We start from the raw sequence: 71,421 nt of genomic DNA on the forward strand, positions 1-71,421 counted from the left end.
CAAGGCTATTTCCCAAGAATATCTTCTTTCATTAAAAAAAAAAAAAAAACCTTTGCACTCCCCAGATTGTAAGTCACTAGGAAAGCCAATACCCCAATGAATACAATTCTATTTTTAATTCTTCTTTACCTATTTATTTGAAAGGCAGAGCAAGAGAGAGGGAGAAGGGTAAGAAAAAAGGTAGAAAAAGAGAACTTCCACCCACTGGTTCACTCCCCAGATGGCCCCAAAAGCTGGAGCTGGGCTAGACTGAAATCAGGAGGCAGGAACTCATCTCCCACATGGACAGCAAGGGTCTGAGTGCCAGGGTCACATTCCACTGGTTTCCCTTCCCAGGCACATTAGCAGGAAACTGGACTGGAAACAGAGCAGCCAGGACTTAAGCTAGTGCTCTAGCATAGGGTGTTGACGTCACATGCTGGAGCTTAACCCACACAGGCACACCAATGCCTAGCACATAACATTGATAGCTTTTCCTGTCTGAGCCTGGGGCCAGCTTCCCACAGCTCACAGCTTAGTGCTGTCAGGAGCCTTGGGGCCATCAACCTGCAGGGGTGGGACAGGCAAACATCTCAGGAGACAACTACAGACACTACAGACAGGGAACCACCAATGTCACAAAATGGTAAAGGGGAGGGAAGAGGCACACCAGCAAGCAGAGTACAGTTGATGTCCTGGACCAGGGGTCAGACCAGCACACAGCAAAGCCACTGCAAAACAAGAGACAAGGGTGAGCTCACAGCCTCCCAAGGAACAGGGCTGCCCCACTGGGACCACAGACTCCTCCTCCCTCCCCTGTTCCCCTGAAAGTGTCTCACTTAACTGCACAAAGCTCTTAGCCAAGTCACCAACCTGTAAGCCAGGGTGCTACAAAAATGTGACTCAAAAAAAGTTCTGGACCCAAAAGGGTCCCCAACTTTTGGTACAGGTGTATATCCACATCCACATGGATATACTCATACATATGTTCATATATTCATATATATATTATATATATCCTATATATATATATATATAATACAAATGGGTACTTTAGAACATTTGTGGAAATAAAAGTGAAAGTTCATTTCGGTGTCAAAAAAGGGTGAAATCTATGCACACTAAGGATCTTTGAAAGGTTTGTGGAAAATACGTTTTATAAAAAAAAAAAATTAGTTTCCAAAATTTCCTACAGCAAATATATGTGGCTCATAATTTCACTTTCCCATGAACATTGTGAAATAGCCCTTGTGTATGTCTTTACATATACAGTAACGTATGCACTCTAAGCATTCACATGCATTCCCATTTGGGTGCACGCACATACTCCATTCTCAGCCGCCCATGACTGGTGTCACGCTCCTGGAGAGAGGCCTTCTCTAGACCACAGGACAGGACTTACACCTTTGAAGTATGCCTGTAGCTTTATCTTTATAACAATAATACTAAACTGAAGAGTCTGCATAACAATTGCAATCCCCCCTGCAAGGCCTGCCACAGAACATGCATGATATGCACTGGAAATAAGACAGCTCAGGGCATAAACACCACACAACATCGATGTCATTTGAAATCCTCACAGTACCACCAGCAAGTGTTTCATCAGGCCTCGGGCCACTACCTCAGGCAGAGAGAGTTGCACAGTGCCACTCTGGTCCTTGTCCAGGAGCCTGAACAGCTCTGAAATGGCAGAACAGGAAGACAATTAGCTAGGGTTGTCACCGGACAGCAAAACTGCTCTCACCTCATCCCACTCCCCGCCAGCATCCCCCTATCCCCTGCAGCTCCCTCCTTGCCCCATGGGGTGTTGAAACCAGATCTAGATCCAGTGCCCAGGGTGAACCTTTGGCCAGCAAATGCTCCTCTGCCCAGATGGACAAACCCAGCTGTCAGCAGAGATGGACCCTTTGTCATCTCTGCTCTCAATGGCTTCATGTCAGCAACATGCCATGATCTTTGGTGCAGGGGTGGGAGGGTCATGACCATGGAGAATACAGTCTCCCAACTTTGGCTCCAGTTGCCTGATCCTTCCTCTTAGAATTTACCACCTCCAATCCTCCCTTCATAAGCTGTCTGAGTGATGATAACACAACAGGCTGCCAAGGCTGAAGGGCGCAGGAAAAGTCCCCTTCTCCTCAGTGGCAGCTGGCACTTACTCTCAGCATGATCTTCACCAAGACACAAATGTCACCAGTCACTAGGCCATCTAAGGACTCATTCATCTTGATCAAAGGTCTGAATAGAGCAGGTGCACAATACTCTGAGTGACAACCTCTTAAGTCCCCAAGGAAATGCACCCTGTGCCTTTGGGTGTGGCCAGTTCCACTCTGCCCAGGGTACCTAGCCCCATCCACAGGTTCATAGAAACCCTGGCCCCCAAAGACAGCAACTGCTCTGGCCCTGCCCCCTTGCTACTCCTTACATATAACGGGAAGTGGGATAAGGTCAAGAAAAGAGGTGGCTCACTGAAGAGGGTCTCCAGACGGATCATACAGGCCACAAAGCTATCAAAGTCAATGCCAAGCTTGCTGCAGGCATACCGCAAGGCAATGGTTTGCTGCACTTGGTTGTTGAGGGTGAAACCTGGAGGAGAGAGTCACAGTAAAGTGAATAACTCAACCATGACTTGGGTAAAAACTCAAAGGGGCTGACACTGCTGGCCCCCTTTGCACTTTTGTGCACATGACCCTGCTTCCTAGAGGGAATCCCACAAGCATGCTGACATCAGACCACCTCCTCCAGGAGACCCCTTATCAGGAACAGCCCCTTCCCTGGCCCAACATGGTGGTCATAGTAGCCATGGCCAATGACAGTAGAGAAGATCAGGACCTGTCTATCTTGCCCCTGACTAGCTCCTTCAAAGCCCCACCATCTATGACCGCTCTCATCTCCCCAGGAACAAACAGCTCCTGTAAAAATTCTCCTTGCTATGCTACATAGAATCCAGCCGCATTCCCCCTTTGGAGGATAAGGAAGATACTCAAAGAGTTTAGTTGAAACACTGGCATTCAATATAAGCTAACTAATTGCCAGCGATGATCATATGTAACCATGACAATGAGAATAACTATTTGCCATGAGCACACCAGCACAAGTCCTCACCTGCCTTCTTGAGAGCTGTCCTCATCTCATGGGCATTGATGGTCCCCAAGTGGTTACAACCCACTTCCAGGTAGATCTCCTATAGCAGAAACTCCAGATAGCATTAAAAGCCATGCATGACCCCTCCCAGTCATCTCCCTCCACTCCACTGTTTCCTTGGAAAGTCAGTGACACTTCCAAGAAACAAAACCATTGATTCATCCCAGGAAAGTTTCAGAACAAAGATGAGAGCTTGGGCTGAGGGCCAATGCTGGCCCCTTTGCCCTCTGAATGGTGGGGGTTGGCATGAGGCTCTCTGGATGCCTTCTTGGTGCTTCCTGAACAATGAACAAAACCTGAACAAATTCAAGTCTTGGTGGTTTTGACCATGACTAAGGATTTGATCAGCTGAAAGTCCAATCTAGATATGGAATGAATTGTCAAGGAAGTTAGAACCAATGAGAGGGGCCAGAACCCAAGAGATGCCCATGAAAGAGAATTTACCAGATACTTCTGAATCTTCAGCCAAACCATCTTCAATTCCTCTGGTCCCAAGGTACCTGTTCCATTGCTCTAGGCATGTTAAAGGAAAACATGATAGACTCTCAATTCTACATGTTGCATGAATCTTTCTCTTGTGATCTTGCATGAGTGTCCTAAGGCTTTAGTCAACCCTCCAGGTCTGCAACAGGCAGAGCAGTAGGGGCAACCATGGGAATAAAAAATAGACATGAAAAAGTCCAGCTCTAGCCAAGTCTCTCCCTTGAAGCCAGGCCCAGAGCTAGGGATAAAGGGCAAGTTGTGAGCCTGAAGACCTCCTCACAATACCACTGCTTAGCATTTAACACCTGACTTATCAAGAGAAAAGAATTATGTGACTTGTATGAGAAGTAAGCACCCGATCTTGCAAGATGGTTAATAAACTGTCACTTTCACTGCATCCTGAATCCATCCTTTACGTGGGCACGTGAGGTTGCTTCTCACATGCACACATTCACTTCCAGATTTAATTTCTGTGGTTGATCATGCAGATAATTAGTTTGTCAGACTGTCAACATGTTCTCAGAAAAGTCATCAAGCATCGTCATGGATGGGATTGGGATTCTCAGCTGTGCTGTCTGCACACAAACCACCACACAGCATGGTAGGTGATACGGAAAGTCCTGTGCCCAACTTGCATGCACTCCATGAATACCTGATGAGCAACTGCTAGGCCACAGGGATGTGGTTTGTAACCATCCCTACCATCATGAAGTGGAGTTTCTTTGAAACCCTTTTCTGCCCAGTCACAACTCATCGGTTCACACCAATGTGCTGCAACAGTGACAGGAACAGTCTCTCTCCCTCGTCCTTCAAACTGCAAAAAAAAAAAAAAAAAAAAAAAATGCTGTGTCCTCCCTATAATCTCATCCTTCTGGAATGCTTGTGCTCCTGCATCTTGGACCCACACTGAGCACTGAATAGACTATAGCACTCATACTCTGCCTAGTCACTCATCCAACCAATCTCAGAAGAGCAACATGCATGGAGAGCTCAGACTCCGGATCCAGGCACCTTTCATCCTCACTAGACATGGCCACCATTTTCCAAGAGAAGGAGCAAGGGGTTCAGAGCATGCCATGACTTCCCCATGCTTAGACACATAGTAAGTGGCGGAGCCAGATGTTGGTCCCCCATTCTTGATTCTAGATCCCACTGCCTGCAGAGACAAGACCCATTGAACAAAGGCCTCTCCAGCACACTCTTGGACAACAGTATTTAAAACTTGCCTAATACAGTACCTGCTGGCATATATGTGGGTCAGGTCTGGGGGTGGGGACCAGGCTGGACAAGTTCATTACACCCACTCACAGATCTGAGAACAAGGATGGGGTGCAGGACAGGCTTGGTCAAGCTGCAATACCAGCCAGTTCACATTAGGCCCAGGACTGGGAGCTGGGCTTTGCTGGGCTGCAGCACCCATCAGTATTAGCTGGAACTGGGCTGGGCCAGGCTGGGCCAGGATACAGCACCCGATGGCAAATGCCATGGTAAGGCGGGCCATGCAAGACTGGACTGCAGCACCCACCAGCACATATGAAACCCAGAGGGGGGAATGCAACCCCAGTAGGAGGGCTGCGGGGGGCTCCCCTGCTGGGCCACTGGTCCTACTAGCAAGCATGAGAACTAGGATCAGGGACAGACAAGGCCAGGCAAGGCTACAACACCTGTTGGTCTACTTGTGAACTGGGTTAAGGGGAGAGCCAGCCTGGGTTAACCGACTGTACCCACTGTGCATACATAGGCCAGAGTAAGAGCATATTGGTCAGGCCTTGCCACAGCATCAGCTGGCAAATGCTGGGACTGGAGGAAAATCCTGTCAAGCTAGACTGCAGAATCACCTGGAGAGTGCAAGATCTGAGATTGAGATTCGCCCCAGTAGAGAAACTGTAGGCACCTCTCTAATGAGTTACAACTCCCATTGGTGAATTCGAGAACCAGGGCTGGAGGCAGGCCTAGCTAGACAGGCGGTGGCACCTGCCAGCATGAGTATGGGCTGGATAGTGGGATGAATTCAGTTGAGCTAGACTTCAATGCCCATTAATGCATATAAGAGCTGAATGGGATGTGAGACAGATTGGACCAGTAAGCTGCACATGCAGGCAAGCACAGGAACCAGGGATGGGGTAGACCTGGTGGGGGTACTAGGAGTCACTCCAACTAGGTTGCAGCTCCCACTAGTGAATGTGAGGACTGAGTGTGTGGGGGGCAGGGTTGGGCTGGGCCACAGCATCTATTGGCTTATGTAAGAGATGGAGCTGGATACAGAAATGATCCAGCAATTGCAGTTACCAACGTGAGCATAGGTTGATGTGTGTGATAAACAGAGCCGGACCCATAGTGGCCAATACACACAAGAATCAGGTCTGGAATCACTTCAAAGGGGGTTTGTTTGGGGATCCTCCACTCCAACTGAACCACTGGACTCAGAACTCCAACTATGGGGAGAATTTCAGGATCTGTGGTCTGACCATGGAGTGCATGTGTCAGAATCGAGATGCATCAGTGGCTTAGACAGAACAGTTAATGGCATACTCAGATGCACATGAAGGATTTGGCAGTCCATTGGAGCCAGTAGACGACACCTGGTACCACAGCAGAGGATGGAGGGCAGAACAACTACCCCAGCCAAGTATTGACAGCAAATATCAGGGTGAATGGAGACTCTAAGGTGGACTATGTCAGCCAATGGACATTGGAAGGATTTCCTCAACCTCGGAGCAATGAAATCAACAGCATTCCAGAACGATCAAAAGCATCTCCTCTCTATCCTCCTCTTTGTATATCTGACTTTCCAATAAAAATTAATTAATCTTTAAAAGGGGGGGGGGCATGGGCTGGAACAGTAGCCTTGTGGCTAAAGTGCTTGCCTTGCACATGCTGGAATCCCATATGGATGCTGGTTCTAATCCTGGCAGCCCCACTTCCCTTCCAGCTCCCTGCTTGTGGTCTGGCAAGCAGTAAAGGACAGTCCAAAGCCTTAGAACCCTGCATCATGTGGGAGACTCAGAAAAAGCTCCTGGCTCTTGGCTTCAGATCAGTGCAGCTGCGACCATTGTGGCCACTTGGGGAGTGAATTATCAGACAGAAAATCTTCCTGTCTGTCTCTCCTCCTCTCTGTGTATCTGACTTTCCAATAGAAATAAATAAAGATTTTTTTTAAAAAAAGCACCTGAGCAGAATCCTTGGAGCATGCCCTGGGATGACATTGGGCATCCATTCCCTATCCCAGGTGCTGATGTGGTTGGGAGTCTGGGTGTAGCTTCTTCCCTTATCTGTCCCTTCCCCCAGATATAGGAAGAAGAGAAAGAAATTTCGAAAACAATGGTCTCACTCACTGTCCTCTAATCTTCAACCTTTACCACCCTAATCAACTCTGTAAATATCATTAAAAATGAAATTATAAAAAACAACAACAATAAACACACACACACACCCTCTCTGAGTCAAGGAGAACCAACAAATGCTATCATACTTGAAGTGTCATGATGAGTAAAAGGAGCTGGTCACCAAGAACTGCATGGTACAGGATTCCATTTGTATGATGTGTCCATAACAGTCCACAAATGCATAGCAGCATAAAATTGATGGGTGATTGATAAGGACTGGGAAATTGATGCGAAATGGAGTAAGTGCTAATGTTAGTATGAACAGTCTTATGGGAGTGATAAAAATGTTCTAAATTATTTGGCTTTGGTTTCCCACCTCTGTGAACCTACGGAAAACCACTGGACTGGACACTCAGTGGGCCTGCTAGAAAGGACATGAATTATATCTCAATAAAGCTGAGGTTTTTCAGTCTTCATGGGCAGGGAAGATGGGCAGTCACAGTCTTCTCAGAGGGAACCACTGGGAACCACATGGGAGACTGCAAGGAAACTCCTGAGTCTGAATGGAATCAACCATCCAGGTGTGATGAGAACTAATCACAAACCAAAGAAATCTGAACAGCAAAGTGAATCAACACTGAGGAGCTTTCTGTGACCGACATGTTCAGTTGTTAACCACAAAAGCATAGGAAAACACAGGTGCTCAAGGTTGCTGCATTGTGAGAAAACAGCCAGCTGAAGCTCTGGGACCACAGGATGGCACCATTTTTCTAGACAGATAACCCAAGCTCAGGCCAATTCATACCCTGTGACACCCACTCTATGTGACCACTGCACAAAGGAGCCCCATCCCGCTGCCCCGCCCCCGGCGGGGGGGGGGGCAGAATCCTGCAAAGCTCGAGGATGAGGCCCTAATTGCTGAGGAGAACCATCCAGGCTCCCGTTCTTCAACAGCTCACTCCCACCATCAGCACTGAGATGGGTAGTAGCCTACAGGTGTCCTGGGCATCACTTGCTGGAGTTTTCCTCTGCACCTTGACACCTGGCGCATTGCCTGAGTCTAGGAGGTCCTGACTTCTCCACTCCTCTTGAGTGTTGGTGTCTCCTGAAAATTCACATGATGAAACCTAATCCAATGTGAGGGTGTTAGGATGTAGAGACCTCCAGAGGCCACATGGAGGAACCCCATAAATGAAATCAATGCAGCTATTAAGAGGGGCCCCAGGGAGCTCCCTTAACCCTTCCGCCAGGTGAGGTCCTGGTGAAACGACACCTGTCTATGCAGCAGCAGGGAGCAGGCTCTCACAGACCACATGTAAAGGGACTTTGACCTTTTATAGTGAGCAGCAAATTTCTATCACATAGAAACTACCCAATGTATGATATTCTGTTATAGTCACCCAAGACATCATTCTTCAGCATGTCTAGAAGGTTAAATTAGATCAGAGACAACAAGCAGGTTCTGGGTGTGGTGTTAAATATGAACTATCAGCAGAGGCTGTCCAAAGGCCACGTGCAGATCCTGAAAGCCAAGGCCAGGCAATGAGCACAGCATGAGGGGCATTGTGACTAATAGGGCAGGGAAGGTGGGAGGGAACAAATGCCATCCCTCTGCTGTCTCCAAACCTCGGCTCACACTCTGCATGCCTCAGTTTCTCCACCTGTAAAACTAAGGTCACCTCACACCTGTTGAGGATCATGGACAATGTGACACATTTTCTTTCAAGTTGCCAGCGTAGTTCCTGACCTTGGCTCCATAAGTGTTGCTTCATTCTCCATGGTTTCCCTTGTCTATCCTTCCCTTATTTCTTCCTGGAAAAGGTTGAGGGGTCTTGCAAAACAGGACAAAAAAACAAAATACTCTGACATTTGAAGGATACATCCAGCAAGCTGATCATTTCCCAGCAAGTGTTGATGTTGAATCCAGAGAATTTTATGTCTGTTCCTACACAAATAAATAGATGGAAAATGGGAGTCAGGATCATTTGAAGACGGGGAAAATAACCTCTCATGATAGGAAACCCCAAAGACACCAACTGGAGTGTGCAACCCAAAGTGGTCTCCACAAAAAAGAAAGGACTTTAAGGTGGACTGACCAGGACAGACCTGGACAGACCTCCTGGGCTTCTTGGGGCCTGGGAGGGGGGGTGTAGCTGTCCAAACCTCGGCTTTGTTATTCACAAGCACAACCTGGAACAAGTGAATGTCTCTCAGCCTGGGTTTCTTCCCCCATCAAATGGGATAACAATGATGATGACAGGCAGTCCATGCCTCAAGAATTGACTGGACTTTGAGATAGCTTAAAGTACTTGGTATATGGTGAGTTCTTAACAAAGCAGCTAATTGTTCTAAGTACTGTATACCCCACTCCTCAGAAAGACCCCATGGGGTAGACTCTCATTATCCCTATTTCATAGACTAGGACACTGAGGCCTAGGGAGCTAATACCATTTGCTCCAAGTCACACAGCGAGCAGGGACACAGCTGGGATTTCAACACAGGCTGCCTGGCTCTGCAGCTTGTGCTACTAACCACAATACATACTGTTTCACAACAGCTGTTATCCTTCCTTGCTAAACTGCAGGCATCTTCCAGGAGTTCCAGCTATCCTTGGCTTCCATGCTCACCTCCCTTATACCTGGAAGCCAAGGTCAGGGGCCACAAGCCCCTGCAGCCCTCTCCTGTAGCCAAGCACAAGAGGGGCAGTCTGCCCAATCCAAGGCCTGGATTCCAAGCCCCAGGTTGCTGCTCAGCCCAGGGCTATCTCCAGGAGGCATCCAACTGGCCTTGTAGCTAAGCCTCTGCTTGCTGCTTTTGCTCACTGATCCTGCTGTGGTGGGTGAACAAGAGCCCATCACTCAAACAGCTGGAGGCTAAGCTTGTCCATTCCATGCCTGAAGGGAAGCCAGCACTGTGTAGCTCACTCTCTCTCTCTCTCTCTCTCTTTCTCTCTCTCTCTTCTCTCTCTCTCTCACTTTTCAAAATTCAAAACAGCCTAGTGTACCCCTACCTGGTACCAAAGGTCAAAGCCCAGTGTACTTGCCTATGACACTGGCCCAACACCTGCTTGCCCCCGCCACATCCCGGCACCTCTCATAGGTTCCTAAAACATCCTGAAGGGCCTTCAAGGAGGAACTCACGTTTGGAAAATGCCCGGTTCAGCAGTGCCTTGAGCACATTGGCAGTGACCTCAGAATTCTGGAAAGAAAAGCCCAAATGGGAGTCACAGTGAGCTCTGACCAAGGTGCTGGAAGAAATCCAATTAGCTCATAGCTCCCAGCACTCATCATCTGTGCTGACCAGGGCCCTGCAGGCCCACCACCACCAAAAGAGACCGACCTCACCGACACAGCAGGACACAAGAGTAGGAGAAGGTTCTCACCAGGCACAAGCTCTCACATTTCTGATGCTCCTGACATTCTGAATAAACCAGGACCCCTTGGCAACTTAGCAAGCAAGGTTCAGGTAGCAAAAACACCAGCCTACACTTCCCTGTACTTGATGTCCATGTGTGGGGCAGTATCAAGAGGCTGTCCCACAGGAAGTCACCCTCAGCCTTCCTCCCATGGGAGTGAGGAGGAGGAGGGGCAGAGGCATGCACATTCCCCTTCAGCAGCTTCCTGCCATCTCTCCCGCAAAGGACAGCAGGACCACTGCCTTCTGGGGCTGCTTGGGACACCTCTAGGGGCAGTGACCTGAGTTGCCTCCCAACCCATGTCCAGGCTACCTGAGCTGTCTTGCACCCAGGTTGGGGACTATATCTCTAAGAGATGTGAATGCAAGGAGGTTTAGCCACCTTGTGCTCCAGGCATGGCCCCACACAGACAATGCCAATTTACAAACATGGGAGCTGATCCAGAAGCGTCAGCAAGGACAGCAGTCTTAAGCCCATGTTCATTGTCCCTCTGCAGTGTCCTGGATCTTAGCACAGGATGAAGGAGGAGCAAACACAGAGGTTGGGGGTAGGGGTGGGGGAGAGTCCTGAGACCCTCATTGCTCTAAGGTCCCAGGGAATGAAACATAAAATGACCAGTGCATTCCCAAGTGGGCACCTGCCCTCACCTTCCCAGCAAGCTCCTCCAACAGGCTCTGGAATCCATCGTCTTTCCCATCCAGCTCGCTGGAATGTGGCTACAAGGAAGTTGCAAGGTTAAGATTGAAGAGAGAGAAAGACAAAGATTTGCAGTTAGTTCATTCATTCATTCATTCATTCATCCATCCACTTATGTCTCCTGCACACCTGCCCTATGCAAAATTTGGACCCAGCAGAGACATATGGCAGCGAGTAAGAGAGTCATCCAGGCTCTGGGGCTTGGGGTCCAACAGGGGCTCCATGTTGGGTCCCTGAGGTTCTCCACAAGAGATGGGGAGTATTGAGCCCCAGCACTCCTGGATTTCTCATTTCAACCCTGAATTGCTTTCAGAAAACAATACAAAGCACTGACATTAGACAGACCTTTCCCTGCTAATGATCTGGGGAAGCAGCAGAAAACAGCCACCCACACGGAAGACTCGGATGGGGCTCCAGGCCCCTCCTGGCTTCAGCCTGACCCAGCCCTGGAGATCGCAGCCAATCAGGGGAATGAACCAGAAGACTAGATAGATAGATAGATAGATAGATAGATAGATAGATAGATAGATAGATAGATAGAGTCAGATTTTTCATTCTTTCTCTCTGACTCTTCCTTTCTCATTAACTGACTTTTGAATAAATAAATCTTTAAAAAAAGAATTCACCATACCAAAAGATTACATACCTCATGTGGGTTTCCAGCCACAACATCTCCAATTTCTCTAAAATACAGAGTAAGAAGCCAGACAAGAAATAAAGTACAAATAATGACTGCAGTCCTCTAGGGAAATTTTCTCACTCCCCACCCAGCACCTTCAGCTTCTACCAAACACTGTGGAACCTGACTCTTTCAAGAGGATCCTTCTCTTTCACCTCCCCAACCCCTACCCAAGCTTCAAAGTGGGCTCATCATGGATTCTAGGAAATTCTACCCTAGTGGACCACTCCTCTAGGCTACTCTTTAGCCCAGTTACTGCTTTTCTCCTCTGCAAACCTGTTTCAACATTGCTATTGAAATGGCCTCAAAGCAGGCCGCAGTACACACATACATGAGTACATAGTGTGTGCTGTGTGGTATACATGTGTGTTACTGTGTGATGTATGTATGTGGTGGTGTGTGCATGTGTGTTGTATGTGGGGTACATGGGAATGGGGGTATGGGGTATAGGAATGTATGTTTGCTGCATAGTGTGTATGCATGCTATATGCAAGCTGTGTTCAGTGTGTCTAGTGTATGTGTGTGATTTGTGGTATATAAATGGTATGTAGTATTGTGCGCAGTATATGAGTTTTATGCAGAGTGTGTAGTGTGTGTGGTGTGTGATATGTGAGTGGTGTGTAGTGCGTGGGGGATGGAAGTAGGTTTTTCCTTGCTTTCTTCAGGGGGTTGGTTGCAGGACGCCTTCCTGCATGTACCAAGGGGCACGGACACTCAAATCCCTTGTATAAAACACCGTAGTATTTACAGAGAACCTACACAAGCCTCTTGTGTACTTTAAATCATCTCCAGATTACTTCTAATTCCTAATTATACAACATAAATGCTATGTAAATAGCAGCTACATTATATTGTTTGGGGAATAATGACAAGAAAAAGTCAGTTGAGCCTCTGTACGATTTTTTTTCTTTTCTGAATATTTTCAATCTTTGGCTGCTTGAATCCATGGATAGGGAGCCCATGAACATGGGGACCCCACGATGCATGGTGGGGTATATTGTACATATGCTAGGAAGGAGAATATGCCTTATAGTGTGTGCAGCTTGTGCATGGCTGTTGTATGGTGTATGAGTATGTTACAAATATGTGTGGTGTGTATATCATATGTAGATAGTGTGGGGGATGCAATGAGAAATACTGTGTGTAAGGAATGTCACTGTGCCTGGTATGAGTATAGGAATGATATGTCTTGTGTGTATGTGGCATGTGAATACTGTGTATGATACGCAGTTGTGATGTGAGTTGCATGTGATATGTGTGGCATCATGTGTGGTTTGAATACGCAGGACATGTGGTGTTTAGTGCATGTATGTGTGTGGTATGCTATATATATATATTATATATATACCGGATGTCCAGATATGTACTGTATATGTGAGGGGGTAGTTTGTGCTATGGTGTGTACATACAGGCTGTGCATGTGTGTGGTGTGTGCATGTGTGTCTAATGTGTGCTGTATATGTAGGAGTTTGTGCATGTGTAAGAAGGAGGCGGTGGTGCCGCCCTCCTGACCCAGCTCTCTGGGCCTCACGTGGCCCCTGGATGGCCCCAAACCCTCTAGCCAGGCTGCCACCTTTCTCTCCACCTTCCCCTAGTGTCGTGTCAGTTAAATGACAGACAGGAGGAGACACCAGTAAGGGATACTGGGAGCCTGCAGTGTTATTAAAAGCTTCTGAAAACACCAGCCAGCAGCCAGGGTGCCCACCTCCCTAACCCAGGAATGGGACCCCTTTCCCTGGGCCCGCCCCATGCCTCCCCAACCCCCCTGCAGAGGCCAAGTCCACGCACAGGGCCTTGGTCTTCTTCTCTGAGAATACCCTCAAGCAGAACTCGCCGTCCTTGAAGGGCTCAAAAGTGGATGGCACCACCAGGTATTCGCCAGGAGGCAGTCGGGTCCGGCAGCACACTTCTCGCAGGTTAATGTAGGTGCCAGAGTGGGCGGAGGGCTGGTGGCCCAGGAAGAAATCTCGGCCCAGATGCACATCTGTGTGACTCTGCAGCTACACAAAGCAATGGGCTGATCACTCTCTCCCTAAACCTGGAAGATTCCATCCAGAGAGCTGGGGTTTATTGCACTGATGTAACGTCTGTTGGCTATAACAATGCACTGAAATGAAGGAGGCCTTGGAGTCTGCCCTGCAGCCGCTGTGTCAATCAGTAAATACATTTTGAGTAACTTCTGGTGCCAGTCCCTCTTTGAGACCCTGATCTTGACTGTATGAGCTTGGCCAGACCCTCACCTCCACCTCCATGGGGGTGGAGGTCCTCTCTGGAGAAATGAAAGGTTAGGGGGTCCATGTTGCTTTACCAGGGGCTAAACCATTACCTGGAATGTCCCCAGCCCATTACAGACTGTCTGATTCAGATCCCAGCTACTCCACTTATGATCCAGCTTCCTGCTAATGAGAATCCTGGCAGGCAGCAGGCGATGGCTCAAATACTCAAGTCCCTGTCACCCATATGGGAGACACAGAGGGACTTCTAGACTCCTGGCATTGGCCTGACTGTTGCACGTATTTTGGGAGTAAACCAGCAGATGGAAGATTTCTCTCTCTCTCTCTTTCAAGTAAATTCAATGTATTAAAAGAAAATGAAGATTTTGAATAGCAATGTCTCTGATCTGTATTAAGCTTCCCCGCAGAGGGGTGAGGGAAATCCCAGAGCCTATGGAATTGTATCATCAAATTAAAGATAAAAATAAAGAAAAAATAGAGAGTTTCCCCCACAGACTTACTCTGTGGCACCCCTGGGGGAGTAGCATTGACCTTCCAGCTCAGGGCTGAGGTTGCAGACAGGAAATTAAATCCTGGTCCTTAAGCCCAAGCAGCCAGGAGGCAGCTGCAGCCAGGCCCAGTGTGGGGCCCCTCCCAGCCCTCCTGGGAGAAGGGAAGGGACAATGTTCCCCTGACCCACCTGCAGGCTGAGGGGGAGGAGGAAGCCGGTGGTGCACAACCAAGGCTAATTAGTGACTGAGGAGGGCTTCGGAAACAGGTGCCAACATAGCTGCCCTGCACTGAGGCTTCCCACAGTCTGCCTCTCAGGGCCCAGGCCTCATCACAACAGGGCCAGGGCCAGTACTGACAAGCAGCAGGGACTGTGACTTCCGAGTGACTGAAACTGCAATGCCCACTCGGGGGTGGACAGAGTCCACTCATGGTCACCTTATCCTCCTAGGATCAACTGGTCTGTTAAACAGTGGAGAAAAAACAGGGCCAGGTGCCCCTACTATCCTGGCCAGGGCTCCTACAGAACTGATGTTCCTTCTGTACCTCCAGGGACACTAAACTGACAGGTGGCTTAAGGTCCCTGGCCCAGCCGGTCCAGGATCAGCAAGAGCACAGAGGACTGCAGGTGAGGGGGGGTGGGGAAAAGATGTGTCAGCAATGCATATTCTCAGGCCTACAGACTCCGAAACTGCCGGCAGAGGGGCCCAGCCATCTTCCCTGCAGCAGATTCTGAGGCACCTTCAAGTCAGACAACCTTTGACCCTCAGACCCTCTGGCATCAGCACAGCACAGTATCCATGGTAACACAGAGAGTGCTCTCGCAGGAGGGGCCGTTGTGTGCGTGTTCAGCATTGCTCTAAGTGGGGCCTTTCTGATGGAACCACTGCCAACTGCATTGAACTCGGGTACCTTTAGCCACGTGAAAACGCTCATGGAAAATGTAATTAACATTTATTTTGGTGTAAAACATTTTAAATACCATGCATAGTTTTTCCACAACAGGCATTCTCCAGGATTTGTTTGAAAAGGAATTTGCTCTAAGTTATCCAAATTCCCCTTCTCCATACTCAGTAACATGTATTTGTGAGGCAAGCACATGGTAGACCAGTAGTCTGCAGCTGTTAGCATTAGGATTATAACTTTGACTATTATTAGTATGTGTTACATAGCTAGCCAAAGTCAAAATCTGCAGTACCAGTGAGGCTGCAGAGGTAAGGCACCTCTGCCTAATAAATGTAATTGGCTTCCACTTGAGGGAATCTCAAGTCATCCCGGTGTTCTGGCAACCTGTGATGCCTGGGTCCCCCTCTGCCATAAATTCTCAAGGAACTGTTCTGGATATTGAGATTTTTTTAATGCTCCCCTGATTGCTGCTGAGATGACAGAGCTGACTTTGTACCTACCGGCAGCCATAAGGTGCACTGTCACAATGGACCATACCTGTCACCTCCCAGGAGTATTACCTAGGGCTCCCACCTTTAATCACCTAAGGTAGATGACAGAGGTGGGCCAAGGCAGTCCTGGTAGCAGGAAGACCCAGATGGGAACATGAGAAAGATAACATGATTTCCCAAACCAAATGTTAGTTACTCAGGAAGAACAGGAAAAGCCAAAAGCCAAAAAGAAAAAAGTTGATGCTTCCTTTTCTTATCAGAGATCAGGACATGTATTTCCGGTGGCCAGCTCAAAAAGAACTTAAAGTGTGCTGTAATCATCTTGTTCAAAGGAGGTAAACAGGGTGCATGGGATCAAGGTCACCACTGTTCTCTCCCATGGGGACTGGACCTGTGGGACTTGGGCTTTCTTTACCAACTCACAGAAGCTGTCAGCTCACTGGACCACATGGACCATCACAGGAAGTGGGTCCCGGTGGATGTCTGAATGCAACCAAGCTCTTTCTCACCATAGGAAGGATGCCTGCCAGGGCTCACATACCTCCTTGGGAACCTGCAGGGCAGAAGGAAAGGGCAGGTCACTCAGAGCCTCCAGGCCCTCCCTTGGGCCTTTGTACTCTGCCACCACCACCACCCCACTACATCATGCAGAGCAACTGTGCCATCCTAGGCCCCTGGAGTGGAAGTTTACAGTAAAGAGAAATGAGTCAGCACTTTTGAAAGTGCTAAGTCATTGATGAATGGCAAGACCATCTGTAGATGACAGGAATCTGTGCTGCCATTCTCATTTTCTAGTGGTATTGTCTACCAGAATCCCAGGCTCTTCAGGAGTAGTAGTCTTGTGGGTTCCTAACTCTGTCTTCTTTCCATTAACAGCTCAGCCACAGCTACCACCACCTCCACCTCCATTGTCACATACTCTCCATCCGACCCAGCGAGAGCCACAGGGCAGGAGTGGAGTCAAGCAGGACAGAGAGGCAGAAGAGCAGGCCTCAGCCACTGCTCCCTAAGGGACGCACAGGGGACCCAATGGAGACAGCAGGGCTGCATGGCCGGAGCCTGCTGTCGAGGGCAGGAACTGCTGCAAAAGCAGGACCCTTCAGATTTAGGGGTGCCCTGTCTGTTTCTCAGTGGGTGGCAGGTTTCTAAAGTCAAGCCAGACTATGATGTCAGATCATTAGATCCAGAGAAGGGAGCTTGCAGGGATAGGAATACATTACCCCTTTACCCCTGCACACTCCTGCCTACCACCCCAGTCACTCCCTGCAAACTCAGGGACCCCTACAATCACATACACCTTCTCCCTACTATCCCAGCTACCCCTACAGCATCACACACTCCTCTCCCCAACTTTAGAACTGCTTCTGCTCACAGAAGTATTGCCCCACATTATTTGCCCCCAGCCTTAAAATGACAAGCCATGGATCACTCCACAGCAGTATTTTATAAACAGCTATAATTTGAGGCTCAAGAAACTGACATGCTTTAATTTATTATTTGTGAAAACCAACACCACGCCACACAAAGCTCTTTCAACGTCTTTGAACAAACACGTGGCTTATTTGGTTGCCTAAGAGGAGCCTGGTAACCATGGTGTATGAGGAGTCCACCCAGTCTCCACTCTGAAAAACCATCCCTTCGAAGCACATGACGACAATTAAAAAAATAAATAAATATATATTAAAAAAAAGAATCACATGACGTGTGCTCACTTTGGCAGCACATATACTAAAACTGGAACAATAGAGAGATTAGCATGGCCCCTGCGCAAGGATGATGCACAAATTCATGTAGAGTTCCATGTTTTAAAAAGAAGAAGCACATGGTGTCCCCTCTGCCCAGAATGTTCTCCAGCCACACCTTTGAAATCCAGTTAACCTTGCCAAGCCCTGAATGAAAGCCTCCTCATCCCTGAAGCTGTCCCTCTCGGGGGACACCCATGCACACCCACGGTGGTCCTTGTCATCAGAGTAGACCTGCCTTCCCGCACTCGGTCATGAGCACCCCCAGGCAGTGTCCCCAGTTTCCAATGCCACATCTGGCACATAGCAGGTGCTCACGGAAGCTCACTACATTGAAGCACATTTACAAAGAAGTCTTCTCAGGCACTCCACAGTCCCAGGAAGCAAAAGGTCTGCTGTTTTTCTATTTACAATCTAGGTGGAAATGAGAGAGCTAAACTGGCGCAGAATTAGACTTCTTCACTTGCATTAAATATCCTGCCATCAAGTAGCTATTCTTTCCTAACTCCCATCCTTCCAACATAAAACACGCACACACGCACACAAACACACACACACAAACACACGCACACATAAACACACATGCGCACACACACACAAGTCCTACCTTTCAGAATAAAATAAAGGAAGAGACTGTGGAGGGAGGGATGAGCTTGACACTTACACATTTCCTCACTGGTTTCTTTGCAATACTTATTGTACCAGCATTAATTTGCCTTAAGCTACCAGTCCTCTAGCCAGCTCTTGGTCTTCTTGATTAGAATTGCATTTACCCCAATGGAATTCATTTTTAACAAAACTATAAGAAATTGTTTTTTAAAATCCACCACAATTCCCTCTGAAATTTGTTATACAGAATCTTTGCCAGTAAGAAAAAAGTTCAACCTTAGGGGAGCGGGGGGTAAAGCCAGTAGAGGGAATGTGGACAGCCATTCCCACTGGGAAGCGTGAGCTGGGATAGGGCAGACCAGACCAGGCAGAGCTACAACACCTATGGGCCTCATGTGAGCTAGATAAAGGAAAAGCCAGGCTGGGCTGATTGTTCTGACTGGTGCAAGCATAAATCAGTGTGGGTGAGGGTTGTTTGGGCTTTGCTGCAGCATCAGCTAGCAGAGGCTGGCACTAGGGGCTAATTCTGTCAAGTTAAACTCCAGAACCACCTGGAGAGTGCATAATCTAGAAGTGGGAGTGGCCTAGGAGGGAAATAGTGGGGTGGGCGCCTCCCTCTTGGGTTACCACTCCCACTGGAGAGCATGAAAACCAAGATTGGGGCAGGGGTGGCTGGACAGAACAGCACCCGCCAGTATGTGTGTGGGCTGGATAATAGGGCAGGTTGGGTTGAACTAGGCTTCAATGCCCACTGACATGTACAAGAGTTAAATGGGATCTGGGACAGACTGAACAAGTCTGTTGTACATACTGGCAAGCATGGGAGCCAGGGTTGGGGGGCAGGCCTGGTAGGGGTTATAGGGAGTAACCCCAACTAGGCTGCAGCTCCCACTGGTTTGCAAGAGGACCCAGTATGAAGTGGCAGGATCAGGCTGGACTGTAATACCCATTGGAAGACAGGGCTTGAAACAGAACTGATCCAGCAATTGCAACAACCAGCATGTGCATAAGCTGATTTGGGTGACAGACTGTGCCGAACCCTGTACTGACAAGCACACACAAGAATCAGATCTGAGATCACCTCAGATGAAGTTTCTCTGGGGAGCCCTCCAACTGAACTGCTGATCTCAGAACCCCAATCATGAAGAGACTGTCAACCAGTGGATTCTGAAAAGATTTCATCATGCTTGTAATGGTAAGATTGGCAGCGATTCAGAACTGTTGAACTATCAAAATTGCATGAGCAGGACCTTCAGAGCATGCCCCATGTCAGAGACCTGGGATGGGTGGGAGGCTGGGTGGGGCTTTTCCCTTTATCTCTTCCCTTACCCCGGATACAGAAAAAAAATAATACTACTAATGTGGAAACTTTCCTGTAGCCCTTGACCCTTTATGCCCTAATAAACTATGTAAAGATTATCAAAATAAAAGAATTTTAAAAAAAAAAAAAAAAGGAGGTTCCAATTTGTTTCTGGCCAGACTTTGCAAAGTGTGAAGGTCTTTCTTGGACACATCTATGATGCTGTTGGATCCATAGAGAGCTGGTTATTGGAGCAAACTGACTCCTGAGCCAGGCTTGCAGTTATAGATCAGAGCCAGCGGGGCTCCCCCATCCAGAGATGCCAGAACCCAAAGTGACCATGTGGCTCCTGCAGCCCAGACTACACCCTGTGTTTTCCCATGCATGTCAGAAGCCAGGGTTGTCTTTGGCTCCCAAACCCAGCCTCCTTTCTTCCATTCAGTGACACTCCTGGCCTTCCTGTGACCCCTGAAGTATTTTACCTCCCCAAGTTCTTGGTTACTGTCTCTGGGGAAGCCTACAGGTGGAAGAGAGTCTAGTAAGTATGCACATTTACACTACCCTTGATGACAGGCCAGGGTTAATGAATCAGACATATCAGTGTTAACCACAGACTTCAGACATAGGAATGAATCTCTACTTGTTTGGGAGGTTTTGGGGGGATCAAGTGCAACACTTGGCTAGAAATACTCAAGCCAACAGGGACAATTTACTCAATGAACTACATCACATATTCACACCAAAGACTTTAAGCGTACAACAGAGGATGGGCTCAGCTTGCCGTACCTGGTAGATGGCGTAGCCAATGCTGAGCATGTCCTGCCCCATCCTCCTCTTTCTCCGGCGGTTCTTCTGCATCAGGCCCAACAGCACCGTGCAACAGGGCTCGCCGATGCCCTCCTGCTCCTCATCTGCCTCGTCCAAATGGATCTTGAACTGGGGATTGGTCCAATAAGTGGCTGGAAGTCACCAGAAGAGGTGCCACTCCCCATGGTGGTTGGAGATGGGGGAGAAGAAAAGGGGAGAACTTCTGTCATCTCAATGGAAGTTCAACTCAGGTTAAGCGGGCTGAGGACGTGCCCTCCACCAGAGGGAGATGTGGCCTCCTCCAACCAACTCCCACTTCTGGGCACCAGACACATCCTATGCGTTCACAAGGGATTGCATTTTCAGCATGTAACCTACCAAGAGCCAGGATATGTTCCACTGGGAATGCCCAAGAGCCCACCATCCCATGACTGCCCAGGGCTACACTGAGAAGTAACCTCCAACTCCCACTGGGGATCGTTTATGTCTCCTTGTGCTCAGCTCAGGTCTGTAAATACAAACCCACCTCTTAAAGAAAGGGGGACATTTTGGATAAAACGTGTATCCCTGAGACAGACCAGAACAGGGTTCCAATGCAGATGTGCAATGGTGGAACTGCCAGGCTGTGGCCACCTGATTGGCCTGGGTGCTTCTTCTGTGAGAGTCTTAACTCCAGGTCACAACCTAAAGCAGTGCTAGCATCCAATCCTCCACCCATGAGCCTGGGTGGGAGGTCTCATAAATGGTGCTGGTGCCACAGCCCACCCACAAGACATGCCCTCCACACCCAGGAAGCCAGGTAATGATGCACAAGGAATCACACCTGGCCATCAGGACTTGCTGTTGGCACCCCACCCACAGGTAGTTTAAAAGACTCCATTTCAACATAATGATCATGCCAGGATGCAGAGATCCCAAATGCTTGTATCTGGGCACACCGCAGTTCTGCAACAGGGTTGAGCATCAAAGGAGAGGGTCTCTGAACAGAGAGGATGTGAGGAAACAGGAGCAGGCAGGCCTGTTCTAACATCCTCTCAGTACAGATCCCCTGTGAGCACCACCAAGGCAGTCTCCACTTCCCAGGGCTTCTTTTTTTTAAAGGTACAAATGCATAGATTTTAAAACCAAATATCTACAGATTCCAGAGGAGAGAGAGAAGACTGTATAACTTTCCATCTTCACATCATTTCCAAAGATTGGGCCAATCCATTTCTTGCTGACAGAGTAGCCATACGAATGGCCCTGAGCCTGGGTGCCCATGGTGTTCTGAGCTCCCAGAACAATCCAGGAGATTTGTTAAGCTTTTTTCTAAGAGCTTACTCATGGTGAGCAGATTTTAACTTCTCCCCAAAGCAACATTACAGCAATCCCTGTACTTTTTTGTTCACTCCTTAATAGTACTGGAGATAGAGAATGGGCCATTTAAAAAAAAAAAAAGAAAAGAAAAGAAAAACCACTCCATTTGTATCATGCTGCATAGTAGACCAGATGCTTGCCAGCTCATCCCGGCTTACCACAACTGTTTGGAAGGCAGAAGTTATTACACCATTTTGAGGATCAAGAGAAAGCAGTCCCAGGAAAGGCACACCCCAGAGATGCTGGTGCTATCAGGGAATAGAACATCAAGACAAAGATACTGGCCCTGGGCCCACAGCTGTTACACTGATTCCCAGGTACAGGATGCCAGTCAGCCACTGGCCAGAAAGGGGAGCTGTGGAGGGATTGAGAACACAGCAGGAGAGACTGTCAAGAGCACAACTGTACCAGCATGGGACTTCATTGTTTTTAATTTGTGTTTATTTTCATTTTCATTTAAAAGAGAGAGAGAGATCTTATACCCACTAGTTCACTCCCTCAAATACCCACAACAGCCGGGGCAGGGCCAAGCCAAAGCCATAATCTAGAAACTCCATCCATGTCTTCCATAGGTAGTAGGGACCCAAAGACTTGGGTCATTATCTGCTGCCTTCTAGGATGCACCTTAACAGAAAGCTGGAATTCAGAACAGAACCCAGGTCTCAAACCTGAGCACTCCCATCTGGGATGCAGGCACCCCAAATAGTGCATTAACTGCTGTGTCAAACACCACTCCCATGTGGAACATTGGGTTAAGGCAGCTTCCATAGCAGTGAGCACAACCCGGCCACGAGCTGCACTGATCACATGGCTGGCCTCGCCCCTGTGCTGAGGGACTATGTCAATCAACATCAATCAACAAGGATCAGCAGCAAACCGGCCAGCTGGAGCACAGGACTAGGTGCGGAGAGAGGGGGTTGCCTTCCTTCACTGCGCCTTAGCCAGGTGAGCTGGTTTTGTCAGTTTCTTCATCAGGTGTAAGTTCAGCCTAGGAGGAGTCTACACACATATCTATTAGTGCATTTTTGCGAATCTTGGATTCTTCCCTCATTAGTAAGATGAGGAGCCCCAATTAGTGCACAAGCAACAGGTGCACCAGACTATCCCCAGCAGTGATTGACCCCAATGGCACCCTTGAGAGAAGGCAGGGGCCACATGCAGTGAGCCACACAGTCTCACCCTGCACCCCCAGTTCACGTGCAGATGTGGAGTGGAGCCACCACGGTGCTGGGTGCAATCCACACTCCCTCAGCATGCCATCAGCCACACTGTCCCAGAGCCCAGTGGACAGGTGGGAATGGGGAAGCAAGAGCGGAACAAAGAACCTTGTAGGAGGAGCTGAGAGCAGGTAGGCAGGAAGACATCAGGAGTGAAACAGGGTGGGTTTGAATAGTGGCTGACATCAGGTCGTGGACCAGCAGCCCTACGACCCACCCTTGTTTTCCCAGCCCCCACCCCACACCCACCCTATGGAGCAGTGGGGCCTCCAGAGGACGCACAGAAGCTAGGAACAAGCTGCAAAGGCATGTCCCACTCTCAGGCATGCAGCTCAGGCAGGGAGGAGGAATGCAGGCAGGTTCAGGCCAGCCCCGAGGCCTCACCTGGGTAGTTCTGGCAGCCCCCAGCAGTGGAGCCCCGCGTCCAGCGGCCATTGAACAGGACCAGGTTCCATTTGTGCACTTCCTCGCTGCTCAGGGAGTCTGGGGACAGGTTGCAGATCTCCAAGCGAGAGAACTGTCTCAGGAAGTCCGAAAATGACATCCTGGTGGGGTAGTGGAGTGATCTGAACATAGCCCTGCCCCTCAGTTGGGTCAAGATCAAACCCACAAGAGACTCTTTTCCATTTGCATCTCAGCGAGGTCCAGCAGAGATGTGGCTTCCGTGCCTAAGTGTAGTCAAGAGACAGCCTTGGGGTCTTCCCTAGCTCACAGTGAGGGTGGTTATCCTGCTGTGACATAGACCAACCCTTCCCTTAGAGACCCAGAGAGGGCTCTGGGAGTATTAGGAGGACCACAGAGGCTACCGCCCACAGGCTGACAGCTAAGCCAGGAGGAGAGCCCAGACATCAAGAGTTGCACACTTCACATAGGCCACCTCAGGGGTGGAATCAGACCACGTGCAAGAAGGGTAACAGGAGTGAAAGGCCTCTTGGCCCGGAACTGCACTGCCTTTCTTGACAGCTCAAGTCTTGCCCCGCTGGAGACGGGCTGCTGCGCCTACATCAGAGCTGGGGCAGACCCACTGCTGAGGCGCAGCTGGAGGACAACCCCTCACCAGAACTCCCCATCCTCTGCTTTCTTGTCGAGCTCTTCCTTCCGCCTAGGGTCGATGTCATTCCACTCAGGTGCACTGGGAAGAAAGAAAGGAAGCAGAGGTGACAGTGCCTGTGGGTTCCCACCTTTCCACTCCAGCTGAACTTCCCAGGGCGGACCAGAAGTGGAACACCCACAAAACACAGGCAGGGGAGAGGCCGACCGGACAGTGCCCAGCCTGGACAGTGACATAGGCCAGAGCTCCAGCAGGGGGGCTGGAGTACGTGGCTTGGGAACACTACAGCCCAGCTCACTTGCTCTCTCTCTCTCTCTCTCTCTCTCTCTCTCTCTCTCTCTCTCGTGCACACACGCATGCATGGTAAGTTTCATGTTCCTACTGAAGGTTCCCAGCTGAGGATGGCCAGGGAGAGGGTGGCAGGGAAGATCCAGGAGAAGAGCAGGAAGATTTCCCAATACAGGAAAAGCACACACCACCAACAATGAGGAAGTTGGCGTTTTGGTTACCCAGCTAGAGACCTGGCCAGCTCTTGGGAGGAGGACCTGGCCTTTGTCCCTAGGGCTGCAAGAACTGCCCCTCAGGCCCAGGGTTTCTGGCTGCTTGCCTGAAGTGGGGACTCCCTGTGAGGCCTCCCACAGGTGGCCTTTCCCTAGCAATATCCACATACTTTGTTCAAATGCCATCTCCAACTCCCTGACCTTTAAAAAGGGAGGTTTTTCTGAAATATGTATGCAAGGTCTAACTGATTGCACAGTATCAAGACCTTCCATGAATATTTTCAGCAAAACTCCAAAGCCCTTCGGTGCCCAGGTAAAAGCTGGGGCACCCCCCACCCAGGTCCAGTCTGTGTCTTGCAAATGAACCTCTAACAGCTCAGGGGCCCCACGAAAGAACTCCCAGGGCCTCTTTCATTCCCTGAAACATGAATTTGACCAGAAATCAGTTCTCAGAGTGTGCGCATTGGAAACAAAGTCTGGGAGTACCAGGAGTAATCCATTAGCTCCAACCTAATCTCCCCCTTGATTCGCTAGCTGGATTCTGGGATGGGCTTAGGGATGTGCCCTTCTACTCCAACAGTCCGCATAGAATGGCCCAAACTTCGTCTGTAGCCTCAGCAACCCCCAGAATACATGGCAGCCACCTTCTACCACCAAGCCTTCGCAGTCTGTCAGAGACTGGGTGGAGTCAGGGCAGGCAAACATATGACAGCTTGGAAAACAGCTACTGGTGACAACGGGCAACACTTGGACTCACTCACTCTGGTCACCTTCTTAGGGCAGTGAGCATAACTGAGTTTTTTGGGTTTTGCTCAACCTTGGGCAGTGGGATGAGAAGTTTTCTCATATGGGACCCAATTCCTGGCCCACAGGATGCATGTTCTCCATGACCTAAAGCCTATTTAGTCACAGCTGTTCCACTTCCAATCCAGCTTCCTGCTAATGGCCTGGGAGAGCAGCAGAAGATGGCCCAAGTGCTTGGGCCCCTGCACCCACATGGGAGACTTGGAAGAAGTTCCTAACTCCTGGCTTCAGTCCCCAACCATATGGCCATTTGGGAAGTGAACCAGAGATGAAAAATCTGTCCCTTACATCCCCCACCTCCCCACCATAACTCTGACTTTCAAATAAATGAATCTTTACAAAAACAAAAAGTGACCAGTGTTTTTGAGTAGAGACAGACTGTGAGTCAGGCTTTGAGTCACCACAATGCAATGAGAAGAAAACAGGTAAGCCCTTTGACCATGAGGGGAATTCTCTGAAATGCCAGAGAAGCACTGCTCGGTGGTTTTCCTGCTGTTTTCCCAGCCTGGAATTCACTGACCCTTGTTTCTGGGCAGACCATGTGATTTCTGAACCGGGAGTGCCCCTCAGCTGACTACAACCCATCCCATGGTGCATGTCTCCCGCACACCTTTCCCCAGGGGGAGACGAGGGAGGAATGGGGAGGGAGGAACCTACTCATCGCTCCAGGCTCCCGACCACTCCACTTCGCCCCACGGGTTCCTGAGTCTGATCAACTTCTCTAGGCGGCCACGGAAATGCACCTGTGAGTTTCACAAAGAGAAAAGCAGCTGAGTGTCGGCCCCCGCGCTTCCGGGCCTTCGCCTCAGCATCAGAAAGCACATGTGTTTGCTTTCTTCAGGGTCCTGATGCTTTTACTTGCTTTTAAGGTCTATTTTCAGGCCTTGACCAAGTGCTCTTACTTTCCCCCATGTTTAAAAATAACAAAGAATGAGCCTATCACACAAACCAGCTCACGTCTGCTTTAGCTTAGATGAAAGTTTAGAGTTATCCTAGATGGATCCTGTTCTTTACATCTGAGACCTTGTGAAAATAAATACCACCAAGTAAATACCGACAGCATAGCAGAGACTACCGATGAGGCACTGTGTTAAGCACCCCAAATGGGTCAATACCTCCTGTAACCTCACCACAACCCTGGAGCTGCAGACTATCATTATCTTCAAAATGAACTGGACCCTCTTGCTTATTTCTTTTCCAAACTTGCCTTTCTGACTTCCACCATGTTCCAGAGCCACACAAGTCCTACAACTGATACAACCACCCAGCCTCTGGAGCCAAGAGCTATACAAAGCTCCTTCCTATATATAGGTATATAGATAAAAAAAAAAAAAAACAGTAACTAAGACATTTCCTTCTCCTCATCCTTAGTTAACACTCCAATATGACCCCCATGCCCTGGGCCATGGCGCGCGCGCACACACACACACACACACACACACACACACACGTACATAGTTGGATTTTCCTTGTCTTCATTTTCTTCATATTCTCCATCATGTCCTAGCCCAACATTAACACATATATGTCCCATTTGTATCTATAGGGTTGACTTGACTAAAGAGCATATTCATGAAACATAAAGACATGTGTAATGAGCATGCATGCTCTTTGAATAAATAGTAAAGAACTAGGTCACTTACTGCATTTCCATTTTTGCATTAGCCATTGGGAAGCCTAAAGCAAGTTAATTTTTCAACTCTAGTTCTGTCTTCAGCCTAGATCGATATGATTTACCTTACATTCATGATATTATTATGTTTCTGATTTCAATTGTAAGCTACTTCAAATTCTTTTTGAAAATAGGAAATAAAAAATAATGAAAGTTATAGCCCATGCTTTCTCCTTAGGGTAGAGATGAATGATTACCTGCATTCCTTCACATTCTTATCTCCCAGTTTTACCTACACATACTCCTGGAATGTATGTACCATCTAACTGACGTCCTTTCCTAGCCACACATCAGCATGAAGGCTAAATCAAGACAGAATCCACTGAGCTTGAGGTCAGAAGGTTGTCAGTCATCTCTGCATGGGTAAGAGTGAAAAATGCCCTTGTAGTGAATGAGAGCTAACCACATGCCTGTGGTGTCAGGGACTCCCTACAGCAAGGCAAGGGAGCTCAAAACCTAACTGTGAGCCTCTTAAGAAAGTCAATCTTTCTCTCTCTCTCTTTCTCTCTCTCTCTCCCTCTCTATCTCCTCCCTCTCGCTCTCTATCTCTTTCTCTGAGATGCTTGGGTGGATGGTAATGCTGTGTGTGGCACACACCATATCCCCCCATTCCCATTCAATTTTACCTCTTCAACGCCAGTGACAGAGTATGCGTGACTCTTGACTAGCTTCTGGCTGGTGATGGCTTCAGTCTCAGCTGCACTGGAGATCTGGGTGGAGAAAAGTTCACTCAGGGTGGCTGGCCACGACCATGTGTCGGAAGCCATCCCTACAATACTTTCTAAGACTGTCCCAGCACCGGGCTAAGATTGTAGACATGGCAATGAACTACAGGTTCTTGGTGTTATCTCCATCCATCCCTCTTTAACCAAGCCTTCAGTTCCAGCAGGTGCTGCATGGCTACCATGCCTGAAGCATAACTCCCCAGCCATTCAAACACCACCAGAAAACTGAGACCTGTATATTCACTGAAAGCAATCTCTCCCCAGCTCCACCCTCCCTACCTACACATACACACAACACACACACACACACTACCTGAAGGCTAGTCATCCTTGATTACAGAAAGACAGAAAGGAAGGGCAGCTGGAGAGGTCTGAGATAACAGACCCTGAGGGCTGGTGGTCTCCACTGCTCTCTGGTCCCTACAGCTGTTTGAGAACTCCATGTAGCCACCCCTCTGGTTGGCGGTAACCACTGGCCTCAGAATGCCTTTTCTTTTCCTTCAGGCATCTCCAAGTCTGCCATGTATTGCCCATCATTTCTGCTTACAGATGTAGCACCTAGGGTCCAGGGACCCAAGTGTTCATTCTTGGTGCATTACAGCAGCACTAAAGGGAATCTGGAGCTCTACAAGGCCACTAACACTCCAGCTCCCACCCAGTGAGCAGGTCTTCACCAGCTCCTGTATGCAATGACCAGCATGCCACCAGACTGGCCCATCAAGTCCCAGATCTATACTAGCCCAAAGCCTTCCCAGGCCTCTCTACCTCCATGTCTGTTTCCATTCCCTTCCATGCAAGAGAGAGGAATAAAGAGAAGCCCCTTGGCTCACGTCAATGGAGCAGCCCAGCAGAGACCCCTTGCGCAGGGCCTTCCGGACAATCTGATACAGGTTGGCTGGTGGATCCTTCAGGTCATAAAACTCAGAGATGCCACCCGTGAAGTCCTCAAACCCTTCCACTGTGGACCCTCCAGTGAGAGCCTCATAGGACCCATTGAGCCTATTAGGAAGGAAAGAAAACACACACCGTGTAAACCATTCCCTAGCCACAGGACCAAGGGAGCTGGAAATAGGGATAATGCTGGGACACCCTGGAGTCTGGAGCAAGGCCCTTGGCCAGTCTCGTTCACCATCCAGGAACATGCTTAGCCCACAGCTTCCTGAGATCAGCCCAACACTTGGCAAGGAACCCTCCTGGACAACCTGTATTTCAGCCACCCACTCCTTCACAAAGGTTAGAGCAATCCTCCCAGGACTGGCCTCCATTTCTTAGATTTGGAAGGGACAAGGGAACAGGCAGGAACGAGGGAGAGCCTCCCTCGAGGCTGAGTGGCATCTGCTGAGGTTTGCTTTAGAAACAGGCCCAGTGAGGAACTAAGCTTGCCAAAAAGGGTAGCAGTAAACAAAACCCCAAAGCAGATCTTGGGCATCAAATGCCAGTGAGAAAGAAAACAGCTCCAAAGGGAGGGGGGGCAGACTTAGCCGAGTTCCATGTCTGAACACACTTGATTTTGTCTTTATCCTTCAATTTTACCTTGTGTTAACAGCCTACCTCTGCAGTTCAGAGAGAAAAAAGCTAAGTCCCCCACATCCATAAGAGCTGAGGAGTTAAATTCCCAACCCTAATCACTGTTTCTCTCTGTGACCCAGGGGTGCTTTCCCTGCAGCCCCTGGCAGCCAGGCTAACAGAGTAAGTGGCCCTGGTGACTGAGCGTGGCCTGGGGTGTGGGGTGGGAGAGGGGTGGGTTCAAGCCCCAGGGGCTTCACAGTCTTACTTGGCATAGGCTTTCTCTAATAAGGCGCTCCAGAACTCACTGCCTTCTGCAGAGTGCAGGAAGAGCAGCTGCCCATCCCTGGTTGGCAGCCGGTCATCGATGACCACCTCCACCCACTCTCCATATTGCCAGAACTGGGGGAGAAAGCAAGATAACACAGGGCCTCATGTGAATACACGAAAGGGTGAAGGCTCTCCCTGCAGGCCTCACATGGGGCTTCAAGCTGTCTGGGTGACATCTTGCGTTTTCCATGAACTCCCCCGCTCCTTAGCAACAGGATCCAGTTCTCCCTTCTTCTACACCACTTGGAGACAACGAATGAACCAGAAAACAGCTAGTGCAGCCTCTGGCTTTGTGGGTGGGAAAACATGCCCAGTTCTGTCCAGCAACAACAGTGGGTGACTCAGACCCATTCCCCTGCTCCTAAGTGTGGTGGAAAGGGGGCAGACCCGTGGATGCTTGGACGCATGCACTAAAGCAATGGTTCTCCCATTTCACGTGTATCAGAACCCCTGAGGGAATCGTTCAAACACAGAGCAACTGACCCTGACCCCAGACATTCTCAGTTAGTAACTCTAAGATAGACAGGACCTAGGAGTGCAGAATGTGGTGACAAAGACCACAAGCAAGGCATAGTACCTGGAAGTGGAAGATGCCTGCGTAGTTCTTCTGGAAGCTCTGATCCTTGGGAACAACGCGGTAAAGCAGCTTTTCATTCAGGGTCAGGGAGGCAATGGCCGCCAGAAGCCAGCAGTCACCTGCACAGTGTTGTGGGAAGGGGAAGACACAGAGTACTTGGGTCAGGCCTGTAGAGTCCCCACTGTTGCAGGTCTTCACTGTCCCATTCAACCCCAAGTCCACATTTGTCTTAGTGCATTCTTGCTGCCGGGGAAGATCGCTGAGACTGGATTATGTAAAAAGGGTGTACATGGTCCTAGAAGTACAATACCAAGGTGCTAGGAGACTTGGGGTCTGGAGAAGGCCACTGTCTGCACCCCAGATGACCCCATATCACTGTGTCCCTGCATGTCAGGGAGTGGCAGGCAAGGGACCTGGTTGATCCTCTCCAGTGCTTTCCCAAGAAAGCTGCTGTGGGGACAGACCTACCCAGAGGTTAATCAGGTTTAATCCCCACAAGGAACTGCTAAGGTGTGGCACCAAGAAAGGCCTGTGGGAGGGGAGGGGAGCTCTGTCCTCAGTCACGGCAGCATCCACTCCTGTGATCAGCAGGTTGGGGGCCATCTCAAGAGTGGTCTGCTAGGTCTCTCGTGCACTCCCTGGCTTCTGTGCCTAGGGACTCTGTCAGCAGCAAGGCCATCACCAGATGTGACACTCCAGCCCAGGAGTCTTTCTGCTTCATAACTTGCCCAGCCCATGGTGTTGTGCTATTAGCAGCAGGAAACAGACATAGACAAGGATTCATCCCATTCGTGAAGAGACTTGACTCTTAGGTTCTGCCTAGCAACCTAGGGGGATACCTCCACTCAAATACTGGCATCGTCACACCACCTCCTTATCCACCAGCCCATCCCATTCCCTGCCTCTGGTGTTAGTAACCAGCCCCCTAGGGGTTGTTCCCTGAGGAGTGGAAATTCTCTGCCCCACACAGGAGTGTGACATCACTTCCAAGAAGCCCCGAGCAGGGCAGTAGCTCCTTACAAGCCAGCAGCCCTGGGTGGAAGGAGTAAAATAACCAACTTTCCTCTCGCACTCAGTTCCTTGTCTTCCTGCAAAACACCTCTGATCCTGTCATTTGTCTACTCAAAAACCACCAGCTCCTTTCCATTGTTCACAAAAGAAACAAAACTCCTTGCAACACGACGTCAGCCAATGCTCCAGGCTTTCCTATGACACTGCCACCGTGACTCTGACGTCCCTGTCAAACCTGGGCATGCACAAAGCATGCCGCAGCCTTGTCCGTGGCCGGGCTGTTTCTCATAGGTACCCTCTGCTGGCAAGATCTATGTTGCAACTTCACCTGCTGACTCTAACTCCTACTCCAAGAAACTTTCCTGATGCCTCCCACCCTCCAGCCAGAAGTCACTGTTCTCTTGAGGCTTCCTATGAGTCAAGACAAATCAGCGAACCCCGTTCTGTTCTCCTAAAAATCTGGGACAGCACCTGCTCTGTGTTTACACCTGACTCTCCCCATCTGTGGGAATGTAGGTGTCCACACCTGACAGATTCTACCTCCACCAATGTCAAGGTCCTTGGCTGCCTGAAGCTCTCAGGCAGAGGGAGACCTACAAGGTAAAATGAGCACAAGAGGACAGGGTGGGAACAGCTCCACAACGCCTCCCCGAGCAGGTGGCCTCCCTGAGAGATGAAAGTGGGTGTGGCCTCCATGAGCTGGAGCAGCCCCTGCTCCCCTTTTGGATGAGAGCATTCTCACTTCTAGCCTGAACCACTGTTCCACCCAGAGCACGCACCAACCAGCTGGCCCTCCATGGCTGACATCCTACAAGGCTTGCCAGCCGTTAGAGATCATCATTTTCTCCTCACCTCCCTGGGACCCACCAGGCTGCAGGAACAAGCTCAGTCACCAAGGACCTGCCAGTCACCCCTGCAGGTGCACACGAATAGTGGCAACAATGGTGTGTTTCCCAAGGAACGTATCACATGACTGCATTCTCCCACCAAGCATCCGTTGGGAGGAAGGGCATTTATCTGTTGCTCAAAATATTTCAGAAACTCCCTTTGGGAGCCTGCCTCAAAACTTGTGGCACCATCTTCAGGCTCTTCTCCAAGGGAACACAACTTTGGTCTGAGAGCAGTTTTAATTTCCAAAAGCAGCCCAGAGCTTTAGGGTTAGGGTTAGAGTTGGGGTTAGGGTTGGGGTTACAATTAGGCTTAGGGTTGGGGTTAAGTTACATGCGGTAGTGAATAAAGCAGACAAAAGAGCTGTGAATGTTCTCAATGGACAAGTCCTCCTCCCCTGGCTGCCTTCCAGCTGAGGCTGCTCATGTGGTATGGCTCTTATCCATTACCTTTCTGTTTTATCAATATTTATTTATTTATTTGAAAGAGGGAGATCTTTCATCTCTTCTAAGATAGTCTCAATGATCAGAGTTGATCCAAGTCAATGCCCATTGCTTTCTTCCGGTCTCTGCACGTGTCCAAAGGCCCAAACCCGTGGGCTATCCTCTTCTGCTTTCCCAGGACATCAGCAGGACACTGCACCAGAAGTGGAGCAGCTGGCACGTTTATCAGCACCCTTGTGGGATGTCAGTGTCATAAGTGGCTGCTTTACTCACTATGCCACACCAGCTCCGTGGGGTTTTTTTTTTCTTTAAAAAAAAATGCTTTTTCTGGAGCTTTCACTGTGGTATAATAGCCAGAAGCCCATATGGGTGCCGGTTTCTACTCCCAGCTACTCCACTTCTGATCCAGCTCCCTGCTTATAGCCTGGGAGAGCAGCAGAAGATAGCTTCAATCCTTGAGTTTCTGCACCCCTGTGGAAGGCCTGGAAGAAGTCTCTACCTCTTTGTTTCTGATTGGATCAGCTCTGGCCACTGCAGCCATTTGTGAAGTAAATCAGTGGACTGGCGATCTCTCTCTCTCCTTCTCTTTGTAAATCTGTCTTTCAGAAAAAACAAAAAAACACCCAAATGAATCCTTTTAAAAAATGTTTTTAGACTGGCATGGCTGGCAATTTTTCTTTCTTTTTTGCCCATCACTGTTCCTTTTTCCTTCCTCCTAGAAAGTCCACATCATGCCTGGAGGTACAGGCTGGCCTCGCAATCCCAAGTCTGCATGTGCCAGGTGGAAGTAAAGAGTCAGGAAAGCAGAGCAGGAGCCCAGTGTTAATGAAAGCTGCGCCAGCGCTGAGCCAACTACCTCCAGTCACTACTTGTCATCCAACAGAAATCATCCCCCTGTTTATGTAAGCCCCTACAGTCGGCTTTTATGCTCCTTGCAACCAGTGTTTTCCTAACGGGTAAAATAAGAATCCCAGCTCTGCTTCTGCTCTTTCGTCTTGCTAACATGCACCCTGGGAGGTAGAAGGTGATGGCTCAGGTAGGAGTGTCCCTGTGCCATTCTGGGTAGTGAGCCAACAGATAAAAGATTCTCTCTCTCAGTTCCCCTGTAATTCTTTCAAATAAGTAAATAAATCTTTAAAAAATAAGTAATTCCCTTAGCTCAAATTTTGCTTTTTTTATTTTATTAGAAAAGCAGAGCAGATTTTATGGAGAGAAGGAAACCAAGAGAAAGATCTTCCAACCACTGGTTCACTCCCCAAATGGCTGCAACAACCAGAACTGGGTAGTGGGATTGGGTGGGGATCCCCACAAAATAGAAACCAGAAAAAAAAAAGCATCCTGGGATTAGCCCTTGCTCCTCCAAGAATTCCCATGAGGCCCGACAAGCCACAGTCTCACCAGTGTGCTGCAGGGGAGGGAGAACACCTGTCATTCAAAGGCTCTCAACTGGAAGGCTGTTAGGCTAGGGTGACCCCAGGGCTCTTAGTTCTCCTGTAAGTGAACCACACACCAAGGTAAACAGTGAGACAGAGCCAGAGACTGCTGATCAGAGCCCTCCAAAGAACCTCTGGTAGGGTAGAAAACATCTGGTGCACAGACCATATAAGGCTCGTGAAACCCCTGGGTCTGGGCCTGCTAAGGCAGCTGCAGGAGGGACTCAAAAAATCAATAAATCTATAGCAGGCTCATTTCTAAGTTGATGATTTTGTACGGCCCATAAATGAGGATATCAATATCCAAATAGGCCTTGTCATGAAAAGGTCTCCCAGCCCTGCTCACTAGAATCTCCTCATTCTGAAGAATAAGATATGGGTCCTCAGCTGTCGCCTTCAGCCAGGTGGCGCTCCTGCAGCTGCACTGGGACTCTGAATGACTGCTGTCTCATGAATCCTTCTTCACTCATTCAAACCCCATTACATTTATTTTACCTCAAGTTGTTCCTTGAACACGTTCTGGAGTTGAGTCTGCCAGGAGTTTGCACCAGCTCAAGCGGGTCCCTAAGGTCCATGGCCTGATGAATTACACTGAGCTGCTAAGCTGTCCATGGACCAGAGAGATCAGTGTCCAGGCAGGACTGAGCTGGCAGGGCAGCAGGGCTTTGCCGTATGCCCCACACCCTGATGTCCCTCGGAAGCTGAGGCACGTAAGTGTGACTGTTATCACAGGGAAGCACATGACAGGTTCCCCCGTAAAAGGAAAGCAAGGACTTCCAGGCATGGCTCCTGCTTCCCTCAGCCCACACCTAGCATCTCTGCCTCTCTTGGCACCTCCCCTCGCTGGCCTGTGCCTCAGCCACCCCCTCTCCTCATTCTGCTAACACTCTCTCCAGCCTCTGACCTACTCCACATAACAGCACCGACTTACATGCAACGGCTGCTTCCAAAAGCTGTGAGGAAGACAAAAACGAGATGAGGCAAATAACGTGCTTCGCTCTGTGCCTGCCCCATGGCCTGTCTTCAGTAAACTTCCTTATTATCAGCTCCTGTCACCCCACACCACCCCAAACACAGGGGAACCCAGATGAGAGAATCAGTAGCAAGTGTTGATGGAGTGCTCACCATCTATAAGAAAACGAGACAGTACCTACACTTGCAGGTAGCTGGCTTCCTTGTCTGTGCTGAGCTCCACAACCACTTCCCTGCCTCCCGGACACCAGCACCAGCACCTGCAGTGCTCCAACCCAAGAGCCAGTCAATTCCTTCGTTCTTCGCCCTCTATGCAGTTGCTCCCTGAATCCTTCTGATCTGACTCTTAAGTAGCTGTCCAATTCCACCCCTTCTCTCCTTCACCCCTGTGCTGGTCTCCTTTCCCACTGGGACTGGAAGGGGCCCTCTTTCTCCAAATATTCACTAGCCTGGAGCTGCAATCCAGAAGTAGCAGAAAGCAGCAAAACCATCACATCATGAAAACATTTGTGAATTTGCTTACACAATGCATCCCTCCCCCGTTCCCACCAGCCAGGACGGTGACTTCCAACCATGCCAGCCTCACAGGCAACCAGTGCCAAGGGTTTGCAAAGTGGCTGCTATGGCTTGAGTGCTCTGTGCCCTATAAAATTCATGCCAAGACTTTATCCCCAATTCAGCAACAGTTACAAACGTGCATTTAAGTGGGCACTGAGTCATGAGAGTTCTCCCCTAACACCTTTGGGACCATGCAAAATAAATTTTTGTCCTTTATAAATTGCCCCGCCTGTGGTTGCTGCTGACAGCACAAATGGAACTGGAGAGTGACCCTGAATATTTGGTCAAATTTGCAGGATATCATGAAGTCAATGAGAGGGACACAGGACACCTGCTTCCAAGGCAGTGACCAATCACAGCTTGACAGCATTAATTAACATAGTGACAGCTAAGAACTGCCCAGGGTAAGGCAAGCTTCGCATGGAAAGGATCAGAGCACTTCAGAGGACATGGAGTGCTTGCATTATGCTGCTTCCAAAGTCCAGCGGGAGGGGGCAGCATCGCACCCTGCCGTCTTGTCCTATTTTTGTTTATTTTTCAGAAAAAGCTCAACCCTTCCCAAAGTGGCCAGGGAATTCATTCAGTGTTCTAAGAGAGCATACAAAGCTGCTATGACTCAATCCTGTAGGATAGAAAAAATTACTTTCGTGGCGTCTTATGTTTTTTTTCAAAGTAATACAATCACCAAATCTTTATTTAAAAAAAAAAAAACTGTTACCTAAGAAACGTTCCCTTCCTTGTTCTCCATATGAGAATTCCTTGTGCTGTTTTCCTGCCCCACACTGTGGTGATCCTGGCCACCCCACTGCCCTGAGTAATAAAGTCCACGTTTCTCCTGGGGATCCTGCCTCCCTGGTGGTTCTCCAGCTTGCAACCCCCCTCCTGCCCACTCCAGGCCCATGGTTTCTGGAGCCCACGTCACACTCTCTCTGCCTGAAGGACTTTCGTACCTGTCATCTGAGCCACCTGCAACCCTCTGCCCTACTCCCCATCCTGGGAGAAGAGAGGCTGTCCCTGTTTGTTTATTCTTTATTTCCCCAACGTCTACCGCACTTGGCAAGATGGAGGCACTTAATAAGCATCGGACAGGGTGGCGGGGGATGAATGAGCTGTGAAAGTTCTTCCTGATTCTGACAAATGAGTCTGTCAGCGAAGCCGAAGCCATGTGTCCCGCCACCAGACACCAGGACTCCCTCTGACAGTGACCCCGCCTCCTGCTGTGTCTGTGAATTAAGACTCTAGCACCCCTTACAGGGCCATGAGCCTCAGCTCCTGGTGGCATTACAGCAAGGTGCCGTTGTCTCTGAAACATAAACACTGACATGCACCAGTCCTGGGTGCTACAGGTGTCCAGAACCCCTGCAGGCCCAGGGAGGAGGGTCGGCCATACAGTGATAGAGATTAGCCTCAAATTGCACTGGCATTTTTCTGAGAGATGGCAGGGTGACTCAATTATGACAACCATAATTTTTATACCCTCAAAATAACTCTCTTGAGCCGAACCGCATGGGATAAGGCGCACTAAATAATCCACTCCTGCAGAGGCCACCTGGCCCCACCACTCCTGGTTCCCATGGTGACTCACAAGGACTTAGTAATGCATCACAACATTTACCTGAGGACACCTTGGGGTCCATGGGCCTGTGGTTTCCAGAAGTTACAGTGCACCCCAGAGAGCTAATGCACTTGAAAAACAAGAAAAGGTGGGAGACAAACTGGGCATGCTTGGCTGGTCTTGCTTTGCCTTCCAAGTTAGCAGTGGGGAGGAAAGGAACAAGCAAGCAAAGTCTTCACAGCTGAGAGAATTCATCCAGATGAACTCAGCAGAACCAACCTGCCAATTGCTAACTTCTGCTGGTGTTGAAGGGATGAGAGTCAATGACATGAACCTGCTTCTCATGTGCTGGCCTTTTCCAATCCCAAGCTTTCAGTTGGAACAGTGCTGTTTGGAGGGGGGAGTTATGAGTCTGAATTGGTTGTACTGGAATCAGGGCAGGGAATCATTAAGCAACTACGTTTGGAGTTTACGTAACTACATCTTGGAGCCAATTTCTGGGCCAAGTGGCTTTGCTGACCAAGTTTAATTACAAGGTCCTTCGACTACAAAAATCAGATGAAATGCTGGAAGCCAGATGTCACAGAAAACTAAGAGACTGTTCAAATACCATTGTTTGCCCAGCTGTGGCCAAAATATGTGTAATAAGGCCCTGTATTTGCCAGGGACAGCCCAACAGGCTGCTCAACATACTCCCCCCAAAACAGTTGCAGATCCTAAGACATCCCCAAATTTTAGCACTCCAAAAGCTTCCAAATGTTGGCCCAAGATCCTTAGAGTCATCAGATCTTAGCCCTGAGTAACAGAGGGTCTCCATGGTCAGATGAGCACAGCGCTGAAACCTCAAGGATTGTCAGAGACCCAACCAGACCAATGCAGACGTAAAAATGCAAGACACAAATAAGGCATTTGGGAGCTGGGAAAACATCCTGGACACTGTGAGAACAAAATTATGTGAAACGATCTGGGGAAGAAATCAAAGTTACAGGCAGAGTGGCAGAGGGGCCGCTGGCTGTGGGTAGGCAGGGCATCTGCAGAGAAAGCAGCTGCAGCCAGAAGCCAGTGAAAGTGTGCCTGGAGCCTGCCTAGAGAACAGTGTTACACCACAGCCCAAAGGGGTGGCCAGCGGTAGCCTCATGCAATTCCCGAGGATGGAAGCTAGTGGAAGGCAGCAGATCCCAAGGGCCAACGCTGTAATTTAAACCCAGCCAGGGCTTGGTGCAGCAACAAAACAGTCCTAACTGGCTTGCAAATCTCTTCTGCTCAGCATGTCCAGAACAGATCTGCATGGTGATTTACGCATTTGAATCAAGAAGTTCTGTGTGAAAATGTAAATATCCGACCCCCCTTAAAAACTGCTAAACCTAACCCGAATCCCTCAACTTTTTCATTCTACAAACACTTGGCTGAGCTTCTCCTTTGCCATGCAAGTAGGACTTTCTGCTGTGAGGACACAGCAGCAGAGGAAAAACAATGTCGCAGGAAAGACAAGCAGACCATAAATACTATTGCTGGGCAAGGGCCGAGCCAAGGAAGAAATGAAGCAGGGAAGGCAGAGGCACAGAGGAGGCTGCTAAGCTCTGGGTGGCCGGCAAAGGCCTCCAGCCCCTTCCTCATAATGTCTAGCTTCAGCTAAATAACGGCTTCCTGCTGACCTAGAACACTTCTTTCACTCGCCAAAGTCGCCAGTCTTCCCTCTTGCTACCACCTTCTGCCCTACTTTATTCCTAAAGGCATTTGAGTTGTGGCTCCTGGGGCCAGTCCTTCCCAGAATCCCCCCAGCTCAGGATACCCAGGACCAAGCAGGGGAAGGAGACGCAGCAGGTGAGGAGAGCAAATGAGCAGAAAGTGGATAGAGAGGCACCTGTGGGAAGGATGACCCCCAAGCCCCATCTGTGGAGCAGCGGCTCTGGAAGTACAGGCTTGGAAAGTGAGGGAGGAACAGAATTCCTGGGGCCCAAGGTGTGACTGGGAGGGAGTCACAAGATACAACAGTGCAGAAGGCTAGGGGGCGGGGCTGCAGAGGCTCGGGCACCAAGACTGAAACAAGGATGCAGCTCTTGATGAACAGTGTGGCCAGGGCTTGATGCCCAAACCAACCCCAGGCCATCCTTTGAATGCAGGGGAGGGGGGGTGCAGTGGGCAGCATTAGGCATGGTGAGGGGGATAGACCAATGTGCAGGATGGAAAGAGACCCATGTGAAAGAGAGGATGTGGCGGGAGAGTCTGAGGCTTGACTTGATGACTGCAAGGGTAGAGGGAGTGCCACAGGCCACAAATTGTGCCCCTGGATGGGGGAGACTCAAGCAGCTTCTGTCGCCTACAGGTCAGGCAGAGGCACAGAGGTGGCATGAAAGAGGTGACAATGGAAGCTGACAAGGCCAGAGAAAGAGCCCGTGCTTTCTGCTCTGCATGAGTGGAGGTAGCCTGCAGGTAGATCCAGCTCCTGCAAGAAGTCCTGCTCCTGCGCCTTGAATGGCAGTAGTAAATCTACTGAAGGAACCCATTTGTCTCCACAATGCATCTGGGACTCTCAAAGAATATCTAAGGCTGCCTGCCCTGAATGTAACAGAGGCCTAGTACTTTCTGCTCCTGTTCCAGCCTGACTACCCTCCTCCTTTCCACACACACACAGCCTGGGACATTCCATCACTTTCATACCCTCCACTCAGTGTCTACAAGTGGCCTACTTGAGCCATGCCCTCTAGCCAGCCCCCTGTGCTAGGCCCAATAGCCAGGCAGAGGGCAGCTGCAGGGGTGCAAGCTACATGGTTACCTGACAATGCATCTGCGGTCCATAGGCCCTGGGGGATGGTGGTAAGACATAAGGTGCAGACAGTGAGTTCAGCCATTCAGCAAGGAGCTGAACCCTGCTGGTGGGCCATGCAGCATGCCAAAGCTATGCTCTGCCAAAGGTGTGGGGCTAGAGCTGTCTACAGTTGCCCCTGCCCTGCCACCAGCAAGAACCAGCAATGTTCACTGCTTTAGTTTCCAGATCCATAGGTCAGGGTTCCCTGGGTGAAGCCAGAGCTCAGAGAGCTTCCCTGCATCTCTACCTACTCACAAGGTCAGGTCCACATGCCAGGCTCCCGGAGATGGCCAGGCACATACACACGTGTTACACATCTACTGCAAAGTGAGAGCCTGGCACCCACGCTGACTTCAGCCAGGAGACTTGGACGCCTAAGAAGTCTCCCCTTGGCACTGCAACCCGGCATTCCCACCAAGTGAGATTCTTTCTCCTGCTCACACATGCCACCTTCTAGCAGCCCCAAGAAGGCAGGATCTGAACGCAGGATTTTTCTGCAATGTGTAAAGCTAAAAATGGGCTAGGAAAAAAAAGTGTGTTAAAAGTTATCCAACACAGCTTTTAAACCACACTACAGCCATGCCTGTGCTTCCTCATTAGTGCCCAGAGTATAATAAGTGCTATAATTATAGGTGAGGATAAGCATAAGAGATATTTGTAACAACTATTCATGTGGGTTTTATTTATCTATTTGCTTTCCATATTTTCCCTTTACTTGAAAAGCAAAAAGATAGACTAAGAGACTTCTTGCATTCATTGGCTTACTCCCCAAATGCCCACAACAGCAGGGGCTGGCCCAGGCCAAAGTCAGGGACCCAAAACCCCATCTGAGTCTCTCACTTGAGTGGCAGGGACCCAAACTCCAGCGTCCTCACTTTCTGACCCCCAGGATGCACTCTGCAAAAAGCTGGATCAGAAGTGGATGACCCAGGACTAGCCATCCAGATCGTGGGACACGGGTGCCCCAAGGGGTGTCCCAGCTGCTGGGCCCCAAGCTCACACCTGTCCATGTGATTTCTCTGACTGTATTCATACAGGCAGCCCTGCCCTGTAACCCCCGTGCCCCTCCACTGACTCCCTCTCCCATCCCCTACCCCCCACCCCACCTCCTCTTAGACCCATCAGCAAAATCAAAGGCACACTTCAGTCCATTGGACACCCAGAACTGTCATTCACCATGTTCTTGCCTCCCGGAGGCCTGAGCCAGCACTCTCATGAACCTCGTGAGTGGATTTGAACCTTCAACCTCTCTGAGGCTCCTCCCCGCTGCCTCATCCCCACCCCGATTGCTCATTAAGAAGAACCACTGGATCCCAGGGAATTGATTTGCTTTATCCCAATCCTCAAAGGATGCCACACATTAAATGTGTCTGGAAAAGTGCTCTTAAAGATACCGACATTCCCCAATTACTGACTAGCAGGATGCCCCAGCCTCTGGGACATGCTGACTCATGGAGCAAAATCAGTGTAGGGGAGGTGCAGGGGAAGGTGATGAATTTAGGTCACTGCTGTTGGTTCCTTGTCTGCCTTTAGGGACATGTGAAATGATCTAGTCACTCTCTCTTCAAAACAGGAAAACAGAATATAAGACTCTATTCAGTAAACCCAGCAAGCATGAAAACGGCATCCACCCCACAGAGGTAGAGAGAACAAACAGGTCAAAAGAGACAAGCTCCCACAGCACAGTTCATGCCCCCGCCTCCCAGATACAGGGAAAGCCCCCAGCAGGTGTCAGAGCCAGCCCCCAGAATCCTGGGCTAAACGAACTCTGTCATTTAGAAATTACCCAATGTGTTTTAGCAGCCAAAAAAGTAGACTATGACAAACTGCTTTTAAATGTTTTACTAACGAAAGAAAGCAGAAAATTTAGGTCAACAGATAAAAGTACAGCAAGCAACCGGGGAGCCCCAGGCGCAGTGGACAGAGAGTGTGTGAGACCGTACCAGGGAGCACACAGCCTAGACTCACGGGCTTGTTACCAGCCGTGCCCATCCACAGTGGTGCTCGCTTTCCAGGGCTAAGGGAACCAGGGTTAACTGACTACTAACCACAACTACCTGTCAAGCAGGGTTTATGTCCCCACAGTACAGCTGGGAATACTGAGGCATAAAAGCCACAGTTGCTGCTCCACTTCGATCCAGCTCCCTGCTAATGCAACAACTGGGGAAGCAACAGAGGATGCCCCAAGTACCTGGGCCCAGCACCCACGTGGGCGACCCAAATGAAGCTCCTGACTCCTGTCTTCAGCCTGGCCCTGTCCCAGCCATTTGGGTAGTAAACCAGCAACAGATGGAAGATCTCTTTCTCCCTCTCTCTCTCTCTGTGTATAACTCAACCTTTCAAATAAATAAAAATACTAAAAAACAAAAACAATGGGCTCATGACCTAGTTGATACCTTACCCTCTGACTATAGTAACTGGTCCAAGTTTTGAGCAAAGACACACTACTGCAATACATCAAAGTCCTTTCCTGAGATGTGTAAAGACACAACTGGTGTAGATGCTCCTGGGACAAAGCCCAGGACCTCTCGTGGGCATGCCATGCGCAGCCTGTCTGCAAAGGATGAGAACAAAGCCAGCCCACAGAGACCAGCAGAAGCTGAGAGCAGGGCAGGCACAGAAACCTCAAGAGGTGCTGGGCCACCCAAGGAGCAGAATGCAAGGGAGGGGCAGGCTGTCCTGGGCTGAGCAATGGAAAGACAGGCTGAGTGTGTACAGCTCTCTGAGCGAAGGGCAGCACAAGTGTCCCTGGAAGAGGCACTTGTAGATGTATTCTGCCTGGTCCCGCACAAGGTAACCCACCCTCACATAAGGTGGTCTGCACTCTAGTGGGGCTCTGTACGTGGGCAGCTCCTGCTGGACCTGGTCCTGCTGGACCTCGTGGCCGTGCATTCAGCTAAGAAAGTAGAGCAAAGAAAAGCTGGAGTTGCAGAAGACAGCATCTTTAAAGAACTCGCCTTCTCAGGTGGCAAGAGGTCTGAAGTCCAGGGAGAGCTGTGATCTCAGAGCTCTTTTATCCATGGGTGCTCAAAGAATTACTTGTGCAGAGTCAAAACTATTGTGTTCTCCTGCAAACACCAGGCGGCCCCAGGAGAAATCTGACAGTACAGTAAGAATTACATGCAGCAACAGGTCCCTTAACCCCGCAGCCTCCTCAGCCTTCATTTTCTTATAATTATGCCTCCAACGACAGCCAGTTTCTGGGCTGCTGGCAAGTGGAAGCCTGAAAGCTCAGTGTGTGCATGGACACAAGGGATCATCAGGCACACGTCAAGGATGAACCAGGACCATTAGGAGGTCAGGACTGTGGACAGTCCACCCTACCTGTACATCAGACCTGCCAATGAACAGCTTCACCCTGGCCATGATGTGGGAACGGAGAGATTAGGTGCGATGCTCTTCCTCAAAGCAGAGAGAATAAATCCGGCGTCCAGTGACAGGAGACAGGACAGATTAGCTGAGCTGCCTCTGTACAATACACAGAGTGGATAAAAAAGAAAAGGCTTTCTATAGACTGACGGAAAGATCTCCAAGATAGTTTATTCAGTGAATTAACAGCAGAAAAAAAAAAAAAGGCAAAGGTGTCAACACAGTGCTGTCTCAGTACAAGAGGAAGACAAATTAGAATATGTATTTCTATTTGCTTGGATTTGCATAAGAAAGCACTGAACTGATTTTTCTAGGTGGTTGCAAGGCAGTGAGCAATGCTTTCAAGGCCTTTCAAGGCCCACCTCTCAGTGGTATGAAAATAATTATGAAAGAGACATTTTCATGACATAAACCAAACATTAGAAAAACAGAGAGTAGACCCACTGCCCAGGGCTGGACTCTGTTAAATCTCCCCACAATTGAGCTCTGCCTCAGGGCCAGACCCGTGCTCACCTCTCCCAGGCCACACAGGTTTGCTGTGGGGTGCCACTGGCTCCCCATCCTCACCATCAGTTGCAGCCTCGGGCCTGTGAGACCACTTTTCTGCTTAGTGAGACTCAATCTGCTTCCAGAACCACAGAACTGGTCCCAAGGGGCAGGTGCGACGGCTCAATTTGCTAATCCCCCACCTGCAAGTGCCAACATGCCATATGGATGCTGATTTGTGTCCCCAGTACTCCACATCCCATCCAGCTCTCTGTGGCCTAGGAAAGTAGCAGACAACAGCTCAAAGCCTTGGGACCCTGCACCTGTGTGGAAAACACAGAAGAGGCCTCTGGCTCCTGGTTTCAGATAGGCCATTGGGGGAACAAACCAGCAGATGGAAGATATTTCTCTGTTTCTCCTTGCCTCTGTAAATCTGCCTTTCCAATAAAAATAAATAGATCTTTAAAACAAAACACAAAAAACTGATCCCAAGCACCTGGCCCCTTTCAGGAGGTTGAACTCAATGGCCCTTTCCATCTGCTCAGTATAAGCCACCTCCCCCACTGGATGAGTGTTGGGCCTTGTGGTTAAGTCACCTGCAGCCCACACTAGAGTGCCTGGCTTCAGCTCCCGATTTCAGCTTCCTGCTAATGCACACCCAGGGAGGTGGCAGTGATGGTTTGCATAACTGATTCCCTGCCATGCCCACAGAAGACCTTGACCGAGTTCCTGGCCCCAGTCCCAGCTCCAGTAATTGCAGGCATTTGAAGAGGGAAGCTGTGGATGAAGCAGACTTTCTTTCTCTGTCTCCCTTTTTCTTTTTCTTTCTCCCTCCTTCCCTTTTTTCCTCCCTCCCTCCCTCATAAATCATAAAATAAAACAAACTTTTAAAGAGCCCACCACCACAGCAGCCGGGCTCACCCAGGGCAGACACCATCACAGCACTTGCTCCCTTGTCTTGATGAGAGCTGGATTCTGAGAGGGCACTGGGTGTGCTTCCTGCACTTCAAGCCTCCATCAGCTGTATATTCTCTTCATGGTAACCCAGGGACCCCCTTTCTTCAGAAACCTTCTCTACTCTTTGCTTAAAACTATTCAAAGGAAAATCTATCCAAGCCAATCAATATGGAGGCACTTATTAAATGTTTTCCCCCAAAGTTAAACATCTTTCACCAGGAACTGTTAAAAACCTACCTCCAAAGGTGCATTTTCCTGAGAGCCAGGCTCAATTAGGCTAAACATTTAGCTTGCAGTGAAAAAACAGCACGTGCTTATCCAGAACAACAAAAGGTCAGAACACAGCACTGTGTATGCCTTCTCAAAAAGCCTGGGACCCAGGCTGCGAGTTTTCAGGGAACAGGGCACATGCTGGTGGCACCCCGATTGTTCCTGCTGCTTTCCGACTCTCTGCCATCAAGCTGGCCAAGGCCTATTTGCTGAGCTCATTAAAGGAAAGAACATTGAAAGCATTTATAAGAAAAGGCTCGGCAATTTTCAACATTGTCAGTTTCCAGCAGGCTGGAGAGAAAATGTTTTCCTAGCTGGAACAAGGAGGACAAGGAAGGAAGGGGGGAAAAAAATCTCCCTAAAAAAAAGCAGCAACGGAGGTTGCAGAATCGCTGTGGGTGCAGAGGTTTGTGTGTGTTTCGCTCATTTTCACCGGGCAGATTTATCTCTCCTCGCCTTCATTTGCAATTCTCCATTTTGCAGCTGTTGTTGGACAGTGATTGGGATACCCAGCAAATCCCACCCGCGATCGTGCTGTCCCATCAACTCTGAATTATGGTCTAACTCCACTCAGGGATGCCCAACTGTGAGGCTTACAGTTACCTACACGTTCACCTGCTAGCCAGGAGAGTCTTGCTTTACAGCCATCAGGGCTGAAACTTGCCAAGCAAAATGAGATTATTTCCTTAAGTTTAATCACACCTGAACTGGAAGAGCTAGGATGGGTTAGAAAATGGTGATTCTTGATTCTGGGATCCCAAGCCTACAAAAAATGTTTGGCTAGAAAAATAAGATTCTTCTGCCCTTACTCATTATGAAAGCCTCTATGATGATGGCCCACAATTACAGAGACTTGGTCATTCCAGGAGGTAAATTATGTCTGCTTAAAGATAACCATTACAAAAACATGCTACATTATAGCACTCTGCTAAATGCATGTAAATCTATCTTGTTAGTCCTAGCATGAAGGGGGTTGAATGAGCTGATGGAAAAAAATCTCCTATTAGAGGAAACCAAAAGACAGTGCCAGCTTTCAGACCCAGAGTAACACATGCAGTCCAGAGAATACAAAGTCGTATGGACAAATCATGTACATAATGTGACTGGTAATGTCCAACTTAATCTGATCTTGCTCATGACAAACACACACCCAACCCTCCCCCAGAACAAACAGGGCTGTCCCCAGCTACTCACCCAGACCACCCTGGCAGATATCTGTACGTGTGGCTCCGCCCACGATGAACTGGGGGCTGGGACACAACTCCTGGAAGCGATTTGGAAAGAACACAGTCACCAGGCGCCTGTCATGGTGGCCACATCAGTCACAGAACTAGAAGCAGGTGAACCTGGAGGATCATCTACTACACAGATACCATGAGTGCCACAGGCTCCTCAGCCCAGAGGAAAGAGGACACCTTCCCAGAGCCCCCATGGCTCAGGGGGACCAGGTTGGGAGCTGGAGCCCAGAGTCGCTGCTGGGAACAGCATTTTGATTGCACTGTGTGTTGTATGTGTTGTCTGGGTGTGAGGGAGGAGAAAGGCACCAGCTGAGATAACAAGATGAATGACATGGGCCCTCACCCATCCTGACACCACCCCTATTTACACAGAGAGAATTGGAGCGACATTTAGCAAAGTGCCTTGCACCCTGCGGATACTTGTTAAGTACCTGACTAAGTGATAATGATCCCTTGTGCAGGTGGAAACACTGAGGTGTCAGGAAGTGCCACTGGCAGAAATACCATCCCCAAGCTGACCTACACTTCCACCACTTCCCCACCTCAGCCCTCACCTGCCTGCAGGCCAGCTCTGCCCGGGCACAAGGAAGTACACTTTAGATCTTTCCATTTTCATTTCCTGGTTAGGGTTTATTCTGTTGCCCACTCTACCCACAGCACTCTGTAGCACTGCAAACAGGGGGAAGAAGGGAGCAGAGTGACACGAACACAAGATGGAAGTATGTGGGAAGCCAGGACTGACATTTGTAACACAGTCAGAGGCAAAGGGCTACTGCATAGCAACGGAATGTAGACACCCTCAAAGAGAAATGAGAAGTGTCCAAGCTGACGTAATGATGCAAGGCTGCCAGGTAGGATTCAGGGCAGGATGCTTGGCACATCCCACAATGTAGGGCCTGGACAAAGTCCCAGTGCTGCTTCTGAATCCAGCTTCCTGTTAATGTGCACCCCAAGTGGCAGCAGAGTCTAAGGCATGGAGTGATGTGTGACCGTACTTCTAAGGGCTGTTGGCTACGTGGAAACCTGCCCTCCCCACCAGGACATTACCATAGTCCTGGTCTGGCCAAAAGTCCTGGTCTGACCTTCCAAGGGTGTTCTCAAGGAGACCCACGGGGGTCTTCCATCTTCGTCAACATCACATCCATTTCAACTATATTACGCAACCCAGCACAACCTGGCCCACTAGATGGCTCTAGCTTGGCCACATTGCCCACACTGTTCTCTCACCTCTAGTGACAATAGACTCCTGCCACCTGAGTGTGCTTCCACAGCCTCTGCTCACGCCTGGGTCCTCTCCGTGGTCCCTGCCAAAGACCCTCCCCTATCCCAACTCCAGCTTGCCCGTAACTAGTTTCCTTACACATGTTCAACTGCTTCTCCACCTGAGCTCCCGCACATGCTATCCAGTTGACATGTGTGAATTTCACCCTCTGGACATTCTGTCTGGTAACAAACGCTGGAGATACCTCATTGTAGGAAGCATTTATCCATTATCTCATTCAAATCTCCCCAAAACTCAACACTATTGTGTCCATTACATCAATGAGAAAACTGAGTCTCAGGGAGATTTATAACTTCCCCAGAGTTATCCTGCTAGCAGAGGCAGGAAGAGAACCACAACCTCTTGCACCTGACACCCAAGTCCTTGCTCCTAACTGCTCTGCTGCCGGCCAGCTGTCCACTTGTCCATTCGCCTCCCTCAGAAAGCTGAGGGCACAGCATCCCCCTGAGCACCAGCAGGTAATAAATCATGGCTGGATTGAAAACTCCAGGTTCACAACTACACGAGGGAGCACCAGGACAAAGAATCGAAGTCCCAGACACACGCTTCTTCTCCCTCCTCCTGATGCTGGCCACCCACTGTTTCTCTTCATTGAGCTCCTTGTTATGCAACTGACATGGTCTTACTCTTACCTCTCTGTATCTCTCCATAAGATCAATAAACTACTTAATTGCCAAAAGTAGATACTTCAGAAAAGAACATCATTGACTGGTCCATGCCAGGTTCTGTTCACACCGGCTATTTCTCAAAACTCAAGGGCACTGACCCAGTGCACGGGAAAGCCAGGAGAAAAGGATGAGAGAAGCTCCTGCCAGGAGCACTCCCTGATCCTGCACAGCGAGTCATTGTGCTTATGAGATTAGCGTCCTTGCACAAAAGCAGTGGGAACAAGTGCCTTAAGAGTGTGAGTAACCAAGAGCTCATCCTGAGAACTCCAGCTTGACCTTGAGATCTGTATCTGGGCAAACTTGTCATCCAACCCTTAGGACAGGAGCCCAAGCAAACCCTTTGCTTAGCAGCTTCAGACCACACAGATCCACCCAGCAGAAATATTAGGTCCAAGTTTACAAGTTCAGAAAACATCTACATGCCCATCTTTACTTATAAGGAGAGGGCAAAAGCATAATACATGGCACAGAATATGTAATTACCTACAACATATAATACGTAACATATAATGTAGATCCCAGCTCCTTCTCCCCAAAGGCAGGCAAAAACCAACATTTCAGGGGAAGTTTCTGGACAGCTTACATCGAGTTCTCCCCCAAGAAATCAGAAATAATACTTAAAAGCTGAATAAAAGCAAGTGAAAGGAGGAAAAAAAGCCTCCTGATACAAAAACTGACAACGGATTTGAATAGACATTTCTCCAAAGAAGATCTAGAAATGGATCAATGCTCAGTAAGCACATGAAAAGATGGTCAACATCAAGAATCATTAGGAAAATGCAAATCAAAGGCACAATGAGATATATCTCACAACCACGAGGACATCCACTATCAAGAAGACGTAAGGAACAAATGGCAGCAAGCAAGCGGGAAAACTGGAATACTGTATACTGTTGGTGGGAATGTAAGGTTATGTAGCCACGATGTAAAACAGTGTGGCCATTTCTCAAAAACCTGAAAATAGCATTGCCCATGATCCAGCAATTCCACTTCTGGGTATCTAACAAAAGAATAGATCTCAGAGATATTTGCACACCTGCATTCTTAGTTGCATAATGCAGAGCAGCCAAAAGATGGAAGCAACCCACATCTCCATCAAAGGATGAGAGAAGACTCTCTCTCTCTCTATTTTTCAAAGAAGTAAATAAATTTACTTGAGGGTGAAGGTAGGGTGGCAAGAAGGTTCCAGCATGTGCTGCAATATGAATGAAACTTGGGGATATTAGGATAAATGAATGAAGCTGGTCACAACAGGACAAACATATGATCTACTTACGTGAGATACCCAGCTTGGCCAAGCTCACAGTCAGAAATGGAAGCAGAATGGTGGCTTCAGGAGACTGGGGTGAGAAAGAACAGAGCACTGCCATCTGATGGATCTCAAGTGTCAATTTTGCAAGGTGACAAGCATTCTGGAGATGCAGGGATGGCAATGATTGCACAACAGTAGAAATGGCATTGATGCCACTAAACAGGACCCCTAAAAGTGGGACCCCTAAAGTGGCAACCCCTATGCTGCGTGGACTTTACCACAAGTTAAAAATAAGGAAGTAAATTCAGCAAGAGAGCTTGAAACACACTATACACCTGGACACTCCAATCAGCTCACAGGACCTCCCCTGCCCCCAAACTCCGAAAAGACTTCTTGGAGAGAAAAATGAAGCATTTAGGAGCAGGCTGCTTTCCCCAGGGTCCAGCACATCCTGGTAGAGGCAGACTGAGGATGTTCATGGACCCAGGAACCTGCCCAACAGCCTGTGTGATCTTGGGAGACACAGTCTCACTTGGGTCTTCAGGACCTGAGCAGGATCCTGGCCTGAAGAAGCCACATGATTATTCCTCACAGGTGGCTGGGAAAGGAGAGGTCAATATTGGACATACATTTGTTCATTCCACACACACACACACACCTAAAAATGCCCACAGGAGTCCTTCAGGTCCACTTCTCAAGGTTCACCAACTCAGGTCCTGGATTTTGAAGCTTCTGCTGACGCAGTCTGAGAGTTTTATGTGCATAAGGATAGCGAGACCAGAGAGACACAAGTCACTGTGGTGAGGAGGGGAAGGCTCTGAGGATTTCAGGGGAGGTATGGGAGAGCTGGGCTTAGGGAACAGCCACCAAAGGACAGCTGGAGACCCTGACGCTGCAGATGCCCCTTGGGATACCCGAGTTCCCTAGCAGAGTGCTTACACATGGAATTAAATGGCTTCCACAGAGAAAGTGGAAGTCATTTCCCAACAGCAATTATGGCTGAAAGACCTTGCAGGAGAGTTGACGCACATCTATCAGAAAAGCAGGATTCAGCCCAGAGCAGTTGCCGAGTGACACCTGCAGCCCACAGCAGAGTGCCTGAGTGTGAGTCCCGGCTCTGCTTCCAATTCCAGCTTCCCGCAAACAGGAACCCTGGGAGGCACCAGTTGATGGCTTAAGTACTTGGGCTCGTGCCGCATACTTGGGACACCCAGAATGAATCCCAGGCTCCTGGCTTCAGCCTTTCTCAGCCCTAGCTGTTGCAAGCATTTGGGAAGTGAGATCTCTATCTCTCTAAAAAAAAAAAAAAAAGACTTAAAATCCAAATCCAAAATATAATTAGAATGAATTAGCTAGTATTCTATGGCACAGCAAGATAATTAAGATAATTTCAACCTAGAATTATGTTCTAGGTATTTTAAAATAACCAAGAAAAGAGTATCCAGGGGCTCCCTTTACAAAGAAATGATAATCATTTGAAAATGGAATACCAATTACCCTGATTTGAGCATTACATGGTGTGTATCTATATTGAATAATCAGACCCTACCCCCATAAATCTATAGTAAAAAAAAAATATATTGTGTGTTCATTAAATTTTGTAATGTGAAAAAAAAATTTTTTTAAGAAAAAAAATTAGACAAAGGTTAACTGATGCAGAGCTTTGCCTACAAAATACAGTCCCCTCCTCGTTTCTTTCTCATCCCTTCCCCAAACTTCTCGAGCACTTGGATTCCAATTCCACTTTGAGACTCCCCTTCTCTCCTAAGCTTTGTCAGCAATTGGTGGTACAGGCCTTACCCAACATGTTCAGGGCCAGAAGAGTCTTGGATATTTATATACACAGAGCAAGATATCCTAGGAATACAACTCAAATATCTGTGTACGTATCTCATATACATAGCCTAAAGAATAGCTGGTATGATATTTTTAGTGCATGCAACCCATCACATGAAATCCAATGGGTAATTTGCCACTTGTGGCCTCATGTGTACACCCCAAAATTTTTAGATTTAGAGTTTCAAATTTTTGCATTAGGGATATTCAACCAAACATCCCACGTCCCTACAATAGACCATCTTATGCTCTCACAAGCACTTCCTTTGTTCTGCCATTGGTGCCAGTCCTCCCACAATTCCCATCACAGCTGAGACCACGGCTCACTCCTCGCTTCCCCGCTGGCCACCTGAACTCCTTCCCAAACAGGGCATCGCTTGTGTCTGGCCCAAAGCAAGGGTTCAAATGGAATATGGCCACCAGCTCTCCCGAAGCTCTAGTCTAAGGCTGTGCTTGCCCTCTTGGCTGTTGTCATCATCTCAGGGTAACTGGCAGGGTTCAGGGGACACTGGGGAGTTGGGCCAGGGTGAGCAGGTGGGCAGCGTGATGAAGGACTAACTTATTCCCAGGGCAGACATCGTGTGCTAAACAAACAGAATGAGGACATAAGAAGCAGAGAGCGCTGGAGCAGAACAACGGTTTTGGCCATTTTTAAAGGACTGTTCTTTCCTTATCTTCCCTTTCAACCACTGCCAAGCAGAGAGGAAGCATGGTCTGGTTTCCCAACTGTGCTGACCAAGATCATTGACCATGTTCACTGGGCAACCCTTCCTCAAGAGATTCAGTTCAGTGTCAGCTGACACTGAGCAGAGACCTCACACTGGTGGCTCCAATTCCCATGACCACTCTCAATGAAGGGGATTCTGGTCTCTGACAAGGGCCACATGGGGCAAGCTGCAGACCTGGATTTGGGCAGCACAACTCTCCCTTTCCTGATTTTGAGCTTTGGGTACTCAGTAAATGCCCCTGACTTGCACCTGCATCCACAGAGCCATGGCTTGCACCCACCTTCACTCCCCAGCCCCGGCCGAGCAGTGACAAGGCATGACCTGAAGCAACCCTGCACCACATTTAGTCCTGGTTTGGTTTGCCCCCTGTGCTCTAGCTCCAGGGGCATCGGCAACACCTACCACCTAATTCTGTGTTTGCCAGGCACCATAATCAGATTTCTCTCTGACTTATCTCCCAGAAAAGCCATATGCTAATGGCACACCATCACAGATGAGAAAACAGGTTATCTGTCCCTTCAAATCTAGCCTGTTTCTGGTTCCAGAGCCCAAGTCAGTCCCTTGCTCCAGTCCTCTTTGCCTCTAAAAAGAACTTCAAAAGCTTCAGAAACGGAGAGATTTGAGATGTGGGGTTCAGGAACCTGAGATGCATAGTCATGACACCTTCCTCATATCCCTTGGACCAGACCCCAGAGGCCCTCCGTGCTGCCTAACACTCAGCACGGGCCACCCCCTTACCGTGGGCCGTTTCCAGATGATTCCTTGGGTTTGGGGGGAGTGCGGGCCCAGTTCCTTGTATCCCAAAGCTGACGGACAGGCTGGGAACTCTGGGTCCTTAAATAGGACCCCTGAGGCCAGACACTGTTGCCTCAGGGTCTCAAAGTCCTGATCCAGGTACTTCACGGCATTCTGGCTGGAGCCAAGACCTTGGGCAACAGCCCGCCGCTTGGATACACCAGCTGCCAGGGCTGCCATGGCTGAGGGCTCCGCAAGCTGGATACACCAGGCAGACTGCTGCACTCTCAGACACCTGTCCCACTGGGAGGGGAGATATAAGGCAACGTGGATGGAGGTGGAGCTGGTAAACATTCTCACCCCAGGGCCTGCTCCAGAGGGACGTGAGTCACAGTCAAAAACAAATATGTACCCAAGGTGCACAGGCCCCTGCCCCACCTCCTCCATCTGGCTTTCATAGATAACTTGGGTCATCAGCCCAAGGAGTCCATTAGGAACCCAACCACCTCCTCTCAGTAAGTCCTACTTGGCTGGCATCAGCCCCAGAGACATGAAGGCTGGTGGCCTGATTTGAAGCAACTCTTCCAAGCAGGGAAGCTTGGCCCCCTTATTTCCAGGGGTGGGGAAGACACAGTCTCAGAGAAGGGTGACACACTGGGTGGATTCACAGTAAATCACGTTGCAGGGAAGAGTTGCTCAGCAACGAATCCAAGTCTGTGCTTTGGCCTACCAGGCCTCCCATCCTAGCTGTTCCTTAATCCTTTTCCCCTTTTTGTTCAAATGCAAAGTGGCAGATGATAGGAAAGCCTCCTTCTCCGGGTTCTGTGAAAGAGTGATGAGATTGGGCATGTAATTGTACACACCCAGGAACCACCAGCTTGCCATGGCACCTGGGAGCCAGCAACTGGAAGAAAAGCCTGGGGCAATGCGGGGGGCTTTGGTTCTCATCCCAGAAGTGACTTACAGACTGTGTGACCTTGGATGAGTTGCAGCTCCCTGAGTTCCAGCCCTCAGGGCTTTGTCAACCCCCCAAGGATGCAGATGGTCACATCAATGGTTTTTTTTCTCTTTGGTGTGCATGCAAAGCTGGAAGATGGTCTCTCAAAGATACCAGGATCTAATCCTTAGAAACCATGGATGGTAATTCATCTGGGAAAAGATTTTTGTAGGTACAACTGACAATCTTGAGATTATCCTGGCCAAAGTGTTCTTGTAGGAGGAAGGCTCGGGAGCCGACAGCAGGAAGTAGTGTGACTCAGGGAAACAGAGCAGGGCCTTCTGACCTGCAAAAGAACATCTCTCTTGTTGTTTTTAACCATCACTTTGTGGAATTTATGACAACACCCACAGGAAACTGATGTCATATTACAAGAATTCCCTGGAACACTTAGCCTAAAATGCTGAATCCAGAGCGTGCTCTCAGCCTTGTGGCTTAGATGCCTGCATCCCACATCAGAGGTCCTGGGTTTGCTTCCTGCCAGTGAACATCCTGGGAGGTCGCAGTGGTGGCCTGAGTAACTGGGCTGCTGCCACTCAGGTAAGAGTCCCAGAGGAAAGTCTTAGTTGCCACCCAGCTCCACTCCAGCCATGTGGGCATCTGAGGAGCAAGCCAGCAGGTGGCAGTTTCTCTCTCTCTCTCTCTCTCTCTCTCTCGCAAATAAATAATGTTAATGTTGACATCCTAACAAGTCTTGCCATTACCTCTATCCCAAAAATGGCAAATTCTGACTCAGCAGGTCTGAAGCAGCCATCACCCAGAAACAATGACTACACAGGGCTCCAAGAACCACACCCTGGGAAATTCTAGATGGCTGACCACTGAGGCTCCAGCTCAGACCTTCCAAGTCAGCAAAGTTCATGTCTTAAGCACTCAGCCAGGTAGGTCTAAGAGAGCACAGAAAGGAAGAACTGCTCACCAGGTGGCCAAGAAAAAATGAGATGTCCAACTGCTACCAGAAACTGTAGGTCAAAATGGCCTTCAGAGGTTCCAGCGAGCAGTGGAAGGACTTACAGGAACCCCTGGCATGGAGAAGCTCCATTTCATCCTCTCCACACAGCCCTTCCCTTGGCTCAACCGCTGCCACTAGAAAACCCAGCCCAGGGCCAAGGTCACAGCTACCTGGTCTTACTAGGGGAGGTCCTTCCCTTTCCAGAAACCAGACCACAACCCCCACTCACACACCAATACCACACCCCTCAGGCTGGGGGGAAATCCCAGTATTTTTATTAACCCATGTGGGAAAGGAAAGGAATGGCTGTTTGTTTATTTTATTTGAGTTTATTTCTTAGAAAGGCAGACATCTATCTGCTGGTTCACTCTCCCAGGATGGCCGCAGAAGCCTGAGCCAGGCTAGGAGTACAAAGACAAGAACTGAGAACTCCATCTGTGTCTCCCATGTGAGTGCCGACTCCAAGGGAATGGTTTGTTGTTTGTTTTGCTTTGTTTTACTTCTCAATCTGCATCATGTGGCACTTTGGCTACTTTCTCCCCCCAGAGTAGCCAGTAGTCACATCACTGCATTGCTCCCAGTGTGAGAGCAGAACAAGCCTCACCGCCCAAAAGACTGAGCAGATGGGCCCTGCTGCCAGGCCCATCCTTCCTCCCTGTTCTTCCTGGCTCACTCTGCCCTGCTTGGATGCTGCACTCACCCTGCACTGGGGCTTGGCACCTGCTGAGCCCTTCCCCTGAAATGCTGCTCTCCCAGCCACACTATCTCCATTGCTGCTCATTTCTCAGACTCCAGGGGCTGCAAGAGAGGCTTCCTGACTCCATCCATGCTGAGCTGTTTTTCCAAGGTGCCCACTTTCACGTAAGTCTGTGCCCTCATGCTCTCAGGGCCCCTCTGTGCCCTGAGGCTCTGATCTCCACAGAGACAATTCCAGGTGCTTGTTTTGCTTGTGGTTGTACCCTTGAATCTAGAAGCAACTCGCAGGTCACATAAACGTTCCATAAACACTTGTGGCATGAATAAATGTCCCCGGGCCTCAGATGTCCAGGGCAGGTGCCTGAAGAATTCACCAGGGTCTCATAGGAGTGTCTCCCGTTGCTTCTTCCCTATCGCTCCCACACCACTGCCTTCAAACACAAAATGAACAAGTCCCACCTCGCCTCCCTCCCAAGGCAGAATAAGCACATCTGGTAATCTTCCTTCTCTGCAAGGGAACTCCTCCAGGGTGAACGATCTTCCCTCCCCACCTTCCTAAATTACCTCACTCCCACATCCAGATGCTGCATAGACAAACCCTCGCTCATCTTGGCAGGCAGCTCTGGGCTGCCACAGAGAGCGCTCTCATTTGTCCAGTCAGGGAATTAAAAATATTTTTTTTAATTTAAAAATCTTTTCTAAAAGTGTGGGGAGGAGCTAGAGGCCTTTGCTTCCCAACCCTTATGAACAGACAGCCCATATCTACCTGCCATCTTACCCAGCAGCTACCATGAAGCAGCCTGCACCTGCTATCTCCATCCACCTGTCATAATTCCAAGCAGCTTTCCACATCTCCCAGCTGCTCCACTTCCATTCCAGCTCCCTGCTAATGCACCTGGGACATCAGTGGAGGATGGTCCGATGAGCTTGGCCCCTGCACCCACAGGGGAGTCCCACAAGAAGCTCCTGGCTCTGGCTTCAGCTTCCCAGCTGTTGCTTCCATTTGGGGTGTGAACCAGAGGATAGAAGATCTCTCTTGCTCACTTTCTCACTCTTTACTGTTTCTCTGCCTTTCAAAAAATGAATAAATCGGGCCCGGCGCAGTGGCGCAGTGGTTAAGGTCCTCGCCTTGCACGCCCGGGATCCCATATGGGCACCGGTTCTATCCCGGCAGCCCTGCTTCCCTTCCAGCTCCTTGCCTGTGGCCTGGGAAAGCAGTCGAGGACGGCCCAAAGCTTTGTGACCCTGCACCCGTGTGGGATACCCGGAAGAGGCTCCTGGCTTCGGACCAGCATAGCATGGGCCGTTGCGCTCACTTGGGGAGTGAATCATCGGACGGAAGATCTTCCTCTCTGTCTCTCCTCTCTGTATATCCACCTTTCCAATAAAAAATAATAAAAATAAATCTTTAAAAAAAATGAATAAATCTTTTTTAAAATAAATTAAGCTGGAAAAAGGAGGTATTAAAGCAAAGACCTTCTATGATTCCAGCCTTCATTGCAGATCAAAGAAAACTAGTGGCTTGCTACCTGACAGGCAATAAGATGGAACTAAGATGCAAGCCTATTCAACCATCCAGTTGTATGAGATCACTCATTGCACGCTAGGTCAAGACTGGTAGGAAAGGCCCCAGGCCCTAATCAAGCCCAGCTGGAGACCAGCTGAGAATGCCCCCCAGTGGCCAGCTCAGATCCCCCGGAGCTGGTGTGAGTTGTCTAAGCAATGACACAAAAACTTACACTGGGTTAGAAGGTTCAGTCTCCGTAGCATTTCCAGCAAGTCATATTGTCAACCCAAGGTCACTCAATTTGCAAACCGGAGTTCAAGTCTTCTAATTTCAGATTCCATGCTACTTCCATGACATGGGACCCACATTCACCCAGAGGAAACCCTGACAGACTGTGAGGCTTGAAAAAGAGAAATCAAAACATCATTCCCCCACATCCTCCAGGCCCTCACGTGCGAGGTGGGGGAGCTGAACAGATTAGTGGCAGAGCAGCACTCAAAGCGACAAGGGTAATTCTGAAGCATGTTAGAAGGCTTCTTGTAGGGCCCAGCATGATAGCATAGCAGTTAAAGTCCTCACCTTCAATGCGGCGCCTGGATCCCATATGGGCACCAATTCTAATCCCAGGAGCCCCACTTCCCATCCAGCTCCCTTCCTGTGGCCTGGGAAAGCAGTCAAGGCGGCCCGAAACTTTGTGACCCTGCACCCACATGGGAGATCCAGAAGTTCCTGGCTCCTGGCTTTGGATCGGCTCAGTTCCAACCATTGAGGTCACTTGGGGAGTGAACCAACAGACAGAAAGTCTTCCTCTCTGTCTCTCCTCCTCTCTGTATATCTGCCTTTCCAATAAAAATAAATATTAAAAGAAGAAGAAGGCAGCTTCTTGTTGGAGATGGTGTTCCAGTAAGAGCTGGGGTGTTCTCAAAGGATGATGACCCAGAAACAAGGCGGTGAGAAGGGGTGTTGGAGACAAGATAGCAGCACGTGGGGGCCCCCTGTGCACAGAAGCCAGTGAGTGTCAGTGATCGGAGTGGCTGGAGGAAAGCAAGAAACAAGAGGAGAGAATATCAAGTACTTTGAATGCCAGCAGAGGCACTTTCTGTAGAACCAGGAGGCCCTTGCTGTGGACGCATGGGAGCCAGAGATGGCTTTAATATGGTAGGGGCAATGAGAGCTGGAGGCAGCCAAGGAAATTACAGGATCCCTCCTCCATAGGCCCAGGTGCAGCTGGGGCAAGCAGGTGCATTCAGGAGAGAGCAAGGCACAGCCTGGATGGGCCCTCAGGTTACTGTGATAGGAACAGAAACACTGATTTGAGGCTTCATGTCAGGTTCTGGGCTCAGCAACGCCCATGGAGACACCAGGAGCATGGCTTGTTCCAACACTTGATCTTTGGTCCCGATCCCTGACACCAGGCTCCTATATCACCGGATATCCTGGGCTTGCCCATGAGGGGCTCTCAGTGGGCTCCTGGATGGGGGCTGCTCGCCAGAACAGCCAGGCTGTGATTAGGAGCTTAGAACATTCAGCATCCCCCCTGTCCTCCGGAAAGGGGCAAGGAACTATAGTTGGGTGATCAGGTTAATGATATGTCATGTCCTGGTGATGGAGCCTCCACAAAAATCCCCCAACCACTGGTTTGGAAAGTTTCCAGGTGTTGTAAGCGTGGAGAGCCCAGAGGGAGGCAAGCCCCGAGGAAGTCCCACGCCTCCTCCCCCACGTCTTGCCCCCTGCTTGTATCCCACTGGCTCTGCCTGAGCTACATCCTTTAGGACAAACTGGCAACCCATCCCGTTGTAGGAGCGGCAGCGAGGCACACCAGTGCCTCCAGTTTTCAGCCAAGTCAGACAGAGCTGGGGAGACTCCCACCCCCATCTCTGCCTGTGACAGAGCCAAAAGTGAGACAGTCTTGTAGAATGGAGCCTGCAATCTATGGGATCCAAACTAACTCTGAAGCAGTGTCCTGCTTCAGCAGAATTATGGGCCTACACACACACACACACACACACACACACACACACACACACACACGCTGGTGTTTGAGAGCATAGGGTATCGGAAGTGGGGCAAGGCACAAGGAGTGGAGGGCAGTGGGTGTCTCCTCTCCAGCGCTGAGTGCTGGCTCCCTGCAGACCCTGACCAATCCCACCTCGAGAGCTGGGACCTCCAGGGCTCCTGTTCAGAGCAAACTAGAGAGACTGGGATGGCCTCTGAGCGGAAACTACTTCCTAGAAAAGAGGTGGTACAGAGCCAAGATCCCTCTGACCTAGTCTGTGCTAATTAACACTGCCATGGGCACAGGAACCGCGCATGCCCAAGTGCACAGCACAGCCCTTCACAGGACTCCCCACACCATGTGGAAGTTACGATATCAACTTCAAGGTTATTCTTGCTAGGCATAGTACCTTGTTGCGCACCTCCCTGCCCTCAGTCCCTTACTGTGCGTGTACCTGCCCCATCTACATTCTCTTTCTCTAGTGGTCCCCCTTTTTTTTCAGCAAGTGTTTTGCCATCATTCATTTCTCCTGACCTGAAAAAACAAAAACAGTTTTAACTTCTCTTGACCCCTGTATCTCTGCCTTATGTCTCCTTTCATTTGTACAAGAAAACTCCCAGCAGTTTCTGGGTGAAACCACTGACCCACATGGCCCAAACATTCACTCTGCATTCTCATCTTACTTGACTTGAATCAATCCTCTTTCACTTCGGGAGGCGCATTCTTCGGGAAGGCCTGCCCCTGGAGGGTCCCTCATGGGGTCTCCAATTCTACCGCATGACTTACCAAGTCCAAACTCCCACCACTAACTTGGCAAATCAAAAATCCCAACACAAAGACCCTAATTGGCCCAGCATCTCCTCATCTTCTCATGCTGTGGCATAGCCCTTGGCCATGCTCTTTTACATTTGAAAGGCAGAGAGAGTGCACTCCTGTCCACTGGTTCACTCGCTCCTCCAAACACTCAGGAGCCAGGAACTCCAGCCAAGACTCTCTAGTGTGGTTGGCAGACACCCAGTTACCTGAGTCATCCTCACCTGCTGCCTCCAGGGGTGTGTCTTAGCAGGAAGTTGGAATAGAAAATGGAGCCAGGACTCAAGCTTAGCACTCAATATAGAATGCAGGCCTCCCACCTCTGCCCAGAACACCTGCCTGCTTTCCTCTGCCACCTTTCTGCTCAAGCCTTCGATGTGCTTCCTCTCAGCACAAGCCCTCCCTTCCCCCATGGGAAGGCACCCCACATTCAAGGTCTTAGAGTCACGCTCATCACCCGCAGCCACGGAGCCCAGAAGTGGCCTCTAATGGGAGACGTAGGCCAACCAAGAGGCATGGCACCACACACAGCACTATCTGTTTTACTCAGAGATGTTTTTATAAAAGGAATTTTTCTAAGCCTTTAATAAGAAACACAGAGGAAGCTTCCAGACTGTTTCCAAGCCTGGAGTCTGCCTAAATGGCAAATATTTTGAATGTAGAAAATAGAACACACACATTCATGCAAACAAACAAAGCAAAACACACGCAGAAAGGAAAGATAAACTCCAGGATGTGGGGCAGGAGGAGCACAGCCACAGCTGGGACTTCTAGATGGGGCAGCAGACACAGAGAGGTTCACTAGACCACTAATAACTTAGGCAGGAAGTTAGAGACAGCTCTGCATAGGCCACTGGAGGATGTCATGATTCAAAAGTTGTTATCAGTTCAGTCTTGAACATCAGCAAGAAGAAAAGAGAAGAGATTCTCATGGCAGGGAAGGAGTTGCAAATCTTGCTCAAACCCAATAAACCTGGATAGTGACAGGGTCTGCCTGGCACAGGGACAGAGAGCAGGGTATCCACAGACTCTCAATCCCTTCCCCCTTGAGGGCAGCTGTAGGCCACACTTGGAAATGTCCATGCTTCCCACACCAGCTCCCTGTGTCCCTGGGACAACAAGACTGTCAGCAAAATTAGGGCTCAAAGGAGGAAAACACGAGACAAGGTGCATGTAAGCCTTCCAGTCTGCAGGGGAACCTGCCCAGAAGCAGCCTGGGCATATCACAGCCCTTTCCCAAGGCCAATTCCAGAACAGTGCTCAAGAGTCCTCCATCAGCCACTGTTTGAACACATGTCCTAACCAGTCCTCTTCCTGGGGAACCTCTTGAGTCACTTCCATCCCCAGAGTCACAACAGAAGTACAGCTTTTCACCCTTCTGGCTTGAGCCATGGTAATAGCCATGCCAGTGTCTCAGACCTCTCCCCACCCTCCCCCTCAGCACTGCCTGCTCCTGCACCAGGTAGCATTTCTGTGCACCCCACTATGGTATTGCCTCACCCTCTGACTCCAGCACAACCCAAAATGCCCATGCTTCCTCTGTGTAGAACTGGCTGCCGGAAGCCCATGCTTCCAGTGATATGCCCAGGCTCCCTCTGGACAAGTTCCCCTGTAGACTGGAAGCATTCTCTCTACCCTGTCCTTACACAGACTCCAGGGCCAATGAATGGTGAGAGGTTGTCATTTTTCTGGTCCTGTGATTCCTCCACTCCACCCAGTGCAGTCTCGTTCCTTGTAGACAGGGAATATACTTCTTCACTTTGGTGCATCTATTTCCCCTGGTTTTAAACCCCTTTCTTGGGCCCAGCAGGATAGCGCAGTGGTTAAGGTATTTGCCTTGCATGCTCCTGGCAGCCCTGCTTCCCATCCAGCTCCCTGCTTGTGGCCTGGGAAAGCAGGTGAGAATGGCCTAAAGCCTTGGGATCCTGCACCCACGTGGGAGACCCGGAAGAGCTCCTGGCTTCTGGCTTTGGATCAGCTCAGCTCCAACCATTGAGATCACTTGGGGAGTGAACCATCAGATGGAAGATCTTCCTCTCTGTCTCTCCTCCTCTCTGTATATCCACCAATACAAATAGATAAATTTTTAAAAAAAAAAAAAAAAACCTTTCTTGAGACCAGGGACCTAGCATGCAAGGACCCTGAGATGACCTAGGCTCACCAAATCATCCAGAATCACAGATCCAGCCTAAACCCCTCTACCTAATCCCCCCTGCCCAGGTCCTTGTAGCAGGGGAGGCAGCATGGTCCTAGGTGCATGTCTCCAGGAAGCCAATACTCAGCCCATCTCAGCCACCAGGGCTCCACCAGGGAGCAGGAAGTTCTCCCCAAACAGCACAGTGGGGCTCTGCAGACAGGGGCTTCTGTTGGGGGGTGGAGAGGAGGCGGCCCACAGCCCTGAGCACCACTGAGGATTTCTGCTTCCAGCCGTGCTGAGGTCTGGATGCTGCCACCTGCCCATCTACAGCCAAGCCTAGCTGACCAGTCAAGGAGGGGCAAGAGGAGCACCCAGGAAGTGTTCATTATAACTGAAGGCCACATATCACAACACACTTCATCCTGACACTTCCGAGTGTGCAGGTAAATAGTGTGTGTGTGTGTGTGTGTGTGTGTGTGTGTGTGTGTGTCTGTGTGTGTCTGTGTGTGTCTGTGTGTCTGCTATACCCTCCACCTGACTACACTTCCCAGGAGGCAATGGACTGCCGGGCAAGCCACCAGCAGCTGGGAGCTAGACCAAGCCTGTGAGGTTGCACATGGCACACACATACACCCATGCACTAAAACCCCATCAGAGCCCCTTCCACAGTACCCCCTGCTTCAGCAACAACCCCCTGAGCAGTAGGCAGAGAAACTGGACTTTGTAACACAGTGCAGCTGCAGCAGAACCAGGACTGGAACCCAGGCCTGTCTGAGTCAAAGGTCCATGCATTTACCCAGGGGACCACACTGACACAGTTCAAAATGACAGCCATCTGTTTAAAACACGTAGCATGCAGCCGAGGAGTTGAGTCAGTGGAGGCTGCTTCATCCCTACGGGAGCTTCCCAGAACCCATGAATCCCTGATGGGATACCCTCTCCCTTGCTGGCACCAGCTGACTGAACCAGGGTGCCAGATACAGCCCCTGCACCTCCCTGCACCTGTGTCAGCCATGGTGCCTCCCGGAGCAGCTGGGATTCTAGATGGCTGCCATAAGAGTGCCGGCAAGCAGCAGTCAGTGGTCAGAATGCGGCAGCTGGTGGTCTCTGCTGCCCCCTAGTATTCCACTTCCTCCCAGCAGGCCCCAGGCAGGGGCACATTTAAAAGCTAGAGTTTGGCAGAACGCAGTGGGGTAAATGTTTTCCCATTTCCCTCCTCAGTCGGTGGCTGTTGAATATTTCAATGCATTTTTAAATGCCAAAGGATTCTTAACATCGACAGCGGGAAAGAATCATGTATTTTCCTGCCTTTCTGATCTGACCTATGCTTCAGAGTAATTAAAGTAGTTGAAAAGGCAATGCTTTTTGTAAGAACTGCAGCCAATGGCTGGGTGCATTTGATTGAACAGATAAGATCCCAGTGTCCCATGTTAGGGTGTCTGTCAATTGTCAGCTTAAGTTCCTGAGGCTAGGTTCTTGCTAACTCAGACTGTGGCAGACAGGAGAGTGGTTCAAGGAACTGAGCTCCGGCCAGCATGCAGGAGGCCTGCGCAGGGTTGTCACATCCAGTTATGTCACATAGGCATTTGGGGAGTGAACCAGTGAAAGGACGGGAGCTAGTTTCTCGCTCTCTCTCTCTCTCTCCTGCATCTCAAATTTCAAAAAAATTAAAATTCAATCAAAATTTTAAATACAATGAGTGATAAGACTTGCCTTTTTGTCACCCTCATTGGAATCACAGAGCCAGACAGCCGTCACCACTGGCTGCTAACACAGTGAGATCAAAGATTAATGAGAAACTTCAGAATGAATGAGTCACACTGCAACACCCAACCCCACTCATCACTCTGCCCAGCAGTGCCTTTGGTGTAACAGGGTGCAGAGCACAGCCCCACTGGGTGAGACCATCTCACCCCATCAACAGTGAATCTCATCAGGCCTCCAGGTCTTGGCCAATTTACAGCCAGTGGGGAGTCAGGCAGAGTTCCCCAACCCCTACATTACTGATATTCTAGGCTGTAAGACCACTAAGAAAATAGTGAAAGAATGTATGATGAGCCAGTCTACTGGTGAGATGGGATGATGAAAAACAGACCAAAAGAAAGCCCTGCCACCCCCCAAAAAAAGGAGAAGCTAGACTAGGTGAGACAGATAACAAAAAGAAAACAGCAGGTTCAAATGCAAATAAATCAGCTATCCCATCTGATCTGAATTGCTGCATTTAAAAAAATGAGATTGGGGCCCGGCGGTGTGGCCTAGCAGCTAAAGTCCTCACCTTGCACGCCCCGGGATCCCATATGGACTCCAGTTCTAATCCCAGCAGCTCCACTTCCCATCCAGCTCCCTGCTTGTGCCCTGGGAAAGCAGTCGAGGATGGCCCAAAGCTTTGTGACCCTGTACCCGTGTGGGAGACCCGGAAGAGGTTCCTGGTTCCTGGCTTCGGATCGGCATAGCATCAGCCGTTGCGCTCACTTGGGGAGTGAATCAATGGATGGAAGATTTTCCTCTCTGTCTCTCCTCCTCTCTGTATATCTGACTTTCCAATAAATAAATAAATCTGAAAAAATAAATAAATAAATAAAATGTTTTAATGAGATTGTTAGACTAGTTAAAAACTAGTTGGCAGCATGTGGCCAATCCTGTGGTGCAACGGGTTAAGCTGCTGCCTGAGATGCTGGTATCCCATATCAAAGAGCCATTTCAAGTCCTGGCTGCTCTATTTCCAAACCAGCTCCCTACTGCTGCACCTGGGAAAGCAGCCAAAGATGGCCCAAGTACTCAACCCTGCAACCCATGTGGGAGACCCGGATGGAGTTTCTGGCTCTGGGTGTCAGTCTGGCCCAACCCTGGCCTGACTGGTACAGGCATTTGGGAAGTGAACCAGTAGACAGAAAATCTCTTTCTTTTTCTTTCAGAAAAGCCCCCTCTCTGTGTCACTCAAGTAGTTTTTAAATCTTTTTTTAAATGATGTTTAACTACATGAATAAAAAAATTAAAAATGAATAGACAGAAGTAATACAACCCAAAGAACTCTACTAACAAAGTAACTCTACTAACATTAGCAAGAGAAAAACAAAAAACATCTTGAGACAAAAAGCAAAAGTTACTGGGAATAAAGAGATTTCATTATAATAGAAGATCACAACATTGGACAGATACCACAATCATTTTCAACATGTAGACTTGCAAAAGCAAAGCCCAAACTCCACCTCCGCCTCACCCCTAGAGAAGCAGCAGCACGCAGTTCCAAGGCACAGTCAAGTCCTCACCCTGTCCCTCTCCTGAAAGTCTAAATAAAATTCTAAGCTCCATCAGAATATCACTCTAATAAGGTATTACTATTCATTGCATAATATCATAGTATCTTCTCAGTTTCTATTGTTACTCATCTACAATTGCCACCCCTGTTAAAATGTATAAGTAAAAAGATATTTTTTAAAAGTTGATATTTCAGCACCTTTAACAGTACTTTTCTTTGAGTTTTGCATAAGATACCCACATGTTCATTTTTCACCTAGCCCTGCAAAATTATGCATATTATATCGCCAGCCTGAGGGCTGGCTCAGGCTTAATTTGGTTGTTCCAAAAGAGAGCCTAGAGAAGAGAAATAGCTCTCCCAGCTATTGCCCGCTACTTGCAGCTTAATCTGACCGAATTGCGGATCCTTTTATAAAAGCTGATTTCCAAATGTATGAGAAGATACCCTAGGGGCACAGCCTACATGGCAAGCAGGGATTGTCCCAGAAAGGTGAGAACAAGTGACACAATGGATAAACTCCAGTTCTGCCTAACCAGGTGTGGTCAGAACCTGTGCCTGACAGCAGGTGAGTCACGCAGCCGTTAAGAATAGGAGCAGGGGCCTGTGCGGTAGCCTAGTGACTAAATCCTCACCTTGCACACCAGGATCCCATATGGACACCAGTTCTAATCCTGGTGGCCCCACTTCCTATCCAGCTCCCTGCTTATGGCCTGGGAAAGCAGTCATGGATGGCTCAAAGCCTTGGGATCCTGCACCCACGTGGGAGACCTGGAAGAGGCTCCTGGCTCCTGGCTTCAGATCGGCTCAGCTCTGGCCATTGTGGCCTCTTGAGGAGTGAATCACTGGACGGAAGATGTTCCTTTCTGTATCTCCTCCTCTCAATATATCTTGTTTTCCAATAAAAATAAAATAAATCTTAAAAAAAAAAATAGGAGCAGGGGCTGGTAGCATGCAGGTTAATCCTCTACCTGCAGTACCAGCATCCCATATGGATGCCAGTTCAAGTCTCAGCTGCTCCACTTCTGATCCAGCTCCCTGCTTGGGCTTAAGAAGGCAACAGAGGATAGCCCAGGTCTTGGGTTCCTGCACCCACATGGGAGACCTGGAAAGAATCTACTGGCTCCCAGCTTCACAATGGCCCATTTTCACCCATTGTTGCCATTTGGGGAGTGAACAAGTAGATGGCAAGCCTGTCTTTCCTCTGACTCTGTAAAATCTGCCTTTCAAATAAAACTCAATAAATATTTAAGAAAAAAAAAAAGACAGAATAGGAGCAAAGCATACAGCTCGGCTGTTAAAATCCAAAAATGAATACATCATTTTTATGAATCATTAAAAAATCCCCTTATGATCACAAGGGCAGAAACGCTGAATATGAAATGGAACATCCAGGGACACAGTGCAACCTTTTGTTTAAAACCAGCTTTGAATAGCCCAGCGCTAGAGAATTGGAGCTGCTTTTTATTACCCAGGGTCCTCTGGAGAAAGATCCACTTCTCAGAACTCTGAACAGAGAACAATCTTCTCCAGAGTTCATTACAATGAGCTGATAATGCCATTTTCCACGAGGGATGGAGAGTACTCGCGTGTACTTAGGCCACTAGAAATAAAAGGTGCTGTGAAACTGAACTCCCAGGTCTAGGGAGGTGGTCAGACCCCACTCTAACATTCTGTTGCAACTGCATTTGGGGTTTCTAACTACACGGCCACCTGTGCAGAGAGCTCTTCTGTGAAAGCCACCTCCAGGCCTAACCACATTCTGGCACAGGTAGCAAACAGACTTTAGGTTCAGAATCTATTGATCAGGGAGAACAAATCCAAGGGACTTTGCAGACAGTGTCTTCATTTCTTGACATCACTTCAGTAAGGATAAAAGGAACTGTAAAAAATATTGATCGTCATCATTTCAATTTCCATAGTCGTATAGGCTAGCAGTTCCAAAACTTTCAGATACATATTCTTTTTTTTTCCTTAAGATTTATTTATTTATATTGGAAAGGCAGATTTATAGAGAGGACTGACAGCTCTTTCATCCACTGGTTCACACACCAAATGGCCACAACAGCTGGTGCTGAGCCAATCTGAAGCCAGGAGCAAGGAGCTTCTTATAGGACTCCCATGTGGGTGCAGGGTCCCAAGGCTTTGGGTCATCCTTGACTGCTTTCCCAGGCCACAAGCAGGGTGCTGGAAGGGAAACAGAACAGCCGGGTCTCGAACCTGTGCCCATATGGGATCCTGAGAGTTGCAAGGCGAGGATTTAGCCATTAGGCTATCAGGTCAGACAACAAACACTTATTCTGAGATCTAACAATTTACTAAGTAGATCAGGAAGGATGGAGTTTGTAAACGGCCAGGCAGAGTAAGTCCCTGCTCATGACCCCAGCATGCCTTACCAGTGCAACAGTTCCTGTCTCGGCTGCTCCACTTCTGACCCAGCTCCCTGCTAACACCTGTGAAGGCAGTGGGCGATTGCCCCGCCACACCCGTGGGAGACCCAGCTTTGGTTTGGCCCAGTAGCAGTTGATGTGGACATCTGAGAGTAAATCAGCGCATAGAGGATCTCTTGCTACTACTATTACTATTATTCCTGCTACTCTGCTTTTCAAGTAAATAAAGTTTTTAAGATAGATAGATAGATACATATTCATTTGAAACGCAGAGTTACAGAAAGGTGGCAAGAATTTCCACCTGCTGGTTCATTCCCCAAGTGGCTGTAACTGCCAGTGCTGGGCCAGGCAGAAGTCAAGATTCAGGAATGCCATCTGGAACTCCCATGTGGGACTAGAACCAGCATCCATATGCAATGCCAGCATTGCAGGAGGTGGCTTACTTAACCCACTAGGCCACAGCAGCAACCCCAATAAACATTTTCAAAAAAAGAAAGAAACATGGAAAGAGAAAGTTAAGAGCCGTGGTTCCAAACGAGCACCGAAAGGTTTACCTTAACTTTCTCTGTCCATGTTTCTTTTTTTCAAAATGTTTATTGGGTTTGCTGTTGTGGCCTAGTGGATTAAGTCTAATTTTTTTGTAAGCTAAACTTCTGTGTTCTTGAATTTCATAAAGTGAACATGCAGTTTATTGCCCTAATTTGTGTTATTTATCTAACTAATGAGAAAACTAGCAGGTTGCTAGAGCTGATTCAAGGGGAATTTAAGAAATTGATTGCTACAGGCACTGGATAGAGGATGCTAAAAGAGGATTCTAGGTTCTTTATAAAACTAGTTAATTTATATAGGATAAGAAAACTGGAAGCTCTGGGATTTCGAGTTTCTGCTTTGGTTTTTGTTTTAGTTTGTGCTGTCCCATTTTCTACCTGACAAATCCTTTGTATCTGTGTTAACATCCAACTTATGGAGCCATGGCAATATTAAATAGGAACTAACAGATCAAACCAGGGCAAATCTAACATCAGACTCAAGAGTCTGAGAACTCCTGAGTGGGGTCAGGTGGGCACAGGACAGAGCTCCACCAGCCCATGGCACTGCCACTTCAACCTCAACCAGCACCACCCACCTAAAAACTAAAGCCATCTCTTGTGACACCAGCGTGGCATACCAGAGCACCAGCTCTAGTCTCAGGTGTTCTGCTTCCCATTTCCACTTCCTGCTAATGCACCTGCTGAAGCAGCAGAAAGTGGCCCAAATATCTGGGCTCCTGTCACTCATATGTGAGGCCTAGGTGGAATCCCTGGTTCTATTTGTGACCTGGCCCGACCCCAGCTGTTGTGACCATTTGGGGAGGCAAGCAACAGATGGAAGATTATATTCTTTCTCCCTCCCTCCCTTTCAAATAAACAGATCTTTTTTAAAAGCTGAAGTATATGGGGCCTTCCTTCTGCTGTGGTGCCTAGGCAGTCCTGGGAAAGAGGTGGGGGCCTGATTCAGTCCCAGAAGGCAGAGGGTGGGGTAGAGTTAGGGCCCTAGGCTGTCATGCTGGCATGCTATGCTGGTAGACTGAGCTTGTGGACTTGTTAACATGCTTGAGTCCCAGCTGGGTGGAGAGGTGGGGGCCCAGGCTGGCACATGTGCTGGGGGACTGGTTCTGGAGTCCTGAGTGGGTGAGCAGGGCTCCAGCCAACACACCACACCACCAGAAAACTGGACTAATGAACCCACATGCTCACAGGCACAGGAACTGTGGATTGATCAGGGAAGGTGTATGGGATATGTGGTGGGGAGGAGGGGGAACCACTGAGAGTACATTACAGGTGAGGAATGACTTCTAGAGGACTTGTGCTAACAAGGCCACTGTACTTGAAGGTAAGCGAGGGGGCTAAAACCAAAAACATTGGAGGAGGGAAGCTGAGGAATCTTTCTGGGTCAGACCTGAGCTGGGCTAGTTAGCATCAACCATCGCTGACCACCACCCACTGGCACACACTAGAGTTAGGACTGGGGGCCTACCTGGTAGGGCTGGAGCATAGTACCCACCAGTAAGTGTTGGAATAGGGGATGGGTAATGTTAGGCTGGGCCATGACACTAACAAGCATATGAAAGAACCAGGTCTGGGGGCAGATTCTGTGGGGGATATGTGGGTTCACCCTTGTGAAACTGTAATATCCAGTGGCTTGCTCAAGAGATGGGGTGGGTGACAGGCTGAGCTAGGCATAACCATGGAACCCCCCATACTCATGGTGCTGGGGTTGGGAACAGGCCAGGCTGGTCCAGGCTGCAGCACCATAAGCACACCCAAGAATACGGTGTGGGGTGGGCCAGGCTGCAATATGTACCAGCACACATAGAGGCTGAGACACGTGAGCAGATTATGTTGGGTAAAGACCTAACACCCAGGGGCACACATGAGATCTGGATCTGGGAGTGGGCCTGGTGGGGGAACTTGGGGAACTCCCCTTGAGGGCTCTAGCTCCTACTGGTGATCATGTGAGTCAGAGCTGGGTGTTGATCAGGTCGGGCAAGGCTGTCCCACTTGTCAGCAAGTATGTGGGCTGGTTCTCAAGGGAGGTGGGGGACACAGACAGGGGAGATGAATTTGGAACCAGCCAGGGCTAGGCCAAATCGTAGCACCCCAGCATGTGCAGGAGCTAAGATGGAATTCAGGCCATGCTGGGCTAGGCTATTGCACCTGCCGGTTTGCATGAAGGCCAGGCATGGGGGCAGGCCGGGCAGGGCTAGGCTGCAGCACCTACAAGTTAGAGTTGGGACTAGGGGCAGGTGGGCCAAGACAAGCTACAGTATCTGATGGCAAAGGCAAAGATGGTAAATGGGCTTTGTAGGCTGTCAGAGCAACCACCAGCACACACAAGATCTGTAACTAGGAATAGGCCTGGTTGGGGACCTAAGAGGATGCCTCAACTGGATTGTGGCTCCTACTGGTAAGCAAGAAAGCTGGAATGGGGGTGGAAAGTTGGACTGGACATTGCTACACAGTATACCTTGACACGGGTATGGACTGGGTCTGGGGTATGCCAGACTGGACTAGGTTCTAGAACCTGCTGGTACTTGCAAGAGCCAGGGTGGTGTAGGATGGGCTGGGCTAGATCTCAGTACCTGCTAAACCATGCAAGAGCTAGGTCTGGTCATGGACCAGGCATGGCTAGCCCATAGTATGCAACAGTAAGAGCCAGAATGGGAATGAGCTGGTCAAGCAAGGCTGTTATACCTGCCAGGACAGGACATAGGCCAAGTCAGACTGGTCCAAGCACTCACTACTGTGCATGAGATCTGCTACACGGAAGTGACCTGATAGAGGAGTTTGGGGAATTTCTCTGTCAGGACACGGCCCCTGCAGGTGAACGCAAAAATCAAGACTGGGAGAAGCCCAGACGAAGCCAGTTCCCAGTACCCACCAGCAAACATGTAGGTCAGGTCTGGGGACAGGCTAGGCTGGGACAATTCATAATACTCATGGCAGATGTGAGAACCAGGACAGGGTGCAAGACAGATTGAGTTGGGCCACAACATCAGCCAGTTTACATTAAGGCCAGGACTAGGAAAAGCCCAGGCCAGGCTAGGCTGCAGCACCCACCAGCATGAGCTGGAACTGGAGGCAGACGAGGCTGGCCCAGGCTACAATACCTGCTGGCAAAAGGTGAGATGATGTGGGCCATGCCAGACTGGGCTGCAGCACCTGCCAGCACACATTAAGACTGAAAGGGCAGGGGGGTGAGGGCAAGCCTGGTGGGAGGGCAGGCAGCAAGGACTCCCCTGCTGGGTCATTGCTCCCACTGGTAAGCATGAGAACTGGGACCATAGGCAGACCAGGCCAGACAGGGCTATAGCACCTATTGGCCTGCATGTGAACTGGATTAAGGGGAGAGCCAGGCTGGGCTAAGAGACCATATCCACTGGTGCATGCATGAGCTAGAGTAAGTGCAGGCTTATTGGGCTTTACTGTAGCATCAGCTGGCAAGTGCTAGGACTTGGGGTAAGTCCCGTCAAGCTAGACTGGAGAACCTCCTGGAAAGTGCAACATCAGGGCAGGCCTGGTAGTGAAATCATGGGCACCTTTCTGATGGATTATAGCTGAGCTGAGAACCAGGGTTGGGGGTGGCCCTGGCTGGACAGGAAGTAGCACCTGT

The 71,421-nt window shown here is 49.3% G+C and overlaps 1 protein-coding gene and 1 non-coding gene across 5 annotated transcripts; one reads left to right on the plus strand and one right to left on the minus strand.

The window, feature by feature from the left end:
• Positions 1–481: 481 nt before the first annotated feature.
• Positions 482–52,776, minus strand: CAPN8 (calpain 8). Of its 4 annotated transcripts, XM_040985328.1 has the most exons (21): positions 52,529–52,776; positions 45,981–46,050; positions 30,036–30,154; positions 29,397–29,530; positions 28,453–28,621; positions 27,524–27,607; positions 25,883–25,968; positions 23,928–24,002; positions 23,255–23,415; positions 20,277–20,449; positions 16,381–16,392; positions 13,508–13,719; positions 11,687–11,723; positions 10,992–11,060; positions 10,070–10,127; positions 8,810–8,874; positions 3,565–3,633; positions 3,082–3,160; positions 2,446–2,562; positions 1,601–1,659; positions 482–710 (listed from the first exon to the last, which is right to left on the minus strand). In XM_040985328.1, exons 1-21 carry the CDS (start codon positions 52,763–52,765, stop codon positions 687–689), a joined length of 2,109 nt encoding a protein of 702 aa, XP_040841262.1. In that variant the 5' UTR covers positions 52,766–52,776; the 3' UTR covers positions 482–686. The 4 variants fall into 4 exon arrangements, with proteins under 4 accessions (XP_040841262.1, XP_040841261.1, XP_040841265.1 ...); XM_040985327.1 differs by lacking the exon at positions 482–710 and having other exon boundaries at positions 1,523–1,659; XM_040985331.1 differs by lacking the exons at positions 482–710; positions 11,687–11,723 and adding an exon at positions 12,517–12,525 and having other exon boundaries at positions 1,523–1,659; positions 13,495–13,719.
• LOC121160131 lies at positions 17,544–17,647 on the plus strand. Its single transcript, XR_005884492.1, has one exon. It is a non-coding gene; the product is annotated as a U6 spliceosomal RNA (small nuclear RNA).
• Positions 52,777–71,421: the final 18,645 nt, after the last annotated feature.

This window comes from Ochotona curzoniae, unplaced genomic scaffold, assembly GCF_017591425.1.
Source record: "Ochotona curzoniae isolate NIBS_2020 unplaced genomic scaffold, NIBS_Ocur_1.0 contig_430, whole genome shotgun sequence".
Classification (NCBI taxonomy): Eukaryota; Metazoa; Chordata; class Mammalia; order Lagomorpha; family Ochotonidae; genus Ochotona; species Ochotona curzoniae.

What these genes read in the sequence shown, in the direction of transcription:
- CAPN8 (XM_040985327.1), bottom strand. Translation starts at nt 52,765, where the DNA reads ATGGCAGCCCTGGCAGCTGGTGTATCCAAGCGGCGGGCTGTTGCCCAA. An exon ending in TATCTGCCAGGGTGGTCTGG is followed by an intron (nt 30,155 to 45,980) that starts GTGAGTAGCTGG and finishes AACACTGTGCAG; the next exon opens with GTGACTGCTGGCTTCTGGCG. An exon ending in GCAGAGGATGGGGAGTTCTG is followed by an intron (nt 23,416 to 23,927) that starts GTGAGGGGTTGT and finishes CTACCCCACCAG; the next exon opens with GATGTCATTTTCGGACTTCC.